The following is a 60,948-nucleotide window of genomic DNA, read 5'->3' as shown; positions in this document are numbered from 1 at the left end:
TTACAATGATTGCACTTAATGGGTTTATGGATTTCTCTTTTCATAATGAGCAATCAGGTCTGCTGTTATGTATGTTAGTAAGGCATTATTAAAAGCTTCCGCTATCTCTGGCCAGCTACGCGTTCAAATGGCTTAATACTAGTCTAAAAGGCCACAATAAAGGTTTTATTTACCATAAATACACCTACTTTATACAAGTTATAAACCATGTATAAAATGTATCATTTAGAATTTGGCATCAACTCCATTTCAAATGCACTTTCGGTGCCCATGTTAATTTGACTTTGTAATGAAACAAATGTGCCAGAAGGTGGAAATAAAGCTTTTGATATCAGGATTGATTGACGCAATGCTTGCTGTCCTGGTTGAAGGACAGTGCATACAGCCACAAACAAGTCAAGGTAAGGCTTTTAGCAACAAATTACATGAGGGGAAAAGTTGTTGCTATCCCCATGCATTAGAAATTAATCCAGCTTGAGGCTGAGAAGCACTGTAAATCGGACTGATGGCTGAAGTTATACACAGCTTAAACACAAGGTATGTTCAAACCTATGAACCAGAGAAATACATGTTAAAGGGCTGGAAAGGGAGAAAATACACCTAATAAATCACCTGCTATTCCACTTGCACATCCCTTCTCCAACAACAAAGTTTATCTTGCTCAGGGGAAGTTCTGTCTTATCTTCTGGTTGAAGACAGCTTCATCTTCTCCATATTGATGCTGCCTGTGTTTGCAGACTCGTCCACCCCTGGTCCCTGCAGGTAGGGACTGTGCTTTCCAGGCTTGTGGATGAATGTTGGCTTGTGGAGCCCTAAATCATCCCAGTTTGTGTAGGTGTCTTCAATAAGGTCTCCGCAGCCTGTGACCTTGGCTATACCCACTTTGGGCTTGAAGACCTTGCTCTTGTATCCTTCTGGGTGGTATGAGAGACACTCCCCGCCATCACTTTCATTTGTCACACCTTGGTCTATTTCATCATCATCTTCATCATCATCATCGCTGTTGCCTATGACAACCAGCTCGGCCTGGATGTCTTCTCCCTCCTCATCCTCAGCGTTCTCAAAGCCCATAAAGATCATGGTGACAGTTTCTGGATCTAGCTTCTCTGGCAGTGTGTTTACAGGATTCAAAGAGGCAGCACTCCCTGCACACAAAGAGGAATTTCTGTTCAAATCATCGGAGCTCTCTATCAAGGCATCATTGACTACAGACCTGTGGCCGGTTAATGAAGGACTACGGTTATCTATGGCCCTGTAGACTGGCTGTGTGGGCGCTGGCATTCCTTCAGACCTGGCTTTGACTGAAACAAGGGATGCTGGGTTTGGGATACTTGCATCCGCCTTGCTGTTAGCGAGTCCTTGTGGAGTTTTGGCACCAAACAAGTGAGGCTGTGAAATGTGATACTTGTCACTGTTGGATTGTCCTGGAATGTGGAAGTAGGGCAGCTTGGTTTCTTCTTCAGATCTTTGGAGGTCTTTTGACACAGAGTCGTGTTGGATGAGACTAGGGCTTGGTGTTTCGCTCTGGGCTTTCCATCCCTCCAGATCTTCGCCTCTCTGGTTTTCTTCTCTCACACTTTGAGCCCTGGATGAGGTTCTACTCTGGAAGGGGCTGGGGCTTGGTGTTGGGGTTTGCCTTGGCGTTTTATTGAGCATCCCGGGTGTAGAGGGCCGGCTGTCCTCTGTGCAGGGTACAGAGTAGACAGGTTGGTGGTACTTGACCTCACTGGGCACGTTCTTATCAGTGGCCTGATGCAGCATCTCATCTACCTCCGTGGTCGTCATTTTTTCAACTGTTCCATTGACTGTTGTGCGTCCTTCTGAGGGCATGGCATATACGGACTTGTGTCCATCATCGTAGACCTTTAACCCCCTCTCAAAGAGAGTTTCTGGGGTGAGAGTGGCTGTAGAGACCACCTGACTTTTCCCCGTCCTCTTATCATGCTCAACACTTATCTCCATTGCAAATGTAGCTGTAATGAAGAAAAGACTTAAATGAAGGTTTGGATAAAGCTTGTATACTGTGTATCATTGTAAGGTCAAGGGCTGGAATTCACACAATAATTTATACATAACATATCAAATCAAATCAGTTTTATTTGTATAACCCAATATCACAAATTGACTTTTGCCTCAGTGGGCTTTACATTCCATACTGTACATAATATCCAGAATCAAATTGAAGCTGAAAAAAATAATATAATTATGAACTAAGCCATCTGCAGAAAATGAATCATCAAATCAAAATTAATTAAGAATTTTTAACATCTGTTAAGAGCCAGATTTTCCCTTTCATCTACTTTCTATGGAATTTAAAGGAGATACTGCATATCATGTATACAGCTCATATGGGAACAAGGGGCCGCCATGGTTATACAAGTCAAATTCATTGTACCTAGTACTTAAAGTCAGACTTAATGAATTGCCAGGTGAACTTAGCGAACTTGCTGGCCATGTTGCTATGCTATCCTATTCACACACAGTAAAACACATAACCCTAAACACCAGAATCCAGTTTAACCCATACTGTCTTGGTTGTCTATGTGTATCTGCCTCACATCTTTGTCCGTTTTTCACAGATGAAATCTTGGATTTCTCTAATGTATGACTGAATTTGTAATATGGTAGCCATGGGAACATGCTGTTCTCACAGTAATATCTAAATGCTCTATAATCAGCATATTTTTAAACTGTAAAATTACACCTTTTAAGATTGCATAATGAAACCAGGGACATTTCTTCAGTCCGAGCAGCTACGTCTGCAAAGTGCTGAGGGACTGAGCTTTGAAATTGCTGTTGAGCAAATCAGTCCTCAGTTTCAATGATACTTCTTTGCTGTCTCACTCACCACTTTTCCTTTCTTTCTTGTAACATATGCATTTGTTGTATGACGTCTGTACCTTTCTTTGGTTCATCAGTACCACTCTCAGGTACAGGATGGGGTTTTGCTGGTATTAGTGAGATGGTTGATGGGATATCAGGGAGCGGTGAGGTGACATGATGTGTCAGATCTGAGAAGAAAATATGACCAATGACCAATAAGACAACACTGTAAAAGCCATCAAAACCCATGTTTGGTAAAATTTAAAAAAAAATTATTATCATTAATGGTTCTTGTTATGCTTAGGTGTCAAACCAATAGGCTCTTGTTACGTTTTTTAAGGCACATTATTCCAAGATAATACATTCAAGATCTTTGAGAAATGTGATAATAAACTTTCTTTCTAAGAGTGAGATGGGAAGATTGATACTAATCTCATATTTGTGTGTTTGGTTGAGCTTGAGCCTGGATGTAGTTTGTCTATTACAGTCATATGAAAAAGTTTGGGAACCCCTCTCAGCCGGCATTATAATTGACTCTGCTTTCAAAAAAAAAAGATAAAAGTGGTATGTCTTTAATTTACCAGGAACAGCTAAGTACTGGGATGTTTTCCAAACAAAGATTTTTTGAAAAGCAGTATTTGGTTGTATGAAATAAAATTAAATGTGAAAAACTGGCTGTGCAAAAATATGGGTACCCTTGTGGTTTTGTTGATTGTAATGCCTGTAACAGCATGTAAAACTGATGACTTTAAACGCAAAGTTGGTTGGATTATGTTGTTAAGCCTTGAACCTCATAGAATTGTCTGTTTAATCATGAGAAAATGTATTTTAGGTGCCTAAATGCAAGTTGCACTTCTCTTTGACTCTCTGCTGAAGTGAGACAGAATGGGATCATCAAAACAGCTCCCAAAAGATCTTAAAAACAAAGATTATTCATTGTCATGGTTTAGGGCAGGGGTATTCAACTAAAATTCAAATAGGTCCAGTTAGAGAAAATGTCCTCAAGCAAAGGTCCGGAACATCATAATGTCTAACTTGCGTTATGATTCAGTGTGATATATAGTGAAGTAGCCTAGTAGTTGTATCAACGTCTGCATGTAATTAACAACTGACTGTCAGATCAATATAGAAAGAACAATTCAAAAACATTTCAACAATATTTATTCTCACTTTTAAATAATTATAGATATATAATACTGAAGATATATGTATTATTTAAGTGACTCAACTGAAACTAATCTCTTCATAGAGAAGGGCTGCATTTAAAAATAAAATGGTGAAAATAAATATAATAATAATCTTAAAATAAAGATAAAATATATAATTCATTTTTGAAAAATTAAATAATTTTGAGAAATATTTTCAATGTATCATTTCTAAACTTCACTATACCTACTATGTTTGTTTAACATAGTAATCTCCCACTTTGTCTAATACTGGATTTTTATTTTGCAATTTTGAAAAGCTCTGAAAAAGTGACATGTCAGAAACTAAACCCCTGTAGGGGGGTCTGGGGGTTTCCCCCCCAGTAATTTTTTTTTGTGTTTTTAGAATGTAATCGGAGCATTCTGGTGCAAATAATAAAAGAAAAGGTCAACATTTAATATAGTTAAGATGAATAGAAAAATTAACAAAACAACATAACTTGCTAGCAGCCAGATAACTGGACTGAGGGACGGATGACCACTAGCTTTCGCTAATGTTAGTGGGGGCTACTGCCAAATATCTTGCTAAAAAATTAACCTGTATTTATAAATTCTGCCATTACTAAGAATATGTAAAACTTAAAATGTAGATAATTGAAACTACATACAACATTTTTTTTTAAATAATGTTTTTCCTGTTGCTGTTGTGGGCAGTAGATGCAGTGCTGCTGGCGATTGGTGATTATGTCAATCTTATGTCTGTGTCATTCACACATAGGTCTACATCAGGGTAATAGAGAGTCCACATGATTGCACCTTGACCGGTTTTCACCAGTCTTACAAAAGGGGAAAAAACCATAGAGAGTAAATAATAGGAAAAAACTCAGCTGTTGATCGCTCGTTAACTCGCTCGCGACACACGGAGCCGGTGAGCGAGCGGGCGAGCGAGAGAGAAAGCTGTCTCTCACTCTCCTCCCGCTGTCTTTCTCACTCTAATCTGATTTATTTCGCTGAAATTCTCGTAATTCTTGCACTTCTCTCTGTCACACGCATGATAGCTCACTGTCTCTTTGTCTGTGAGCCAGCCTGAGCCGGGAATGCACAGATTCGATTGGCTGCCTGAGTAGCAGGAGGCGGGATGGCTTAACTCGAAAGCATTTCCTGATTCGCTAAACCAGTACCGTAAAGTCTAGAAAAGCTGCGCCGGTCAAAATAGAAGCGCCCCGTCAAAATTTTAAATACTTAAATAATTGATTGACTACAGGTCCGGGTCCGTATAGGACGGCGTCTGGGTCCGGACCCGGACCGCGGTCCGCCTGTTAGTGACCCCCGGTTTAGGGGAAGGCTACAAGAAGCTTTCCCAAAGGTTTCAATTGTCAATTTCTACTGTAAGGAACGTTGTCAGGGAATGGAAGGACACAGGCACAGTTGCAGTTAAACCCAGGTCTAGCAGACCAAGAAAAGTACAAGAGCGGCATATGCGGCGGATTGTGAGAATGGTTGCACACAACCCAAAGATCACCTCCAAAGACCTGCAAGAACATCTGGCTGCAGATTGTGTATCTGTACATCGTTCAACAATTCAGCGCAATTTGCACCAAAACATCTGCTTTTTATAAAGACCAAATAACTTCATTTTTGTCTCATCAGTCCAAAGCATTTTCTTCCAATATGAAGCTGGCTTGTCTAAATGAGCTTTTGCATACTCCATGCAACTGTGTCTGTGGCGTGGGCGCAGAAAGGGCTTCCTTCTCATCACCCGGCCATACAGATGTTTTGGTGCAAATTGCACTGAATTGTAGAACCATGTACAGATACACAATCTGCAGCCAGATGTTCTTGCAGGTCTTTGGAGGTGATCTTTGGGTTGTGTGCAACCATTCTCACAATCCGCCGCATATGCCGCTCTTGTACTTTTCTTGGTCTGCTAGACCTGGGTTTAACTGCAACTGTGCCTGTGTCCTTCCATTCCCTGACAACGTTCCTTACAGTAGAACTTGACAATTGAAACCTTTGGGAAAGCTTCTTGTAGCCTTCCCCTAAACCATGACAATGAATAATCTTTGTTTTTAAGATCTTTTGGGAGCAGTTTTGATGATCCCATTCTGTCTCACTTCAGCAGAGAGTCAAAGAGAAGTGCAACTTGCATTTAGGCACCTAAAATACATTTTCTCATGATTAAACAGACAATTGTATGAGGTTCAAGGCTTAACAACATAATCCAACCAACTTTGCGTTTAAAGTCATCAGTTTTACATGCTGTTACAGGCATTAAAATCAACAAAACCACAAGGGTACCCATATTTTTGCACAGCCAGTTTTTCACATTTTATTTTATTTCATACAACCAAATACTGCTTTTCAAAAAATCTTTGCCTGTTCCTGGTAAATTAAAGACATACCACTTTTATCTTTTTTTTTGTGAAAGCAGAGTCAATTATAATGCCGGGTGAGAGGGGTTCCCAAACTTTTTCATATGACTGTATCATATACAGATTGTAAGCAGAGGGAGTCAGCAGCCTGGCTCTGCTCCAAGTTCAAAAATAAAAACATGTTGTATCCAAATTTGTGCTCGAAAGACTGACAAACTACAGTATTGTTTGTTCGTAAAAACGTAACTAACTCTCGAATAAAAAGGTGTATTTACACATCAACAAAAAAATGATAAGGAAAATGATAATTAGTTAACTTTAGTTGGTAGGTGTATTATTAAACCTCAGATAGAGCCAGATCAGCTGTTCCCCAATGCCTCCAGATATCTGAACATCTCACTCAGAAATAAATAAATAAAAACAATATTGACTTCCTAGAGATAGTCAACATCATGTTGGGTCATTTTGGACTCTATCACTTATCTTGGAATGTTTTGTTTATGTTATATCCACGTGAGGCTCTTTATGGGTATGTTATCTCACGATTATTCAATTGCGATCACAGAAAAGTGGTTGTTGTGGCTGATTTCTTTCAAGGAAATTTCAAAATATCTAAAATATTTTAACTAAATCTTAAAATAATGGGCCTAAAACATTTCCAAACTGCTGTCTGGGTTAGTATATCAACAATTGATTAAACATTTTACTTAGTCCACCAACATCAATCTTTGTCAAAATGCAATGTTAAATCTATTGTCAGTTTGATTAATATCGTAATACAGCCTGGTCTTACGTATTACTGTAGTTTTCACAAAAACTTTATTTATATTTACTATAATTATATAGAAATGTGAAACAATTAATTAACCAATCACAACACACCAAGAGCTACAAAAGTGTTTACCTGCCTGGAACTCTGCGTTTAGCTCCTATATGTGAAGACAGAGTAGTTGAGGTCAAAGTGGTGAGAGAAGCAGGGAGTCAACATCACAGCAGTGCTTCAGAGTAATGGTGTTAAGCATCAGCAGTCCAGCAACCAGAAAGCCAGTCATGCATATTAGTCATTGTGCACTTGAGCAATCCATTTAACTCCCACCTTATTCACTCAGAGCAGCCTCTGGTGTGCAAACCCAAACAATCCTCAAAGAGGGCATCTTGTTAGAAACAAGCAGAGATTAATGCTACCACAGGTAGCATTGAGTGAGTAGAAAACAATTAGTGTATGATGTTAGTTTATTCATAGAAAATATCAAATTCAAACTGCCAAAAAAAGTTCAATCTTCCACCTGTTATTATCCATGAGCCAAGGACATTGTGAACAGCTCTAATGTGTAATATGCTGTGAGATAGCTTGATGTAATACACATGTCGCTGGAAAGTGGTCTCACACTAGGGTCCTAACCATTTGAGTTATAGTAATCTACTAGTATCCATAATTTCCAGAGTTTTTCAGAGTTTAATGTATTTTTTTACAGTGTGGGATTAAAATAAGAGTTTATTGTTTGAAATAATGTGCAAACTTTACCTGTTTAACAGGAACGTTATGTAGTTTGGAATGGTGCTAACTCAATTTACAGTCATGAATAGTGTGGTGTTCCACAAGGCTCCATACTAGGACCTCTTTTATTCCTTGTATACATCAATGATATGCATTTACTATCCAAATAAGCTATTTTTATTGTTTGTACTGTTGAGACAAATATTTCCATTACTGACAAAGATGTAGGTAGCTCACATGAACAGGGTTTATGATGGGTTAGATAACTGGTTTAAATGTGATAAGCTATTCCTTAATATAAAAAAGAGTGCTTATATGATCTTCAAGTCTAAAAACCTATATATATCATCTAATATCCAGCCCATTGTCATGGCTTGTAATGCACTTGAATATGTTTCCTATGTGAAGCTAATAGCCTAGATGTTATTATTGACCATATACTCTATTGGAAAAGCTCACACCATATGTGTCCAATAAATTAGGAAAAGATATTGATGTTTTACGGCAAGTAAGACCTTTAATGACTTGTACTTTTTCATGATTTATCCTTTCATATAGTATGGCAATACAGTATACAGTAGTATAGGCAAGCACATATAAAACTAGTTTCTATTCCATTATTTGTATTACAAAATAAATGTGTCCGAATTGTCACTTACTCCAGCTACAATGCTTATACATGTCCATTATTTCACAGTCTGCAGTTGTTAAACATATTTGATGTTAGTACTTCAGATTTGTAAGCTACTCTTGTTTTTCAGTGTACTTCCTGCTTCTTTTGTTTCATGCAAATAGACCCAGTATAACCAGAGATACGATGGCTTAAAGTTGATGCAAAACTTTTTCTTTTTCGTGAGCTCAAAAGTACAAAAATGTTATTGTGGCAGGCCATTACATATTTTAATATCACTGCCATATTTTGTCATTTTACGGAGGGGAAAACAATTCTGGAAAGTGTAGGTACTGCTCAACAAGCTGCTTTTACCAGGCAAGGGCAGGGTCAAGGGGTTGAAATCCGGTTTGTTACACATACGTTCTTTAAAAAAACATACCTATTAGTTCATATAGGTTAGTGCTGAAAAAAAGGATAACAAACATTGGCATACTAAACATTACCCTATTTGGTAAGGATGAATCAAAAGTATGCAAAAAATTTCAAAATAGCCGAGGACTCGAAAAGGTAAACGTTAGGTGGGCATCTCTTACAAGCCCTTATTTTGTCCCACCTTTATGTTTGCATCTTTTTATTTCTGTGTTTAATTTGAATATTTTGCACAAATAAATACATGAAAAATGTTAAACATGTTAAAATAATAAAACAGTTGGACACAAAATGTGACTCAGATATGTGGCACTATGTCTCATGAAACTGCTGATGTGTCCAAATTCCATATAACACTGCACAGCATAACATTGGCGGATATAATCACTTTATAAACTTAATCTGAACAGTAGGTATGCTGATTGTTCAGCGTCAAACTGTATTGGCCCATTAAAGCAGCTCCGAGTAACATTTAAATATCTTTTAAACAGCCTCATGTTACCTCACATAATCATAAATTACCTTTAACAGCAAACGAGACCATCAGTGCAAAGAAAGACGTTTTTATATAGTTTTTATTACTGCATTTGGTCTGGTCGCACACCCAGTCCGATTTTCGGTTCACGCGTGCATGCTCTATGGTCACATATCCGTATTGGTCGCAGATTTCAGTGTGGCGCAACAACGCGATTTGAGAAGCCTATCCCTCCAGGTGAGGGAAGGGGAGCGGGAGCCTTGTTTGAGACAGTTGTTTGTCGTCATAATGACTGATAACGGGGCTGAACCATCAAAGAAAAAAAAGAAAATGCAATGAAGAAAAGCTAAAAGGGAGAGATAGGCGGGCGGGAGGGCGTTGCCAAGCAACGTATACACAATTTCACGGGAGCGAACTAGACTCCTAAATGAATGAGCGGTAGCCTACTAAAACAAAGTTTACTTTGCCTCACCAGCATCATCAGATGACCATTATTCATCTGAAATAGTCATTATTTACAACAACATAAACACATTACCTCATCGTGATCCATACTAACTGCCGTCTCTCGTTCATTCGCTTTCTGTGAGGACACGTAATCTTTCAGCTCCGTGAGAGGTGACACTGCATCAACTCATTGCAATCAGCTGTGTGTAGCACTGACTGGCATTAGTTGATGCTGTGTCACTAACCACTCTCACGGAGCCAAAAAGAGTCCGGTGCCCTCACACTTTCAACACACGGACACGCACCATATTGCTTCCTGATCATTTGAATCTCGCACGCCCGGCACAAGCTAGAAAACAGCTTCACGACAGCTGGCGTCGTAAAAATACTACCACTTTTGTCCAAAGGGGCCGCCAACGTGCCATGTTACTCGTAGTGGCTTTCAAGGTGTGCAAACATATATTTCAAAATGCTTTGAAATGTAAACACTATCATTATGCTTTCTGTCTGCCAATCATGGAGATGGAGTATGAAATGATTGAACTGCCTCAAAGCATTTTAAACCACTGTGTGCATGGGGCTGAGGCATCTCTTCAAACTCTATTACTCAATCCTAGATAGATTTTTCCCCCCCTCAGGACTTGAAGCAACAACATCCTCACCCACAGAACCATTTATTAGCTGCAGTGCTGATTTCAGTCTGAACACAAGTAGCATCAACAGAAAGACAAGCATTCACTCTCACACTCAGACCTACAATGCATTTAGTGTTGACAAACTGCCCTACAAGTGATAGAACTCTTAATGGTAAAGATTAAATCTACATCAATGCTATGTTTGGCCATGCTGCAAGGTGAAAACTCAAACCACTAGATGTCAGCAAAAACAAGGTTTCAGGAGATATTATGTTACTGTTGGCTTAAGTGTTTAGTGGTTGTATCAACCTTTATAGAGACATGTTCCCTGCAGAGTCAATCATTCTATTTCTCCAGTGAAGCTGCACATTAAAATAGATTGCACTAATTGGTCAATTACGAGCGCTTTATTCATTGTGACAAAAGAACAAATGTCAAAACTGAAAGCAGTAATTTTACTTATCAGCAGGAGGGACCTGATGTGAAAATGGAGAAGAACTAATGAAACCAATCTTCAAAGTGCACCATGTTTTATACATAATTGTGTGTTTGTTAAGGGCAAAATATCTGTTAGGACCAATATTGTATTTTAATATACAGACCCATATCCTTACTTTACTTTATGTACACAGCAGGAATCACAGAACGCTTTTAGTTCAAGCTTAAGGATTGTTAGAACTCATCATGCTTTATTGCCCCGTGGTTAAAACGTCCGTCAGACTTAATCGTCAGACTTAACACAGAAACTTGAGAGCCAGTAAAGCAAGCATTGAAAGCATTAGAGTGTTATTGGGCAATCGGTTTATTTGACCCTACCTTGATAATGTCCTCGGTTGTCCGCTCCACCTCTTTTAACCGCTTCAGAATGACCTCTTCATTGGCAGAGATGTTGAGCTCCTGTGTTTCCAAGGCCTCAATCTCTTCCTCTATTCTGTACAAGAGAGTGTGGAACTATGGGGATTACTGGAACAAGCACTTATCTGAACAACACTTTCAGCAGTTCTTCGATTATACAGCAGCAGCTAGGGACTACTTGAATGTTTTTTGATAAAGCAGGCAAAACGTACTTTTTTCAGTGCTTTTCTTTAAAAACATGGTGTTTCTAGAGTAGTATTGCTGCGTTTGGTTAGCATTAATTTCCAGTTTTTCAATTGAAGGCATTGTACTGTCAAGTGTTCAGCTGTAAGTATATGCATAGATCTGGTTGAATAATGTGTACACATGTTGGCAGGGACACAGCTTAGATTTGCTGGTTTGGTCATAAATGATAATTTTGTTACTCTATTTAAATATGTATCAAACATATGTATAGATTATGTCAATGTCAACCATTTCAAAGAGGAAGAATGAGGACAAACTTAATCGGCCATACTCTTCTAATTTCAGCCTTCCTCTGGGGCCCATAGGTAGTATTGTATTGTCAATCATAGAGGGGTCAGAGTTGACTGAGCCCATCATGTGTGCTGATGGCTTGTTTGAGACAGGCTTTTGTCCAGAGATTGCTTGTGTGACTTCAGTCATCCAGCTTTGATCCATTTCAGCAGACATAAAGCACCAAAGACTCTGCTAATGGGCTGAATTTAGTTTAATCTGCCCTAACATCAACCGATAATAGGTGGATAGGGTGGTTGACCCGCAACTATAGGGTTGGTGGTTCGATCCCCAGTCTCCCCGCCACATGTCCAAGTGTCCCTGAACCCTGAATGTCTCTTGATAGTTAGCCAGCACCCTGCGTGGTAGCTGCTGCTATCGGTGTATGAATGTGTGCTCCAGTTGTAAGTCGCTTTGGATACAATTGTCTGCTAAACGACATGTAATGTAATGTAATAGGAATCCCTCAGTGATCAGCTCGATTCAGACTGGGGAATAATCAGCAGGTGAGCGCATTAAAATGTTAATGATATACCTGCTTCATATAGGCCAAATTGGATGTTATAATGTGTGTATTAGTGTATTTAAGCGTCACAACGCCAGACAGCAACTACTACGTTTTTGACAAAAAGAAGGAAACCTCTTGAATGGGCTTGGTTTTTCTTCAGTGACCAAAGCTTGGAACTTCTGTCATATGATGAAAGGTGCTCATATAGGGGCTATATATTGGATTGTAACACTCTTTCTGAATTGGACTCTGTCTTTTTCTGTAATTTGCACAGGTTTAGGGGCTGTAGAAGCAGCGCAATCCTAAAGTGTATTCTGCCCTTAGTGTGTAAAACTTAATTGTGCGCAAAAACAATCCTGCATATACTGTATCTGCTTGGATTTAAAGAGCAGTTGACTCCTCTGGCCATTCTCTAACCGTGATGTAATAGGCAAGACACAGAGGTCTGTTGAGGTCTATGAGAGTTGTCTTCTGTGGCAGTAAATGAAACGCATTTCAGAACTTCATAGAAGAGAAGAGTGTTAAGGGGTCAAACATCTTCTGGAGTGATGGAAAGAAAAGAAACTAACTCAATGTGAGACCTGAACCAAATGCCTTCGGCCACATGATTCATACACTGTGTGCAAAATCTTTAGGCAAGTTGTATTTTTGAGGATTAATTTTATTATTGAACAACTACAGTGCTCTCGGTCTATCCAAAATGTTAATGAACCTAAACCTGAATGTTTACTAAAGTAAAAGTGAGGTTTTGTCTTTCTTACGAGAATATATATATGTTTTGCTATTATTAGGCAACTATTAGTATGCAGAATTATTCTATATATTATTATATATATTATTATTATAATGACCGAGAGCACTGTAGTTGTTCAATAATAAAATTAATCCTCAAAAATACAACTTGCCTAAAAGTTTTGCACACAGTGTATGTTCTTCCAGTGGCAGTGTCTAGTGTGGGCTGAACTGTGGGCTTTAGTACTACCATACTGTGTCCAGGTGCTTTCAGGTTGACTTTACCTGAGGATGTTGGTCTGCAGCTCATCACTCTGCTGCTGTTCCTCCTGGGCCTGGAGCTTCAAGGCCTCCTGCTCCTCTTCAGACTGCTGACTCAGACCGTCCATCAGCCACTGCTCCCTCAGAGCTTTCTTCTGCCGATCGAACACACCAACACACATGGGACGTTAACATTCTATTCCTATAGCACCATACGAATATTAAACTTCATGGTGACAACTTAATCGTTGTTAAACTCCCCCCGCCTTAACCCTAAGCTCTACCTAGGTGACCTCAGTCTCTAGATGGCCCTTTAAACATAGAGGTTGCACACCCACACTCTAAACTAAGGGCCATGAGAAATCTCCCAAAGTTTTTTACGTAGTGCACAACTCTAACAACAGTATGCAGAGCAGACTGTAGTTAGAGTTTTGCACATTGAGCTACAGTTGTGCCCACTGTGGTTTAGCGATCGAAAAAAACTGTAAGACTCCTCAGCAAAAAGATGGCGGACTAGAGGAAAGACAGCCACCAACCATTTTTCTTGAGTCCTTCAAGATGTAAACATTACTATAACCGTCGTATTGTCTTAGATTTGTCGTTTATGTTTTGTGTTTATGTCGTGTTAATCTATCAAGCATGTAAAAAAAAAATCTAGAATCCACAAGAGGTTACATTGTATTCCCAGCGTGGTCTGTTTTTTGATAGAGACGCTGTTTTCTGATATATTCATGTGTTTGCGTTGCACTCATTACGTTCTCATCCGAACAGAACCCTTTGGTTCTTAATAAATAGGGACATGTGGGCCAGAAGAGGTGGCTGACAGTACTGTTTGTGAAGATGCTGACACTTGTATTTGTGCTGCAGTGGGAAATAGCTGCAGGTAGAATAGAACAATATTAGAAGTTATATAATGCTACTGCAGCGGGACTCCAGTTAATACTTGAAAGATTAGGTCTGGCCTTGCCTCGAAGATTGTGTCTGAGTTTGCACAGAAATGAAACAGAGATCACTGTAGTATTAGCTTTGAGACAGTTAATAAAATCACAAATTCTCTGTCCCAGAGATCCTTGTGGCAGTCTTTACAATCTCTGTTCAGTGTCTTCTGGAGACACATGTCTACACTGTAATGTTCTTTAAGATGGAAGATAATGTTAGAACCTCATCTAGACACATGGATGTTCATTTTCGTCTTGCAATTACATAATAAGTACCTTCATGTACTGGAGTTTTAATTTCTCCTCTTCGATCTGTCTCCTCTTCATGGCAATGTTCTCGCGGATTTTCCTTTTGTCCTGAGGGGGGAATCAAACACACACACACACACACACAACATTTACATTTTACAACATGGAAACTATCCCACCTGTTGTCGTTTTGTGATGACACATCAACCTTGAGTTGACAGCTGAACACCAACAGTCATAAATAGCTAGAAAGCAACTCAACATTCATGAGTTGTCGCAACCTACCTTTTGACTGTGTCCGTGTGTGTGTGTGTGTGTGTGTGTGTGTGTGTGTGTGTGTGTGTGTGTGTGTGTGTGTCCACCTGTTGAGTACAACCTCTTAAATGTTCCCTTGTAATAAGAGCCTCCTGTAAAAAAACATAATTCATCTTTAATAAAGTTAGATTGTGAGCTCGACATTTCGTGATGGCTGTGTATTATCTTTGACACAGACACACACACACTGCTTAATGGCTTCAATTGTTAACCATTCATCTGACCACAGGCCCTGTGATCCTTGATGTTAGAGTGGGGTGGTCACAGGTTTAAATGAGCTTTTAGATCTTGGATCAGTGTGACAGTAAGCCCCAGTGAAAGGGGATCTCCCTGATGACGTCTGCTGCTATTAATACACCTGTCTCTGTCTGTGTCTCACTCTGTCAAACTCAGTGATGTCATTTTGCTGAAATGTCTGGACCATGACATCCATTTCACAGGGACAACAGGCACCATGATCATTAGAGGCTTGACCAATCCAGTTACCCTCAATACTCATCATGTTAGTGTTGCACTTTATGATAAGATGGGTGTGGTTCTGGATCATTCTATTCAGACAGCAGAGGCCCGTTATGATCTTTACGGGGGGTACTTTGCAATGCTTTGGCAATTCTCCCACAAAGTATACTGTACCTACAAGTTTAACCCTTTTACTTTTCTTTATCAAATGTATTCTTGAAATTTGTATGTTATTGTAAGGGAGAATAAAGTCATTTGTAGAAACAGCATTAGTATTTCTTTAGCCTTCTTTTCTCTGAGTGGGCGGGTCTACATGTTTGACTGACAGGTGAGCTGGCACAAGGAGAAAGGGCAATGCTAATGGTGTCTTACAGAGCATGGGCAAGTGGCCTTTTGATTACTGACTGACTTTTGATGACAAACTGACTGATGGCATCTTTGGGTTAAAGATGCTAAGTGTATTATAGCTAGCTAATTAGCCAGTATGTTTCCCTTCAATGGATTCTCTGCAGCAAAGGCAGCAAAGATACAACACCAGACATGTTTCCATGTGTGTAGATACTAAGGAGAGATGAGGATGAGAAGAATTGATTGATGAGGATACTAAGAAAGAAGGCATACATGTACATGTATACTAGCAATCACTTTTTCCTCTTTTTTCTTTTGTAGAAAATTCTGCCAACCATAATTCAATGGGAAGCACAGCTTGTCTAACAGCTGTGGCTATGTGAAGCCATGTTGTAATGATCTAACTAATTATGTATCTGTGATTCAAACGCCCAATTATAGCAAAAAATGCAATCCAATACAAAGACTGTCTGGCTGAAGGAATTAACCAATTTAACCCATAAAAAACATTCTAGATGTCTTGTTAATCATTTGATACACACACTATGTAGTATGTAGTACATACTAGTATGGAATATTTGATATCTATAAAAACTAAGGGCTGTGTGAGTTTAAATATGCCAAGGATTTAACTAATTGTATTTTGTCTATTATAGTCCACTACAGGGCCCCATTAGCCAAACACCTACCAGAGTTAAGCTTTCAAACTCAACAGAATTCACAGCTGATAATAGCGTGCTGTTAGGTGCTTTAACAATATCAGACAGTGTTTATTCATCTAAACATGCCTTTTGTTCATGAACATTACGCTGAAAGATGTACTCATTATTGGTGTGATGTGAAGGCCAGACTAAGAAAATTATCTGATCGGAGAACAGAGAGTTCAACAATACACACACACGCGCACACGCACACACACACACACAGACGCACAGACACACACACACACACACAAACACACACACACACTCACACACACACACACACACACACACACACACACACACACACACACACACACACACACACACAGGAGAGAAAGACACTTGTCTCTGGCCTCTTGCAGGTGGATGCTAATCACTTCTCAGCTTCAGAACCATGTCTTTAATAACTGACAGTTCATCTTTAGGTGTCTAGTGATGCCTTAACAAAAGGAAAAAGCTGTGCTGCCTCCCAACACTGTGTCAAGGGAACTGGCCTGCTCATAGGGGAACTGGCCTGCTCATATACAACACTGTGTCAGGGGAACTAGCCTGCTCATATACAACACTGTGTCAAGGGAACTGGCCTGCTCATATACAACACTGTGTCAAGGGAACTGGCCTGCTCATATACAACACTGTGTCAAGGGAACTGGCCTGCTCATATACAACACTGTGTCAGGGGAACTGGCCTGCTCATATACACTGTGTCAGGGGAACTGGCCTGCTCATATACAACACTGTGTCAAGGGAACTGGCCTGCTCATATACAACACTGTGTCAGTGGAACTGGCCTGCTCATATACAACACTGTGTCAGGGGAACTGGCCTGCTCATATACAACACTGTGTCAGGGGAACTAGCCTGCTCATATACAACACTGTGTCAAGGGAACTGGCCTGCTCATATACAACACTGTGTCAGTGGAACTGGCCTGCTCATATACAACACTGTGTCAAGGGAACTGGCCTGCTCATATACAACACTGTGTCAGGGGAACTAGCCTGCTCATATACAACACTGTGTCAAGGGAACTGGCCTGCTCATATACAACACTGTGTCAAGGGAACTGGCCTGCTCATATACAACACTGTGTCAAGGGAACTGGCCTGCTCATACACAACACTGTGTCAAGGGAACTGGCCTGCTCATATACAACACTGTGTCAGGGGAACTGGCCTGCTCATATACAACACTGTGTCGGGGGAACTGGCCTGCTCATATACAAAGGTTTTTCCTCTACAACGTCAACATTGGCCTCCTGCAGCTACACACCCACACCTTTTTATTTATCAGACTGTTGGAAGTGACTCATTTTCCAGTGCTACATCGTATCCACAGCACTAAAACACTAGAATGCAGTTAATTACATTGCTAGAAACATACGCACATGACAAAGGTAAAAAAAACATTATAATAGCAGTTCAGGGGAATATGAATTGCTCGAGTAAGACACAAAGAAATGGCTCCATATATTGGAGGAGACACATTGCTATTTGCTCTCCAATCCAACTAACCAGAGTTAGTAATGTATCCCGACCAGATAATTCTGCAACTCTCCATATATGACGCCAAGTGTGCATAAGGTGTTACTGTATATATATATTCCTATAAAGAAAAAAGCAATTTTTTATTAGAAAAATAACTAAAATGAAGTTCACAAAGCAGCTGATGAGTAACAGAGATGAGGACGGGTCCTTACCGTGATAACCTGGAGCCTCTCCTTCAGCAGGTCAGCCTCCTCCATGATGGTCTACTGGACTGGACAAACACAGGACATGTCAGTCAATCAACTGAACAAGAGTGAGTGAGTGAGTGAGTGAGTGAGTGAGTGAGTGAGTGAGTGAGTGAGTGAGTGAGTGAGTGAGTGAGTGAGTGAGTGAGTGAGTGAGTGAGTGAGTGAGTGAGTGAGTGAGTGAGTGAGTGAGTGAGTGAGTGAGTGAGTGAGTGAGTGAGTGAGTGAGTGGCAGCAAAAGTCAATACATTTCAACATCTGAAGTGAAAGCAACTCTCACAAAGGGAAAGAGTATTGAACAATAACAACAAACAACAATAATCTCCCTGGATTTAAAACAAAATGAATATGCTGGTCCTTGGAACAAAAAAGGTTAGGAAACCCTGATGTAGAACATTATGGCAGTTTTTATATTCTAAATCAGTTTTATTTAACACTTAGTTTGATACCGCCAGTGATGATGAAATGAAAAATATAATTATACCATGTCATTTGGCAACATCAATACAGCAACCTTAACCTACGTTTGATCCTAAATACATTTGGAAATAGTAAAAATATACACTATGTACTGTAAATAACTGAGAGAACACAGTCAAAATCAGTGACCATGTGCTAGTTATGTACACATGAAAAATGCTGTGTAAAACCCAAGAGTCTGATTATGTTTATACATTGGCACTAATCTATAATCTATAATGTGAATGGACAATGGTTGATCAAAAAATCAACTACATAGTGAATGGAAGTTTTACCCTCTGAACAGTGTCCATGCCTGCCAACAATGATTGACTGTGGTGCATTATAACAAACACATTAAGACGTTGATATATCAGCTTTGACAGGGAGGGAGATGGAGAGAGAAGTCACACCTATGTGTACAATGTCAGTGAGGGGTGATTGATCCGGGCCTGAGGAATGGCACAATGACTGGAGGGAATGTGGCATCACTGTGTCCGCTGCTCTGGGCTTTAATGCACAGCAGTAAATCAGAGGACGCAACACAAAGGTCACAGAGAGCAACACAGAAAACCGTCTGGCGTCCGTGCTGTTAGTAAAGAGAGCATGTGCTTCACAACTACAGCCACGTGAGGGAGGACTCAGCAATGCAGGCAATAACATTGCACATTTCAGTTTGCAGTTTTTCTCAGTTGCTTTGGTGCTTTTCTCAGATCAGAATGAAAAATCTCATAACTATTAGTTCAACCTCCACAACATTTAGTCATTTGAGCACATCATGGTAGCAATTTCTCCTTCCTCTGAACAAATTGCAAATGCTTTTGGACATGTATCAGTTGCTTTTATACAATTCTCTGCTGTTTTATAACATTGTCATTTGCTTATGTCATGTCAGTCAAAATTAACTATACTTATGGATGCTGAATAGTCGTTCCCAATAAAACTAATAGTCTTCATTTCATTGCTTGTGTCATTACATACAAAATTGTTGAACTAGTTATCAAATTCTGTCAAGCAAATGTTATACCTTTTCTTTATCATAGATACTTTCCTCGCTGCATTGCAAGGGATAATATCCGTTGTGATGTAGATGAAAATATGTGGCCAGACAGACAGGAACGTCTGGATGTGCCAGAATGATTTACCTATATATATGTTCAGTTACAATATGTCCTGTTATATTGTTCACATTTGTGCACAGCTCCACCAAAAGGGTGTTGTTTTATGTTTGTTCTAAATAAGTGACTGAAGTGTATTTTTCTTTTGCACAATGCTGTAGAATTGCAAAGAGCATATACAGTAAAAATGTGAAACATACATATTCAGTGTCTTGTACTCACTTACTCCCCTAACTACAGCAATGTGTAACTTTACTGTAGTTTTCAAATGGCTGTACAAGTAGTGTATAGTGCTGTCTTGAGCATTTTCAGGTAGTGTCACCGAGTTCTGACCTTTTTTTTGCATTGGAAAACACTGAGAGAATAAACTGTCATAATGAAAACATGACAAAGCCATTTGACTATCTTGTTCATAAACGATGGTGTCAAGACTTCTCATTTTGATGACATTGGCAGTTTCATTGACATGAATACTTGCTTTTGAGGAATAGACTATCCATTTTGAGCAAGTGACGTACTTTTGCAGGTTATCCACTAGGTTTTGCAGTTTGCACTAATTGTTTTGAGAAATGCACTAACTGCTGTGTAAATGTTAATAGTGATGTGAGAAAAGCACCAAAGCGACTGAGAAAAACTGTAACTTATCTACTTTTTACTTTCTATTCTATTTTATACATACTGTTTTATATTGTAAAAAAATCATATGCGCTACATAGTATTTAGAATTGACATCACCAGCACTGACACACCTCACAACAGTTGAGTCATCTGAACAATATAGTCAACATTCAGACAACTGGACTGACTGTGTAGGCTGGATTGTGTTAAAGGCACTAGACAAATCAAGAGTCATGATCCACACAGTGCTGCCTGCTTTGTTCAGGTCAGTGTGGGTTCACTGAAACAGATAGATTATGACATATTCACTGCAGGATCTCGTAATTACGAGATAATATCTCGTAATTACGAGATAAGTATCTCGTAATTACGAGATAAAGATCTCGTAATTACGAGATAAGGATCTCGTAATTACGAGATAAGGATCGCCCTCTCATTCATCAATAACGATGTCTGTGTGTGTGTATTTGTGTGCAGACGAGGTGAACCTAGCCATAGGAAAACGTAGGCAATAGCCTTGGTTTCCGGACTACAATGGGACCCATAATCAATAAACTTATTTTAAATATTTGTTTAGGCTACTGTTCATTCATTAATCAGCGATCGCATCGGGTAGGCTACTGAGGGACACACTTTCGGCTTTACGCCCGTGATCAGCTGCTGAGGTCCGACTGGGCTTTTCTCCTGAATAGTCCCAGTGACTGCATATCTGCACAAAGTTGACATGGCTATCATTGTCATGCCCTCCTTGTAGAAAGTTCTTATGTGTTTGTATGAGTCATGGATTACACCGAGTTTAACGACTGCATTTAATCAAAGCATTCAATAAAACTGCGTTCCGATACAGTAACAAACAGGAGGTAAAAGTGAACTAGCCCACCGGGCATTCTGATTGGATGAGGCAACACAGTACGGTGGCTCCGGTGGCTCATAATGAACAAACTGCATATACAAAGTGAAAGTGTGTCCCTCATTTCCCAATGCGATCGCTGATTAATGAATGAACAGTAAACAAATATTTAAAATAATTGTATTGATTATGGGGCCCATTGTAGTCCGGAAACCAAGGCTATTGCCTACGTTTTCCTATGGCTAGGTTCACCTCGTCTGCACACAAACACACACACACACACACACACACACACACACATCGTTATTGATGAATGAGAGGGTGATCCTTATCTCGTAATTACGAGATCTTTATCTCGTAATTACGAGATCTTTATCTCGTAATTACGAGATCCTTATCTCGTAATTACGAGATCCTTATCTCGTAATTACGATAACGGCGTTGTAACGACGGAAACAGTAATTACCCCGTTACAGAAAAAATAACGGCGCCTACCTAACGCCGTTATTTTAAACGGCGTTATTCCCAACAATGGTTGTAATCCATGGTGGAGGTTGATGGATGAGGGGAGGTACAGTGTGAGGACCAGGACGTGATCACAGGGGGATGTGGGGAAAGATAGGAGGGTGTGGGGTTCTGTGTGTCTGGTGGCAGTTTAAGGAATGGTGTTCCTCTGCTTCCTGTGAACTTCTCCTCATAGTCCTTGCGCTCATGGGTTGCTGCTCAAATATGTGTTTGCGTTGTAGATCAACTGAGAAATACCTGATCTACCAAAGAGGGTGGAGGCAGTGAAGCTGTAGGCCTATGCATTCCTAATTTCACTCACAGTGAGTCCAGCGTTACGTATATTTTTCCTCTGATGGGGCAGTTGCTGTGAAAGCGTTTGGATGTTGTGTTTGGTGTCCCGTGGCCTGCCTGATTTACAGGTTCAAATCCTTCAGTTTGTTTCCTTAAAATCATGAATCATTCGATGAAAAAAAATCAAATAAGAGGCTAGTGGGGCTTCCATGACCAATCGGCCATCTGAATGCATTGGCCCCACACACAACCTTCGGGACTATGGGACAAACTCAAATAAACGCAGCAACCCTGATGTTAATGCACATGAGAGATTCGGACTAAGCTCAGCACAACAATCCCATGTCCTTTTTTATTATATCGCTCTAATACAATATCTGATAACCCTTTTGAAACAAATATAGCCTACTCCTGCACAGACGCGTGAACCACATCTCTTACTGTACAGTATGTGTTGGAAGGCTTAAGGAAGATTCTATTATAACCGCTCCATTTGCCATACTCAGAGCCGGCCCGAGGCATAAGCGAACTAAGCGGCCGCTTAGGGCCCCCGACTGCCTGGGGGGCCCCCTAAAAAAAAAAAAAAAAAAATATATATAGGGGAAGGTGGGGTGATTTGTGCATTTTGGAAGTTGCAAAACCCCTTGTTTCTAGAAAACCGTGGAAGAAATTGGAAATGTGACCACATATTTAAGAAGAGCCATCCATTTGACTCATCCTGTAAAGAAGGGAGACACAAGGAATAAGATATAAGCACATTTAAGCTCAAAAAACTGTGTTTTGCCTTTCAAAGTAAAATTTCCATGATCAAGGTTTTTTGATTATTGTGTCTGAACAATTATAGACACGTTTGAAAACATTTGACACATGTTTTAGTGCTTTGGTATGCTACACTTTGAGTCTATATAGTTAGCACAATGTCAACCCTAAATTGCTGCATCATGCCTATTATCCAAAATTCTGGGGATGGGGTGATTTGTGCGCAAGGGCCTGGGTGAGTTATAAGTAAGTAAGTAAGTAAAATGTATTTATAAAAGCACATTTATGACAGTTTGCACTGTCCAAAGTGCTGTACATAGTGCATTCAGTAGGTAAACAATGAAGGTAAAATAACAATAACCAAAATAAAAGACGTAAAGCCCATACATCCACATAAACACAGATAGTAGTGCAGAGGTAAGTAAGTAGTGCAGAGGTTAATGGGGAGGAAACACCAGGGTGTACATATGGGTTTTGAGCCTTGATTTAAAGGCAGTAATGTAGGGGGAATCACATTTGTCAGGTGGCAGTTGGTTCCACAAGCACGGAGCAACTAGTGCAAAGTACATTTCTGAGAGTTGTGCCAGTGGCATGGCTGTATACGCTGGTCACCAAAAGAAAGTGATTGTCTACAGTAGCTCAGAAGAGAGTGACATCTCAATTCCACTTAACGACACCACTGATGAGAGTTCAGATGGCCAGAAAGATGATGATGGTGACTTTGTCATTGTGACACAATGACGCACAAATCACCCCACTACGTGGGGTGATTTGTGCGACAAGACAACTTTTTTTCCGAAAGCTATATTTCTTAAACAGTTTATTCCAGATCCAAAGTTTTTATTGCCAGGGATGCACAACATCCTGAAATATATGTACATATTTGAGTTGGAGACTTAACTGTCAAGGCCTCACTTTAAAATCACTTTGAGTAAAAAGTTGCACAAATCACCCCACCTTCCCCTATATATATTTTTTTTTTTTTTTAGTTTGTGTGTTTGATATTAACATCATACTATGCGAATGTGAATTATCATACAAAAAAAGGAATAAAATGTTTTGGTCTAGATAATTAATAGCCTAAAAATGTAATCAGTTCATCTGGGAGGAAATCCGAAATTATCTGATCATGTCACGTTCACATCCATGCACAGTGTGTATTGAGTTTATTTAAAAACAATTGGAAATGGGGCTGCCCTCAAGTTGCCCATGCACTGTGTATAGTCTATAGCCTATGTCAGCCTTGTCTGTGGAAAAAAAGATACAGTAGCTGGACAACAGAGTTCTTCTGCTTCGTTCCTCACACTGCATTTAAATGCATTCACTATATTACAGAGAAATATGTCCCGTAAAAGAAAAAGAGCTCCAAGCCCAACCCATAATATTTTATTTTACATTAATATTTTTATGGAAAATCCATGTGTCCTTCTTCAATAGCTTCTAATTCATCTGACCCAGTGTCTCCAAATTATTTGTTCACACAAAATTTCTCAGATTTAGCCTCTTAATTTTCCTCTCAAAGTGCACCAGATTCATGCATTTCACTTTAAAAAGGTTAAAAAAATCTCCCGGGGGGGCATACCCCCGGACCCCCCTAGGAGGGTCTGAATCTCGGCTGTCTAATATTTTCGCACAGCCGCACAGTGGAGGCACTAGTGGAAAACACTGGGTGTGTGAATGATATTTAACAAAGATCTATAGTTTCAGCAGCGCTAACATTGGAGAGGGGGCCCCTAATCATATTTCGCTTAGGGCCCCCTGAAGGCTTGGGCCGGCTCTGGCCATACTTCTACTAATAATAATCCAAAAATCAAAAGTCCATTAAAAATGTTGAATATGTTATCAAGTTAAACAACTCATTTGACGTTGCCATTCTGTCTGCTGGAAGAAAAAAAACACGGATGACTATATCATTCAGCTTCACATGAATTTCCACTCAAATATTGACATAACCTGATCTAGGTTAGAACAATGTCTTTAGTGAGGATTATACAGGAAAGTTTTCCAAAGACTTACACACAGCCGGGGTTATTATTACTGACTGGATCGCATAAAATGTATCTAAAGACTGAAAAAGCTAGGATTCATATTACTTTAACATGCTGCTCTTACAATCTCTTCCTCCATCTTATAATAAAATAAAATATACGGACCACACTTAAATCCTTTTCGATTTCTGTAAATGGTATTAAGCTGTGGAATGGACTTGATGAAGTTGTCACAGGGAGTTGCAGTTTGCGCAATTTCAAAGCAAATTATGTTTCAAAAATTATTGAAAATTACAGACTAATAACCTGAGCACAATGTCAATGTCACTTTCATAGCAATATTGTAACGAATAATACAGGCCAGCAGACAGACTTGTTTTTGAATACTTTTGCAGAAGTGTTTAGACTACCAGTTAAGTAATGGAACAGGCCAAATACAAGGCCACTTCACACTTTATACACTTGGCATTGTCACAGAAAAACTGAACTGTGCTGAACTGATCTGAAAAGCTGAAGCAATTAGATTAAAATTGACTGTGTATTGGACTGCAGATTCTTAAAAAAAAATGTATATGTATAGGGGAGAACGGGGTAATTTGTCACATGGGTTGGATGTCACAATCGTTATATCTCGCCACCAGAGCGCGCTAGCTCTGAAATGTTGATATAAAAAAGGTCCAGAATTGGGATCAGAGGTCACATACATAGACTTCCTTGGAGGAAGACAGCTGCATTTCAGGTGAGAGGATGTTTTGTGTTTTTCATGTCAAATTCAAAATATTTTGCTTCTCAGTATTTTTCTTCTAGGCTTTTACACAATGGGTTTATAACAAAACACTTGTTACCCTCAGAAAGTGTGAAGGGTAAACTATAGTTTAGATTGTGGTTAGCAAGCTAATTAGTTGTCAGATGGTTGTTGGCCTTGATGCTAGCAAGAAATTCAAGTTGGGGTTGGTCGTCAAATTTTTGGGGGGGTTGGTTGTCACATGTTATCTCAAGGCTGCAGCCAGAAAAGGAACCCAATAACGAAATAAATTGTCAAGCTGTATCCTCACTGACACCCCAGAGAAGGAAAGAATAGAGCAGGAAAAGGCAGCTAGCAAGCAAAAGAAAAAAGGGCAACAAAATCAAAACAACCCAGTGCATCCCAAACTAGACCAGCTGCCAAGGCTACAGAACGTTATGTAGGCCTATTTGTCAACTTGACAATGCAATTAAACATTCAAATTTGGTTCTGCCTCCTTGCCTTCTTTTTAAGATTTTTCCCATTAAGATAACATTGTGACAAACAACCCCATAGTGTGTGACAACCGACCCCTTGATGGGGTTGGTTGTCACAATGTGTCAGAGTGTCTTTGATGGTAAATTACTTCTTCATTACAATAATTTGGAAAAAAAGAGAGACACACATTTCTAGCCAATACCTTAAGCTTCAATTTAATGTAGGAATGGCTATTGACAGATGTTTTGGTGATGAGCAATTCTCACTAGAGTAAAAAGTGTGCCTACTTACCCCGTTCTCCCCTATATATATATATATGTAACAGTAATCTGTGTATCTGAATCCGAATTTGATGAAAATGGGGGCGGGACCTGATAAGCCTTTGGCTTCTTCCGTCTCCCTTCGAACAACACAAAGTATGATGTATGAATATTTGCAAGAGAAAATTGTGTATTGTGTGGAATTGTCCAAAAGAATAATAAATAAATACATAAATCTTTCCAATTATGCAAACTGTAATCTGGCTCAACAATGGCATCCTATGTAATGCTGCTGTCTTCTGTCTTAGATCTTCCACACATAACTGGGCTTTGATGTATTCTGCTATAAAAAGTTCATCACTTATGGAAGATTTATCCGTGCATAGACTGAATACTGGATCAGCTGAGTGGCAGCTAGATGGCAAGCTGCTGGTAGTAGGTGGAACATGATCCTCGGGGATGGACAAGCAGAGACATGGTTATTTATGTGCCCCTTGTGTTCACGGTGTTGCTAGTACAAGCGGAGCAGTGTAAATGTCATCTTGTCCGTGTAATACTACAGCTTGCTTCTTTAGTTAGTCTGAGGGGAAACACGACATCATGTCTACAACAACTAAAAGGTGGTGGAGTTCAGATTGGCTCCAATCAAAGGTATTACCGTATGTACAGTATGACACTTTCAATGTGTCCGGGTCAAGGTCAATTTAATGCACGAAGCTGTGGTGGAAAAAAAATTCTGCCTCTGCCTCATTGTAGTAACATAAGTGGAGGGAATGAACACACACAGAGACTGTATTTATATAAAACAAAGATTTGATCAAACAAGATGTTGGACGTAATTGTACTACAATCAACTACCATCAACTAATGAAATATAACTCTATGACATAGGGCTGAACAGTGCAGTTTCCCCATAGGGGATTTGATTATTAGCCACAATGTCATAACCATCCAAGGCAGACTTACCGCTAGCTATGCAAGCGTCAAACAGTAGTATATGCTCCTGTAGATGACACAAGTTTGCATGATATCAACCTTGTTTTAAGAAAAACGTAGTTTATTTGCGATCTTACAGAGAATAACTACACTTCCCATGATGCTAGAGTGTCACAGTGACGTCTCTGTTTGGTGGAGCCCACTGTTACCATGTTTACCGATAGCGTGAAATTCGGCTTTCCGGTGGCCGCCATTAAAACAGAGTAGAAAAAAGAAGCTCGGCTGTCAGCAGTTTAAAGTGTAGATAACAGTCGCATTCCTCTTATTGCAGAGAAACAGCAGATCATAATGTAGGAAGATGGTCCGTGTACATTCTGAAATAAGTGTGCTAAACAAAAGATTTTGAGGGGAAAGCTCTGGAATCGCAATGGATTGTGGGATGAGTAGTTCATTGAGTATATTCAATGTCACATACTTCGTTGACTAACCCATCTACTGCTGAACTCTGAATAGGGTGAGCTGCTGATGTAAGTGCATAATAAAAGGGTTGACATAATCTGTTGATTTAGTTTAATAACTGATAAAGATAAAACCATGCTGTGCACACGTGCAGATAGGACAAACAGGTCCATGCAATTTGTTCTAAATACCATATTGTATGCAAGTAAGCGCTTAGGCCTATGCTTGAACACATTCTTGCTCAGCCCACTCACACACCCACATGTATACCCACTCAAATTGACCTTAGACGCACACACAACTAACCCAGGAACAGCATTCATGTCAAACACAGAAGACGGTAGATATGTATTTGTCATCTTGCTTGCAGTGAGAAAGTACTTTTCAGCTCTTAACCTCTTCCCTGTCTCTGTACTATAACTTTGGCTTATTGAAACGGCAAGCTTAATACATGCTCATTTTTGGCAAAGAAACAGAAATAAAATGTCAATGTCTGATTTGGAAAAATGAAAAGGTTATTGCTACAGTTATTCTTGCCAGAATATTTCCCACATGCATACACTTTGATATGAGACACACAACTTAATTATCAGTGACCTATTATTTCAATGCAACTACAAAAAAAGATTCCCACTTGCTGTCGTTCTCAATTGCCCCCAGCTCAAACAATATGTGTAGAAGCGGTTTATGTAAGAAATATTGAATAAATCTGATATGCAGTTTGAAAAAGAAACATAGTGGGAGGAAGATATGGGAGCTGGTTGAATGCTGAGATTTGAAGGAATCAGGGTCAACAAAGCAGGACGTTAAACAAGCCTGGCAGAGGACGCAGGTTTTTGCAACGTTGCCCGATTTGACTGCCAACCTCACAGTCGAACAGTCGCAAATTGTAGCATCATTCTATTACCGCTATATGGGGGTGCTGATTGTCTGATTTTCCATGGAATTTCTTTGTTTCTCCAAATAAATCATGATGCATCACCTATTGTGGTAGAGTAGCTGCTTAGTCAGGAGCTGCACCCCCTTTCCATAGAAAAACAAATGGGACAGCCAGCGTCCCGCAATTTTACTGCTGATCATGTGTAGGCCTTTAGTGTGTATCTGTGAATCACCATTGTCTCTCATTGTAGTTTTTTTGTTTTATACAACTAGTCGATGCGGGAGGTGTGCGTTGGACGGCTACCTGAACTATACATGGGTACAAGTACACAGTGGCGTGCAAAGTGTATGCTGTTAGCATATAATAGAGAGCTGTTAAACTTTAGTCCTTGACTAGTGTGTGTGTTCTACATGCCTTCATTCCACATGTATTTTTAGGGAAAGGGTTTGTGTCAAATGAACTAGTTGTGGCTGGTAATACATATACGGTGCCCACCATCTCTACCATTGTGTCCTTGAGCAAGCTGCTCCAGGGGCACTGCTGTACTATGGCTGACCTTGCGCTCTGACCCTCTCCGAAGTGTGGTTAATTGAGAGGGGATATGCGAAAAAAACTAATTTCAAGATACTCACTAATAAAGTAACTTAACTTCTGATGTATTTACAATCTGGGTTGTAGTGGGACTTATTTTCAGCCCTGGAGTTTCATGCCTCAGACCAGCCCACTGTAATGTAGTGACAACCTTAACATGTCTATGTGTCTGCAATAGTGCACTGTTCTCTGCACCCATGTAATTCAGTGTATTTTTTCTAAGATATCATAATTTCCATTTCAGTGTAAATAAGTGTCCCTTCACAGGTAGATGATTTCCCCCTTTAGAAATATAATTCACAGCATTGCCTACACAAACATAATTGGAGCTTTTTTTTATTATTGAATAACCCAACTATCAAACATACAGTATAACATATCAACATATTAGCATGTAGTAGTAAGTATTTGAACACCTAAGGCTTAACTAAATTGGTTGTTGTGAAAGTTTTGGGATAGTTCACGGCTTATTTCATACTGTTAACAATATATGCCTGTGGGCGCTCAGGTGGTTGCTATGGTCCTGCTCTCTGCAGCCGAGGCTCCTTTCACCCTTATTAGCGAGTGTACCTTGAAAATGAAATGACTGGCGGTTGTCAGTAGTAGGCTACCACACTGAATGCTGCTAGTGGGTGACGCGCACTGGGCTGGGAATTGCTTGCTTAGTTCCTGTGTCAGCTTCAAACTAGCCCAAAAACCAGGGAGGCCTGCAGCGGATACTCCCCGGTGCTCTCGATTGGCCAATCCGGGGCTGTTTTACGATCGCGATTCAACTGGTCAAGCGGTTAGCCACAGTAAAGCCAATGTGGGATAAAGCCAGTTCCAGGATGACAGTCAGGAAGGAGCAGGTCATGTTGCTGCTGGATAGCCCCACCACCTGTTGACACTATGGAGGCCGGATACAGTCCTGCTGAAAATAGAGCCTGGCTGCCTGGCTCACAGCTGGACCAACCTGACACTGTGTTTACGAGGCTTTGCATGTGTTCACAGGAAGAGGCGCATTACTGCTGAAAGAGAGCTTATGGTGGGAGGGAGAAAAACCTCAACACCTGTCAATCACCTTGGATAAACTGTGCTAGTCTCGATGCTAGGTCCAACGCACGGGCCAAAACAAACGGATTTAGACACAATCTGGAAGTGTTTGGGGCCTTGATTAACTGACATGGATTGAGACAAAAGTCCTGTCTAGTTTACTTGCCAGTAACCTGGGAAGCTCCAGCTGGAGTGATGCAAATGAGTCAAGAATAAATGGACACGTGCTAATGGAGGACAAATCCAAGGGACCCAACACCTGTCTGTGGGAGCCATTACAACATTGGTAGTTAAAGTATTTACAATGCTCTAGATAGCCAACAGTACAGGTACTGGCAAGCATACTGTGCTTCGGCAGTTACCAAAGCTTCTTTGCTTGTTGACTTTCACTCTTCACCCCTCCCCTTGCAAAGCTATACCTCTCTCATTTAACACTGTACACTGTAAGTTAGCCTTATTTAGAAGCATGGCTTTGTGATGAAACAAATGTATAATAGTTTGTGATGAAAGGCTTGTATTTTTAAATCCACAGAATGAATTAGAAGATATGAAAGTAACTAGTTTGGACAAGTGTGTTGTACTCAGTACTCGTTCCTGTTTGGTTCATTTTAAAGTGCAACCCTCATAGTGGTTTGGACAAAAAGGGGACATACTTTAAAAAAGTGTCTCCTCATGGCATGAAAACAGTTTCTAGTAGAAACCCCAAGTGACAATTTTTAACCTAAGAATTACAATAATATGTGACCTTTAAAGGTGCTACGAGGAACCTTTAAATATTTCTGAAACAGTCTAATTTTTCCTCTGATGATCATGAATTACATGTAACAGCAAATGAGACCATCAGTGCAAAGTGCTTTTTTTCAATAATTATTTTTTAATGCCTTTGTCATGGGTACGCTCACCCAGGAACTACAGCTGGTTTGGTAAAAACACTACCACTTTTTTCCAAAGGGGGCGCACGAATGAACCCAAATTGAAAGTTCCTCGGAGCTCCCTCTAAATATTTCCTCATAGCACTTCTATAACAAACTATTCTGCCTGTATTGTTTATGACCCATCCCTGACTCCTGTCCCAGTGACATGACCTCAATACCTGTCTGGCCGTTCAGCCAAGGTCTTCCTGCTTTCCTAATCCCTGCTCCTCCTCCTTTAATCTGATCTCTGATGGATTAACAGCAGGTTAAACAGCAGTTACCTCACCAGTCTACAGCATGGCTCTGCTGAGCAATATATCATGGAGGGTGATATTGGCTTTTGATTAACACTGAAGATGTGTTGGATAAGTATTTCCAGTATTTCTAACCCGTTCGTTCATAAATTGACTCATTTAAGAGCCACAATGGAATTGTTGTTCAGATGAAGACTTGAATTGCTTTTTCTATATGCTCAAGAATATATTGACGTTTTTATTATTATTTTTAAATATGCCCATTCTCTTTCTGTGTTATAGAATAAAAAGAATGGGTAACACTTTACAATAAGGGTACATTAATAAACTATAAATTGATGCTTAGGTAAAGCTTAATAAACATTAGCTAAGCATTAACAAACAGTTATGCTTAGTTATGCTTAGTTTAATGCCTTACTAAAATAATAATCATTAACTATTACTAACCAGTTAGGGGTAGGGCGTCCCCCCCATGGGCCTCGGCCAACAGCGGACCCGGGTTCGATTCCAGCCTGCGGTCGTTCTCTGCATGTCACTCCCCTCTCTGCCCCATTTCACCTCTGTCTCTACACTATCAATAACAAAAAGCATAAAAATGCCCAAAAAAAACTATTACTAACCATTTATAGCATTACCTAAGCATTAACTCACAGTTAATTAAAGTAAAGTGTTACAAAATAATGTCCATCTCACGTCATGTGTTGTGAACATTTCAGGGGCAGCACTACATTGGCATGAGATCAATGGCGTTGTTTGTTTATATTGCTTACATTTCAACTACATTTCAGCAAACAATTGCTTATTTTACACATCCAGAAAAACCAGAGCAACATTATCTTTCATTTGAAGTTGTGTTTGTAACGTGAGAACTCTTGCTGAGTCTTAATCAACCAACCTTTGAAAATAATATTGGGCTCTTGCTAACTCCACTGTCTCTTTGCCTGTGAGAGTTTGAGCACAGGGGATAGCCTAGCATAGCATAAAAGACTGGGCCCGACCATCTTTCAACATCTCATTCACTAACAAATGAATTAAAATAAGCATATTGACCCTAAATGTTGAGCTATTTTCTTTCACTAGTATAGCTGTATAATCTGGATTTATGATTTACCAAATCAAGCAAAATGTGAAATGGCTAGAACTTGAACAAAATTATGTTGGGCGTGTACTTTCAAGTGATGATAGAAGGTGTGAAAATGAGTTCACTACTTCATTAGCGACTGGCTGTCCTCTCCTCCCCTCTGACACATGTTCTGAGATGTAGATCTGACTGGGATGAGTGGGAAGCAAAAGGCCACTGGGTGACTGTAGGCAGCAGCACAACAGCATGGGCGTGGGAGTGCATGTGTGCCTTAGTCTGTTCACATACAGTACGTTCATCATGAGAGCTTTGTTTTCATTTTAAATGTGATTTCCTAAGAGCATGTAAATATATGACAAAGCTATCTGGTAGTCACTTTATAGTGCCCATACTGTTTGCCTGAGTGTGTGTGTTTGTGTGTGTGTGTGTGTGTGTGTGTGTGTGTGTGTGTGTGTGTGTGTGTGTGTGTGTGTGTGTGTGTGTGTGTGTGTGTGTGTGTGTGTGTGTGTGTGTGTCCATATGTGTAAGTAAAAGTGCTTGTCAGTTAGATACAGACCATTGCTGGGAGGCTGCCAACAGCTTAAATGAATTAAAAGATTAAAGAATCAAAAGACCCCCCTGGCTTATTTTAGCTCCTGTAACAACAAGTTACCTCCTCGGGTTAACTGACGTATGGTACAAACTATGTACAGAGAGAGAGAGAGAAGTGGAAATCTCGGTAACTAGTAATCTCTCTGATTTGACGAGAATATGTGCCCCATTTGAATGCCTTCTGTCTCAAACAGATGCTCTATAATAGCAAGGCAAAGGCAAAAGCAAAAAAACGTTACAGTGAAAGAAAGAGGTCTACTCACCGGTTGTGTGTATTGTGTGTGTGTGTCCTCAAACAGGTGACAGAAGAGAGAGCGTGGTGGAAAGGCAGAGCTCACTCTCGCAGTGTATCCAACATTACCGAGTCCTACTGTGTGGGGAGAGTGTGGAGGCTGAGAGAGATCCAGCTGACTGGGAAGACTCCCTCCCTCTCTCTCTCTCTCTCTCTCTCGCTCTCTCTCTCTCTCTCTCTCTCTCTCACTCTGTCTCTCTCCCTCTCCCTCTCTCCCTGTCTTTATCTGCTCACTGTGAGTCTGTCAGAGAGCCCGACCATGTGCCTGAAATACCTCTGCCAAACAATTGCTCCACACTTGTGAGTGCCGCCCCCTCCCACAAACACACACACACGCGCGCGCACACACACACACACACACACACACACACAATCAACACATCTATGCTATGAGATACTTAATTACTTATTTACTTAAAGGAGACTGTTGTCACCATCACATCATGAGAAATTTCGAGATGACCTGCAAGTATTAAAGATACTTTACTGTCATTATAACACTGTCTCAATTAAACTTTGATAAAGTCACCAGAATGACGTTATTGTTTGGTATTCAGGCCACATTATTATATCAATATTAATACATAATAAAGAAGATATAGCAGGTTTTTTTGGAAAGGGATTGCCATTTGTAATTATTACATGAATGTTTTACAAATTGGATACTGTTATATATTACAGTTACTCAGGATTGTTCCTGTGTTGAATCATGCATCAGATTCCATACATCCTTGTGAATTACACATAGTTCATGAAGGACTATGAAAATTCATAAACCATTAATAAACTGTTCCCAAAAACTCTATTATCCCCATCATGGACAATTTGTTGCACAGCCATCAGAAAATAAAAGACAGCGGTTCATACACAGGATACACAATACACAGTATGTAGGCTACTAATATTTATACGGGACAAATCACATCAAGCTATTAATGAGACCAATGGTAATAGGGACAAATGAGCTCTTAAATCTCTTTGACCCCGTTTCCACTTTGTCTTACACCTCGCGACAATGTGCCTGCAACCAGATAGCAGCAGCCTGTATTCAAAGGACAAGGGGTGACTCAGGTCAGCACGGGAAAATGCTGGTGGAGCACAGACCTCAGATCTGTAATTGTACCGCGATATTTGTGCTGCTTTACAACTTCAACAGCCTGTCAATGAAATCATTCACTACTAGGCCGTGGTCACATGGTGAACCCTAAATGTCTCCTGATAGTTAGCCAGCACCCTGCGTAGCTGCTGCTATCGGTGTATGAATGTGTGCTCCAGTTGTCAGTCACTTTGGATAACAGCGTCTGCTAAATGACATATGTCTGGGGGGTATTTCAGGAAGCAGGGTTTACAAACTCTGAGTTTGACCCTGCGCTCTGAGTTGGCCAGCTCTGAGATGAGCAACCCTGGGTTATCAGAACAGTGGATCAGCGTTGGGTCACTCAACTTTTGAGTGTGTTCACTGTGGGTTGAGGATGAAGACCACATTGAAGAAATGTAACATCAGCCCTGAGGACCTGGAAGTTACTGCTGCTGACCGCACCACATGGCGGCAGGTGTGTGTGGAAGGGACCTGTAGGCTGGAGGAGGACAGGACAGCCAGGAGACAGCAGAAGAGGGACAGGAGGAAAACTCCTGTGGAGCCCACATTGCCTACTGACACATTAACATGTCCTACTTGTCAGAGGTCATGTAGGTCTAGGATTGGGTTGTATAGCCACATTAAATCTCATATATTCTGTATAAGTGGGACCATGGGGTTGGGTATCGGTATTGTCACTACCTGGAACTTGCATGTACCCAAGCCTGGGTCTGTTGAAGGTGGCTGTGCTGTTTGGGCTGTGATAGCCATGTGATAGGATAGGGGACAAGTAAGTGAGACAGTCTGTTTTTTTGTATATTTAGGCCTAAATGATTACAAAAAGGTTAAAAGTGGACGTCATCATTGAAATCGACAACCAAGAGAGAGAGAGAGAGTGTGTGTGTGTGTGTGTGTGCGTGCGTGCGTGCGTGCGTGCGTGTGTGTGTGTGCGTGCGTGCGTGTGTGCGTGTGTGTTCAGCTGTTCATTCCTTGATGGATGTGCACAGACATCAGTGCTAAAATGCAATTAGTGCGCCACTCCTCTCCATATATAGCTTAAAAGAATCTAAACAATAAAGTGTGGATATGCATATGTACAGTATGTCTGTCTGCAGGTCATTCTCTTTTCACTTTTTTTGGTATCAGTGAAAGGCTGATGACATGGCGTATACCCCTCACCAAAAACCGCCATGCCACCCTCATCAGTGCTTATGCCCCAACCCTGGATGCAGACCTTGAGAGCAAAGAAACATTCTATGCCTCCCTAAACTCCGCCATAGGTAGAACACCTTCTGCTGACAAGCTTATTCTCCTTGGGGACTTCAACGCGAGGGTAGGCTCTGACAGCGAGCTATGGAAGGGAGTCCTCGGTCAGCACGGTGTTGGCCAGATCAATGACAATGGCCTCCGCCTTCTCTCTCTCTCTGCTCTGAACATCAGCTGGTCATCACAAACACCTTGTTCCAACTAAAGGACAAATTCAAGACCTCCTGGCAGCACCCTCGCTCTAAACACTGGCACCTACTGGACTATATCATCGTCCGCAGCGTGGACAGAAAGGAGGTGTTAATCTCTAGGGCTATGCGTGGAGCTGACTGCTGGACTGACCACCGACTGATCAGAGCCAAACTACAGATGGATATCCGTCCCCAGCTTAAAAAAACCCCAGCAAAGAAAAGGTTCAACTGTGACGCACTAAAATCCAACCATTGTGTAGAGCAGTTGAGGGCCCAGCTTGCAACAAACCTCTCCACAATCCCTGATCATCATCAGACCCCGACATCAACGCCACCTGGAGTTCCCTACGTACTGCCATTTATCAGGCAGCAGAAACATCAATGGGATTCACTAGGCGTAAACACCAGGACTGGTTTGACAACACTTCACCGGATATCCACAACCTCCTCCAGTCAAAACACAAAGCGCATGCTGCTCTCCTAGCTAACCCACAATCCCCTACTGCAAAGACTCACTACATCTCCATCAGAGCTGAAGTACAGCGCACCCTCAGAGTCATGGAAAATGACTGGTGGACCAGGAAAGCCAGCGAGATACAACTTTACGCTGACACAAATAACACCCATGGATTCTATGATGCCATCAAGTCCATATATGGTCCCCAGAGGAAAAGCACAACACCAGTACGATCGGCTGATGGACTCACCCTACACAAGGACACTCAACAGATCCTGGACAGATGGGCTGAGCATTTCAATACTCTCCTCAACTCCCAAAACACTTCCAACCCATCCATACTTGCAGATTTCCCAAACGTCCCCCTTGTTCACCATCTGGATTCCCCGCCCAGTTTCACTGAGGTTCACAAAGCCATGAAAAGCCTCAAAAACAACAAGAGTCCTGGCCCTGATGGAATCCCTGCGGAAGTGTTTAAGCATGGTGGCTACCTCCTCACCCGTCGGCTTCACCAGCTAATAACTAACATCTGGTCCTCGGAAACCATCCCCCAGGAGTGGAAGGATGCAGAGATCATCACCATCTATAAGAGAAAGGGCGACAGAGCTGACTGTGGCAACAGCAGGGGAATCTCCCTTCTCTCTGTTGCTGGCAAAGTGCTAGCCAGAGTCATGCTCTTTCGATTGGTCTCTCACATTTCCGAGGACATCCTACCAGAGTCACAGTGTGGGTTTAGGAGAGACCGCAGTACTACGGACATGATCTTTGTAATTAGGCAAGTACAGGAAAAATGCCGGGAACACCACAAGGATCTGTACGTAGCCTTCATCGACTTGTCCAAGGCGTTTGACACCGTCAACAGGAAACTCCTCTGGGAATTACTGGGAAAGTTGGGGGTTCTACCAAAGTTCCTCAACATTCTTCAAAATCTCCATGATGAAATGCAAGCCTGTGTTTGCATCGGAGGCCAGAAATCCCCCCTTTTTAATGTAAAAGTAGGGGTCAGGCAGGGCTGTGTCCTAGCCCCTGTCCTGTTCAACATGTTCCTGTCCGCAGTCACCCTCCTCTCACAGAAAGCCCTGGAAACCACAGACGGTGTCCACATCCAGTTCCGGCTGGATGGAAACCTATTCAATATCCGGCGCCTGCAGGCTTTCACCAAAATCACCACGCGACAAATCCTGGAGCTCCAGTACGCTGATGACTGCGCACACCTCGCTCACACACCAGATGCTCTGCAGCGGGCACTTGATGTGGTAACCACCATATACAGTGCCCTTGGACTCAAAGTCAACACATCCAAAACTCAGATAATCGTGCAGCAAACATCCCACCAACCGGAAATGCCTATCTTCACTGTTGACGGCCAAAAGCTCACAATTGTCCCGCACTTCACCTACCTTGGAAGCGTCCTCTCACCCACCTGCAACATCGACAGTGACATCCAGGTCCGCATAGCCCTAGCCTCCTCTGCCTTTGGTAGGCTTAAAAACAGAGTCTTTCTAAATAGAAACCTGACAGTTTCTACAAAAGCAGCTGTATACAAGGCAGTCTGTCTGTCCACACTGCTGTACAGCTCAGAAGCCTGGACACCATATCAAAGGCACATCAGAACCCTTGAGGCATTCCACATCCGCTGCCTGCAAAGGATCCTGGGTGTGTCCTGGGAGGACAGAGTCCCTCATGTGGACATCTTCGACCGCACCCACACACCAAGCATCGAAGTGCTCCTTGCCACAAGACACCTGCGTTGGGTCGGCCATGTAGTCCGCATGCCCACCCAGCGACTCCCCCGCCAGATCCTCTATGGCCAACTTCAGGAAGGTCGTAGGTCTGCTGGGGGACAGCGAAAGCGGTACAAGGACTACCTCAAAACCCTCTTGAAGCGCTGTGACATCCAGCCAGCATCCCTGGAAAGCCTGGCTGCCGACCGTCCCACATGGCGCTCAGCCAGCCACCAGGGTGTAGCACACCTCCAGGAGCAGACCACTGAGAGGAGAATACAGCGGCGTGCACAGAGACACCAGCACGCTGGAGGGGCCACCCTCTCATGTACAGACTACATCTGCCCCACATGTGGCAAACCATGCGGGTCGCGCATCGGCCTCTATAGCCACATGAAATGGCACCAACGAAACCCCCCATAATAACCCAGCTCAAGTGGAGCAACGTCATCATCGAATACGATGGACAGCCATAAGCAAGCAGTAAGTAAGTAAGCATTCTCTTTTCATGTCTGTCTCTAACTCTTGGGCACAACAACAACACATATACTCACACAAATACAAGTGTAAGCACACTCAATGTGGCAGGCTGTCAGAAATACATGAAGAAGCACTCAGTCTTGTCTGATGCAAAGTCATTGTTAGAAAATTGTGTTTTATTCTTTCATTTTGATTTTGATTTATTAGGATCCACATTAGCAACACACCAGAGTGAGGGCTAACCAACAGATTGTTTACATTATATCAAACAAAACAGACAACAAAAACAAATAAACAATAAGATGATTAAAACGTCAGTATTGAGCCCATTTTGAAATGCTGTTCTATTTAATAGCTTTAATTGAAGAGGTGTTAGTAGCCATGGCAACACTACCCACTCCAAATGTGTACAGGACGAGGGAGAAGTGGTGCCTACCATAGATATGTTGCTTGTTATGCTGCTTTTCTGGTGTAAGGTTGATTGCATGACTTATGTTCAATAATTGATGTAGGAAAGCTGAACTCACTAAACACGTTACCAAAGCATATGTTGTTGTTTGTGGTGAAACAGAAGGAAAATTCCTTGAACCTTAAAAATATTAACCACACTGTTAAAGAATGCTCATCAATTTTTTTAGACCTGTTATTTTAAGCAGGCCATCTGGCAACCAGCAAATGGCATGGGACAGGATGGCAGCAGATCAATAAATAGTCTTACTATTACAGTTTTTTTTCGATTGCTAAAGCACAGTGGGCACAACTGAAACCACATGTGCAAAACTCTTAACATAGTGTGCATCACTAAAATGCACCTGTGCAATTCAGTTCATTTTGCCTTCAAAAGTCACTTACAGCAACAAAACTCTTCATACATGTCTCAAAACAAGCTCACTGGTGCAAAACACTGGCAACATGTTACAATGAAAAACACACATTGACACACACAACACACAGACGTACAAAACACTAACAACAAGCAGGAAAACATAAAAGATGAACTTTTGATATTTAAAATATTTGAAGTATAAATGTTCTGAGTGATTTCAAATAAAACACTTTCATTAGAAAATACTTTAAGAGTGACATATTTTCATTTGACCGTACCATATTGTTTAGGTAAAACAAGAGTGAATGAAAACAGCAATTTGATTCAGTATCTCATGGCCTGAGTGAGTCCAACCTGACTTGCTACACAGTAGCTCCATAACTAGGACATTTGGACTGGACAACAGGCAATATTTTTCCACTTCCTAGTCAGAGGATGGCATTGCATGTAATGTGGATAAGGCAATGTGCTTTTTGAAGCTTTTCTATTTTTATTTGTATGTGTCTAGATTAACTTTACAGTGGGCTAGTATATACATATTTCAAAAAGTCTGTATGATATTTTTAAATTCAAAAACCTTACAAAGTTCTAAAAACATCTGTGTTTTGCATGAAGCACATCCACGTGCTGTTGCTGCTTTGAAAGAGTAATTCAAATGGTGCATGTGTGTATCATCTTGATGCTAAACACTGTTTTGAAAAGGGATTGTTAGGTTTGGTTTCAAGAGTTTCCTTTTTCCAGGGGCTGTAATACATACGAAAAAATTAAATAGTGTATAATCTCTCATACAGAGAGAGTGAGAACTGTTAGGTTCCTCCCTAACTTCAGCATTGAGCCTCACATTTTACAGTGATAAACATCGTATCTTGCGTGTATTTTCTTTTTCTGTATTCCCCCTACTATCCTACAGTACTAGAGTAAATGTCCTTAGTTACTGTACTATTGGCTATATCAGTTAACATTCCTTTTTGATCTGCTTCCATCTTGTTCCATGCCAGGTGCCAGATGGTCAGCTTTAAACGATGAAGGTTATATTCATGGTAAGATGTTTCCATTGTTATTCCTCTATGACTCATCTCTGTTGGCTTTACCAGTTGGGATTGAAAGCTCTCAGGTGGATTTGCCTATTTAAAATGGATTTTTTCCGTAGGAATTTGGATCAACACAACCAACTCTGACCACCACGCCATCGGAGCAGCAGGGATGCAAATGAGCCTTGACGCCCACTCAGTCATGTTTCATCATTTCGTCATCATTTTGCTCACAACAGCATCGCTCGAGTGCAGTTAGCCCGGCACTCTCGTTTCCGTGGCAACCACTGAAGTGGAGCTTTTTAGCTGCTCCGGTCTAAAGATAGAGTCCCCCTTTTAAAAAGCACAGCAGTTGGGCAGCCCAACCACACAGTGAAACTCATGTGGAACAAAGACAGAGGAACAATGGCTACAGCAGGGAATGGATGATACTGAATGTTAAATGCTGCGCATAGAGATACAGCTTCAAGGACGAAAGTATTTTTTTTTCACTCTTATATGATCATCTCAATATTGGCTGTAAGGCAGATGTGAAACATGATTTTCATGATGAGCCATGATGCTCTTCTAGTCATTGGCCTCGCTCTTCTGAATCCAAATTGCGACGCTTAAGTCACAGAGTAAATATAATAATAAAATCTACACTAAAATAACAACAGCCCAATAGTTTGTGAAATCCAAATTTCATCGCAACAATGTCGATAGTGAACCACAGTTTCTGAGGACACAGGGATCAGATTTAAGTGAGCATGCCACAAATCATAATTCAATTTTGCAAAATCACAGATTTCAAAAGTTAATTCACTGTAACTCAGGCCCAGACTGTTGTGTACGGAGTACACACTGTAACACACCATGAGTGAGAATATACAGACAACAATGGTGATGCTTTTATTTTATTTTATTCTAATAACCTTTGAAAGCAGATATATCACAGTTGTATTCTGAAAGTATCTATTAACCCTAAAACAGGCAACGTGCACTGGGAGATACATACTCTTTAACATCCTGTAGGGGGCTTGCTGGAAGGTTTTCACTAATCTAGTTAGCATTTATCAAAAGACTTGTCTGTTATTAGCATCTAGGTGACATGATTTGGTTCAAGTTATCTTTCATTGTTTAGTCAGCCTGATCAGAAATCAACATGGACGCCAGTGGTGAAGCGCCAGCTTCCCAGGGTGTAAGTAATCATATATTAGACATACTTATTTTTGTTAAAATAACAATCTAAATTCATATATTGAATTAGGACATTTGTCTTAACATGCTGATGAAGAAAAAAAAATCCATCTGTGTTTGTGGGTTTTTTAGCAGAATTTGAAATGTATGTATCCCCAGAGATACGTTGCCTGCTTAGGGGGTAGAAATGTGGTCAATGTTCATTATTCTGAATTTTATTTAAAACTTGAAAGCATGTTGATAATGACTGCAGAACCATATATTATCATGAACAGTTGTGCCCATTACAACATTATTACTGTATTTCACTTTTAAAATTATCTTTCTATATTTATGTATACTTAGGGCAGTGCTGCCTGGAAGGCCCTATCCCTAACCGTTGGGGGCGGGGAGTGCCTTCCAGGCACAAAACACAAACTTAACTGCCCAGGGATGGCCAAAGCCACTGGCAGGGAAAGTAAGCTGCTGTTAATTAAATATATAATTTCCAGCTGGTGGCTGCTGGTCGTTGTAGGCGCACAGTGTAGCATCATGCCTGCATCGGCTTCAGAGGAGCCTCTGACGCACCTGTGGCAGCTGTTTGAAAGGATCAGGGTGCAGTGACTAATAGTCAATCCTGCTACAGTTTGGCCTGTCATCCATTGCTTTCCTTGGGCACTGCTTTCCACAAAGGGAGCCATTAAACTGGTACACAAGTAGGACACCGTGCCAGGTTCATGCACACGGCACCATAAAGTCCCTACGTTCCTGTTGGACGGCCTCCATTTCACTGCCTTCGTGGACCACAGGCCATATACTAAGCTGGTGGGTGTTACATTTGTCTGGCCCCGCCTCAGGAGTGATGTAAAGACCTGGGCTAGCTTCAGTTTGGCCTGTCAGCGTGTTCAAGGTACACATGATACCAAAGCCCCCTTGGCGCCGATTCTGGTCCCCGAGAGGCATTTCGACCAGGTCAAAAAGGACCTGGTGGACCCCCTGCCTTCCTCCCGTAGGTTCACTGACCTCCTCATCCTGGTGGACAGCACCACCAGGTAGCCGGAAGCCATTCCTCTGCATTCACTGAGGTGGACTGGGCGTTCCTCAGGTCATAGGTAGCCCGTTTTGGTATGCCGGCTGACCTCACCTTGTACAGAGGCCCACAGTTCACATCCGAGCTGCATGGCTAAAGGGTCGCAACTGGGTTGACTGCCTCCTGTGGTTGTTGGCTTGTTTGGCTCTCTGCCCCTAAGGAGGACCTGCAGTTTTCATCTGCTGAATTGGTTTACAGACAGCCACTGGTGGTCCCAGGAAAGTTCCTTCAGAACGCTGCTGTTCTGTGGATGGGCGCGTCACATTGGACTTTTGCCCTGGGCAACTCCAGCCCCTTCACTCAGGTCCCCCTGAAGACTCCCCTATGATGGGCCCTTCTGTGTCCTGGAGGCGGGGACCAAGAACTTTGTGGTGGACATGGGGGATAAGCTACAGCGGGTCACTATGGACCGTCTCAAGCCTGCCCATCTGGATGTGGCTGATCCAATTTGATGAAACTAGATTGGTAAAACTGAATAAAATGTACTTAAAAAGTAGTATTTGTAATTTAAATGGACAAGATAAACAACAATTTATAATTTCTGTTCATCAAATTAAAAATTTATATTTTTACCATTTCAGCTTTTTTTATACCTTAATAGGGCAACGTATCCTGGGAGATACAACTCGTAAAACCCAAAATATACAAAGTATAAAAAAATTTGATGTGGAAATATTTTTCTTTGGTCTTGAAGAGATGAGTGATAACATGAAAATATTTTTAGAAACTCATTTTCCACTGTTGCCTGTTTAAGGGTTTTAAGGTACCAAAGTACCCTGGACAAAAAAAAGTATAAGGACAAACTTAAAATCCTCAGAAATGCAGACAAACAGGAAGAGGTGACACCCCCAGCCAATGTCATGCCTCCACTGCAACACAGCCACGCCACATTCTCCACTGTCTCTCTAATGAATGGAAATGTATGGAGCGTCTGCACTAGTTTCAGGCTGCCTCTCTCTCTCCCTCTCTCTCTCTCTCTCTCTCTCTCTCTCTCTCTCTCTGCAAAGGTCTTCATAACAGATCCACAGCCTCCCACCCACTCACATTCTGCTTGGGAGAGGAAATATGTGAGCAGTTATAAGCCATAACAAAGCAGAATGATAAAGATTTTACAAGAGAGAAACACACAGAGCCAGACAGTATATATAGTTTTTTGACATAACAATAAGATTATAAGTTTAAGAAGGATGCTCAGTAGGTGGAAGTGACAATACTGGCTAGTGGCTAAACATGATGGAAGGACTGCGATATATACAGTAGTTTCTTGCTATTTACAGATCTACAGTGTGTATTTATATTACATTATTCCTTTATTATTTCAAAAGACATAGTTTGATGTTAAGTAAAAAAAAATCGAAATAAAGACCACCAATTTGTTGTTACAGTTTTTCACAATTGTTTAAACAATTTTTTTGGAACATCAGACACAATGTGCACAATCTGAAACTAATTTACCAACTGCTTAACCAATTCTGCTAAACTCCAAACACATTTCCTGCCTTAGACTCATATTCTCATTCCAAAACACACATTTTTCACAACACTACACACAATTCTCTATATCTTCCACACTCTTCCTGAATTCTCTCTCATGGTATTCACACAGAACACACTGCCAATCAAATTTCTAAATTCAAAAGGCTTTTGTGCAGTTAGCTATAGAAGGGTCAGAGATGAGCTCCTGTTTGCTGTGATTTACAGTAGACTGCACATTTTGGTACAAATACAGTTTTTGCCGAATACTGTAAACACTAAAAGTGACTGCTATGACCACAACCTCTAACTTTTGTAACTATGCCCTAAACCAAAGCACCAACCCTACAAACACAATATATGCTTTGCACTGTGTATGAAATTCTCCAACGCACTTCTTGAAAAAAAATTAAACTAATTGAATACCAATCAGTCTAAACCTTAGCACTACAAATAGACCCCAGGTGAGCTCAGCTCCTTTCTGAAACAGTAAGAGTCAGGGGAAGAGGAGGAGAGAGAGCGACAGGAGGACGAGGACAAAGAAGGCAACAGACGGAGACACATACAACAGGGACACTATAGTGGACCATGTTGTAGATCATGGCCTATCAATGAGGGAGCCTGGACAGAGAGTGCAGCCCAACCTGAGTCGCTCCATAATTAGGAGATTTAGACTGGAAACAGGTGATCATTTCCCTGTTGCTTCTCAAAGGAAGACATTGAGTGTGATGTTGATGAGGCGATGTGGCCAGAGGCAAACAGGATCCATAAAATGATTCATAATCCAACCACCCAATTCCTTACAACGCTGTTTTTTTTTACCATTGTTCCCTAATTTTACTGTAATTTTTTCTTAGTTTACAGTTTTTTACGATCGCACAAACACTAAAATCAAAAGTATGACACAATTATCAAAACCTTAAACTCAAGAAGCAAACCATTGGCCCTATGTGCACCACTATAAGCACGAAGTCAGCCTCACACTTTTTGCAAAACAATACACACAGTGATTTGCAAAACACTAAACACACTTAAACACATTAGAAACAGACGTATATCATGCTGTCACCTCATTGCAATTCCAAAGCACTGACTGTCAAACTACCAAACACATGAGCCAATCAGTAAACACAACCCACAAATGCACAAACACATGATTGCTTTATTCTAGACACACCAATCAGGTTCAAGCACTATACAAATGCAGCAGGTAAGTTCACCTGCCTTTACAGTAACCAAAATGGAAGGAGTCAGAATAACAGTGAGAGTGAGGGGGTTGAATCCACAGAGGAGATGGGGTCCTCCTCTGCCATGCCTCACACTATTAGCCCTTACAACACACCTCAGATACTCACATTTTTAGACTGATTGCGAAACATAGTCACAGCAGGTAAACAAATGCACCAGACGCAATACATTGTCATCTGGGACAATGTGTCATTCCACCATGCTGCTCTGGTCCAGAACTGGTTTCTACACCATCCACAGTCCACAGTTCACAGTCCTATACCTTCCACCATACTCTCCTTAACCAGTTTTTCTCTGCATGGCGGTGGAAGGATGTGGATGAAATTCTCTGGACAGATCCAGCTAGACGAAGAGATAATGTCTATATTTTCTAAACTGTATTTTCTGTTTCCTTTATCAGATTTTTTAAATTTATATACAGTATTATCTGTAATTTTTAACCTGTACTGGATACAGTATTGTATGTGTGTTGTTGTTTGCTGGGATAACAGTGTTATGCAGACTACTGCACACATGTTTGGTTGTGATTTTACATGTTGACTGATTTGGGTGTCTGGAGAAACATTTATTATATTTTCCTCAGTCTGCAGCATTGGTCTGGTCAAGTGTTTGGTGAACTTATTGTATATTTGCACTTTCTCTGTGTACTTTTTATACATTACTCATAACACTGAGAAGTAGAATTACTAAAAGTGTTTAAGGTTAGCAACAGCAGTGTGTAACTGGTTCAGACAGAATTAAGTCATATGAAAAGTGTGTGTTTCATATGGTGACAAAATTAGTTTTTTATAAAATAGTGTATAGTTTTGAAAAGAGTATTTCATTTTGCAAAGGGTCTGAGGTGTTTTGGTAATTGAGTGTTTGGTGGGATACTTGTGTGTAGTGTTTTGAAAAATCGGGCCCTGTTTTCAAAATCGTGCTTACAGTTTTTCACAATTGTTTAAACACATTTTTTGGAACATCAGACACAATATGCACAATCTGTAACTAATTTACCAACTGCTTAACCAATTCTGCTGAACTCCAAACACATTTCCTGCCTTAAACTCATATTCCCATTCCAGAACACACATTTTTCACAACATTACACACAATTCTCTATACCTTGCACACTCTTCCTGAATTCTCTCTCTTGGTGATCACACAGAACACACTGCCAATCAAATTTCTAAACTCAAAAGGCTTTTATGCAGTTAGCTATAGAAGGGTCAGAGATGAGCTCCTGTTTGCTGTGATTTACAGTAGACTGCACATTTTGGTACAAATACAGTTTTTGCCGAATACTGTAAACACTAAAAGTGACTGCTATGACCACAGCATCACAACCTCTAACTTTTGTAACTATGCCCTAAACCAAAGCACCAACCCTACAACCCTTTTGCACTGTGTTTGAAATTCTCCAACACACTTCTTGAAAAAATAAATAAATAATTGAATACCAATCAGTCTAAACCTTAGCACTACAAATAGACCCCAGGTGAGCTCAGCTCCTTTCTGAGACAGTAAGAGTCAGGGGAAGAGGAGGAGAGAGAGTGACAGGAGGACGAGGACAAAGAAGGCAACAGACAGAGACACATACAACAGGGACACTATAGTGGACCATGTTATAGATCATGGCCTATCAATGAGGGAGCCTGGACAGAGAGTGCAGCCCAACCTGATTCGCTCCATAATTAGGAGATTTAGACTGGATATCAGATGATCCTTTCCCTGTTGCTTCTCAAAAGATGACATTGAGTGTGATGTTGATGAGGCGATGTGGCCAGACGCAAACAGGAGGCGGTATCCATAAAAGGATTCATAATCCAACCACCCAATTCCTTACAACGCTGTTTTTTTTACCATTGTTCCCTAATTTTACTGTAATTGTTTTTTACTGTACAGTACAGTAGTTTATACTGACACACTGAATTGCTTGAACTGCAGTCCTACCTATTCATTGTGTTTGTTTGAAATGGCAAAATAAACTATTCTGCAACATGTGTGTTGTTAGCATTTGGCAAAAACTGTAGAGTATTTGTGGTTACTGTAGGTGAAAGTGTATGAACATGCAAAGGCATAATTCTACTGATAAAGCATTCATATAGTGGTTTGAATTTATACTATAGTGTTTTCCATTCTGCACACCAGTGTTCAATGAGTGCTAGAAATGTCTAGTCATATGATGTGTGTGTTTGTCATTTGAAATGAAAACACCATTTAGTGAAGAGTTAACATTGTTTTGAGGGTAAAGTGTGCTTTTGCAAGAGAAGTGAAGGATTTAGCATTTTGTGTTTGAGTTTTGAAATTTGTGTTTAGGGTTTTGAAAAAGTGAGGTAATCTATCAGGAAATGTGTTCAAGCAATTGTGAAAAACTGTAAGCAATCGAAAAAAACTGTATACTGACACACTGAATTGCTTGAACTGCAGTCCTACCTATTCATTGTGTTTGTTTGAAATGGCAAAATAAACTATTCTGCAACATGTGTGTTAGCATTTGGCAAAAACCGTAAAGTATTTGTTGTTACTGTAGGTGAAAGTGTATGAACATGCAAAGGCATAATTCTACTGATAAAGCATTCATATAGTGGTTTGCATTTATACTACAGTGTTTTCCATTCTGCACACCAGAGTGCTAGAAATGTCTAGTCATATGATGTGTGTGTTTGTCATTTGAAAAGAAAACACCATTTAGTGAAGAGTTAACATTGTTTTGAGGGTAAAGTGTGCTTTTGCAGGAGAAGTGAAGGATTTTGCATTTTGTGTTTGAGTTTTGAGATTTGTGTTTAGGGTTTTGAAAAAGTGAGGTAGTCTATCAGGAAATGTGTTTAAGCAATTGTGAAACACTGTAAGAAGCTTTGGACTGGTGTGAAATATGTTGGCTTGCCATGTCCTGGATGTAAAAAGTAGGTCCTCACATATGTATCACACTAGGGAAAAGGATGTTGACCAGGGCTGATTTTGGTTCGTAAAAAGCACACAGACCGTCCCATTTTCATAATAATTTCTACATTGGAGTTCCGTTATAAAACACCAAAGTTGCACTCTCTCTCTATACCAGTGGGGACTTCTTGCATTTTCTCAAAATGCTTTAGTAGTCCTATTTCCAAACACAACCTGAAGATGTCCACCATAGTTGTATGACGATTGGACAAATGGTTATTGAGTCATGGCCGATGTATTATTAGCCACGTCCTTTGAAAATATGTTTTAGTTCATTTCAGCTATGTCGTTTGCCCCCATTGATGAATTATAATAGAAACGTGTAACTTCATCTCTTGAAGCTGTAGCCCAATTTGGTGTTGATTGAGTCTAATATGAAAAAAGTAGAAATCAAGTTCCTGTTAACCAGTTTATGCTCACTTGCACAGTACCGTCACATTGGACTTTTACGGTCAGAGATACCTTTTTGTAGAGGACTATCTGATGGACCTGTGTGGCACATTTCAAGTCAATATGACTTAACACATTTACACAGTTTTGTTCATAAAGGTGTATTTTCTAATGTTCTATTATATTATTGTAAGTTTATTTTCTATTAATTATAGTGCCACCATCTTTACAGCCTTCAAGCAGCATTGCTTAAAAGTTGAACAGAGGTAGGAACAAATTTGCTGTTAAAATGCTTGAGTTTATAAGGACTTTGTATCGTCTGCCAGAGGGCAAGAGCTCATATTCAGTGTGGAGGATATGTGATGGGTCAGTCACTATATACTCTGAGCTTGTCTAAGAACAGACAGTTCATAGATTGACTGGAGGGGCTGGTATTCACCTTCATGGCAGTATGCACCACCATTTTTCTTCTAAATGAACAAATCTTCAATCCTTCGGTCTTGAACCCTTAATAAGAGTGTTTGGCGATTAGACTCCATGGTGGCATCATGATAAAAGGGTGTATAGAGAAACCATGGGTTGAAGCAGAATAACTGATGGAGTCTAGACACTGGTGATGGTAAAGAGAGAGAGCTGCAGATGAAGCAGTGAAGCAGGACTACTGATGATGCAGATGATGTGGTTTAGACTTGGAGGTGAATGGGCTGGACGAGGGTTGAACCATCAACACTGAAATGACAGCTGACAACAGAGAGAGAGAGAGAGAGAGAGAGAGAGAGAGAGAGAGAGAGAGAGAGAGAGAGAGAGAGAGAAAGAGAGAAAGAGACCGGCATTTAAACTTTTGACAGCCACAACCTGATTGGCTCATTGAGATCACAGAGAGATACAATAGGTTAGGATGAAATGAACCTTGTGAACCACCCACCATCAGCTGATAAGATTAAGTTTGGGAGATGAGAGAGAATGTAAACATGGCGAAAGAGAGACAGAGAGAGAGAGAGAGAGAGAGAGAGGAGATGAGAAGACTGAAATTGATCACTCTTCCTGATTTAACTTTTAGCTGAGCTTCATGTTTCAGTCCCACAGCTGAGGAAGACCATGTCATGCTTTGGGAATGTCTCAGGGTTGTGCATTATGTACTGTATGTTTGACGGATGCTTACGCTGGTCTCAGGCCTGTAACAGTTATTGGCTACAGCATATCTCGCCTCACTGTCATTTAAGGCTTCCTATTTCACTAGCCTGAAGCCACCGACTCTACAGTCACCATCGCCAGCCCGTTAGCGTCAGCTGACAGACATAGCTCTGCTGTTGTACACTCTGTCCTGTGAACAAACGTTTCCCGCTGGTAAGATGGAGCAGAAATACTCTTTCATACACTTCCATGTTAGTATCTATTTTTAGCAACAATCACCATCGGAGAGATGCTGTAAAGATGCAAGTGTTTCATTAGAATTTCTAGCCATGCTAGAGTGGCTCTATGGCGTGCAACACTGGCTGGTACCCTACTTAGGTCTAGATTAAAATGTCTATACATATATCACACAATATTGGTATATCTACTATTGGGTGTGTTGCCAGGGAAATTTAATAGGAAATACATTAAAGAACCTGTGTTAGATCCTGTCCATAACCTCTTTTTAAAATAACATTGGTAACAACAGGAACATTTTTAAAAGCAATATGCTCTCTAAGAACCTTTCTCAGAACAAGGGCTTCTTTAAAAACCTTTGAGAACAAGAACCTCTCTGAGAACAAGGAGGTAAGCAGTACATGACAGGGCACAACAATATGTAGTTAATTAGTCAGAGTGAATCAAACCTCAAACAGTGAAACACAATGGAAACATGGTGGGAATATGACATGAGTTTGTTTTGTGAGAAGGTTATTGTTTCCTCTTGCTCCTAAAGGCCAGGACACACCGGCCCGGTAATCGCCGTCGTAGAGTCGGGAGGGCTCGGAGCCACGAATCTGTTTGGTGTGTGCCGTGAAATCGGTCGACGTTGATGTCGTCGGGCGGCGGACAGTCTTTCAGTTTGAGCAATTTGATTTGTGGAGGGCTAGCGAATCAGTGAAGCCCGGAAGTGAGGCGGGTAGCACAAACAGCTAACAACAGTTAGCCATCGTTTTAATATGTTTGTTTGTTTCGTTCAGCGAGTACTCACATGCTTCAACCCTTGTTGACTGCTCGACACCATGCTCGACACTCTCTGCTAAAAATGGTGCTCTTTATGGTCCATAAATATAAATACGTATTTCTATCTATGTTTATGGTCTAGAGAGCCGTCCCATCATTTCCGGCTTCCGTATTTTTTCGGTCCACAATACAGATTAGCGCCGCCTGCTGTTATGGAGACATTACGTCCCGCGCAAGCGCAGAGCGTACGGAAAGTCAGCAGTCGGTTTGGTGTGTTCTTTGCACTTTTTCGGCCGCGACGGGAAGACTGGAGCTCCCTGAATCGGCAGTCACCATTTTCGGGTAGTCGGACTGGTGTGTCCTGGCCTTAACAACAAGGAGACAATATTCATTTGGGTAAAAGGATCCAGTAAGGTAAGGATTCCCCCTGGGCGCCTCCCTAGGGAGGTGTTCCAGGCAAGACTAGTTGGGAGGAAGAAGACCCAGGACTAGGTGGATTATATCTCTACACTGGCCTGGGAGTGCCTCGGGATCCCCCAGTCAGAGGTGGTTAATTATGGACCAGGAAAGAGAAGTTTGGGGTCCCCTGAGTGAGTGAGTGAGTGAGTGAGTGAGTGAGTGAGTGAGTGAGTGAGTGAGTGAGTGAGTGGCTCTTTCTATTGATTACAGTTTTTCACAATTGTTTAAACAAATTATTTGGAACATCAGACACAATGTGCACAATCTGTAACTAATTTACCAACTGCTTAACCAATTCTGCTGAACTCCAAACACATTTCCTGCCTTAGACTCATATTCTCATTCCAGAACACACATTTTCCACAACATTACACACACTTTTCTCTATATTGCACCCTCTTCTTGAATTCTCTCTCTTGGTGATCACACAGAACACACTGCCAATCAAATTTCTAAACTCAAAAGGCTTTTGTGCAGTTAGCTATAGAAGGGTCAGAGATGAGCTCCTGTTTGCTGTGATTTACAGTAGACTGCACATTTTGGTACAAATACAGTTTTTGCCGAATACTGTAAACACTAAAAGTGACTGCTATGACCAAAGCATCACAACCTCTAACTTTTGTAACTATGCCCTAAACCAAAGCACCAACCCTACAAACACAATATATGCTTTGCACTGTGTTTGAAATTCTCCAACATACTTCTTGAAAAAAAATTTAACTAATTGAAAACCAATCAGTCTAAACCTTAGCACTGCAAATAGACCCCAGGTGAGCTCAGCTCCTTTCTGAAACAGTAAGAGTCAGGGGAAGAGGAGGAGAGAGAGCGACAGGAGAACGAGGACAAAGAAGGCAACAGACGGAGACACATACACCAGGGACACTATAGTGGACCATGTTATAGATCATGGCCTATCAATGAGGGAGCCTGGACAGAGAGTGCAGCCCAACCTGAGTCGCTCCATAATTAGGAGATTTAGTCTGGATATCAGTCATTTCCCTGTTGCTTCTCAAAGGATGACATTGAGTGTGATGTTGATGAGGCGATGTGGCCAGACGCAAACAGGAGGCGGTATCCATAAAAGGATTCATAATCCAACCACCCAATTCCTTACAACGCTATTTTTTTAATTCTACTGTAATTGTTTCTTAGTTTATGATGACACACTGAATTGCTTGAACTGCAGTCCTACCTATTCATTGTGTTTGTTTGAAATGGCAAAATAAACTATTCTGCAACATGTGTGTTAGCATTTGGCAAAAATCGTAAAGTATTTGTTGTTACTGTAGGTGAAAGTGTATGAACATGCAAAGGCATAATTCTACTGGTAAAGCATTCATACAGTGTTTTGCATTCATACCGTAGTGTTTTCCATTCTGCACACCAGTGTTCAATGAGTGCTAGAAATGTCTAGTCATATGATGTGTGTGTTTGTCATTTGAAAAGAAAACACCATTTAGTGAAGAGTTAACATTGTTTTGAGGGTAAAGTGTGCTTTTGCAAGAGAAGTGAAGGATTTTGCATTTTGTGTTTGAGTTTTGAAATTTGTGTTTAGGGTTTTGAAAAAGTAAGGTAGTCTATCAGGAAATGTGTTTAAGCAATTGTGAAAAACTGTAACTATCAATCTGAGTTAAGGTCGCATTGTTGTCCTTGCTGCATTTTATGAACCATGTCCTGTATTTTATAACAGCGAGACATAAAAATTGTTATCTTTAATCCATCCAATAAAATAGTCTTTCTCTCTTTCAAAACTAAATGATAAAATATTGAACAACACCAGTTTTGTGTTGGCTCGGAATACATCACTATTAAATGCACAATTTGGCTCTGACACAAATGTACAGCGACAGCCTTGTGCTCAGTGAGAGAATAACACTTAAAGCGTGTATTTCATTTTACATTCTGTATTTTATATAATTAATTGCATTGATGTTTGAACACTGCTGTATAAACTGTAAGATGTGTAACAAGTCATCACATAATTGCCTCATATGTAGTGTTGCTATGGTATATCAAAGTCCACTATATATAATATATTCAAGGCAAGTTTGCCCCAGGTTTTGAAGCCCTCAGTGGACAGAAAGACTACTCATTAGTCCTAAACTCCAGTAGATTTCCATAATATTCATCTGCTGCCATCCTGTGGCTCAGAGCACCACCTACACCTTACCACAGCCGTCTGTTGTATGCTGCTACTATGCCAACAGTGTTGTGTTACCTGGTGCAGGTGACAGCCAAAGCAAACAGCAGAGCAGAGGAGCTGTGGCCAGGACAACAGGACAGACATGAATAGCCTCTTCTCCAGGTAAGAGTCTGTGCTCTTTGCTTTGGACATTATCCACATGGACTATGACATGGAGACAGATTTTAAAGGAATATTTGAACATTTTATATTTTTAGCTTTTTCCCTTTGTCGGCTCAAGAAAGGGTGACAGAAACTGTTCCTGTCACCGTGCACGCAATTTTTTGATACATAAATAGGCAGAGGTCTGTCATCCAGGTTAGCTTAGCTTGAACACCGGTAGTCAAGGGGAGCAGGTCGAAAGATAATCTTTACAACATCACTTAACTTTCCTGTGTGCTTGGTGGGACTATTTTATTTATCATGTAGCTATGTTGCTCTCTATATTTTTACACATTAAGTCATTTTAGAATCAAATACATAAGTGACCGTCACAGGCACTTCCTGGTTGCCTTCCGGTATGTATTTGGTTTTTAAATAACACAATGTGTAAAAAATATAGAGCGCAACATAACGTGGTAAATAAGCAAGTCAGATACTGGACAGGTTTCTGTCACCTTTTCTTGCCTGAGAATGAGGCAAAAAGCTTAAAATGTAAAGTATGGGGGCGCCTTTAGCTCAGTTGGTAAGGCGTCCCCCTCCCGGGCCGGGCCCAGCAGCAGACCCGGGTTCGATTCCCGCCCGCGGTCGTTCTCTGCATGTCACTCCCCTCTCTGCCCCATTTCACCTCTGTCTCTCTGCACTGTCAATAAAAGCATAAAAAAAAACTGCCAAAAAAAATCTTTAGAAAAAAAAAAATGTAAAGTATGTAACTTTTGGTGTGTCAGAGAAGTGAACATTGTCTTAGGTATATTCTCATAGCTGAATAAACAAACTTTCTTCACAGGAAAATGATCCCTGGAACATAGGTTGAAGTTAGAAAGCTTCCTTAAAAGTTGGTGTTTACAGCAGCAGGGCCCACAGTTTGGTTTACAGACATATTCTAGTCTTACATTTGGTTCCTGGTGCCTGAAAATAATTTTTCTATCATAGATTCATGATGATAGAATTATTCAATAATAAGAATGACATGTAGAGAAAATGTGTTTTATAAACTAACTGCAGGCTCTGAAAATACAAATCCTCAATTGAAACTGCATAATGCACCTTTAAAATGTTGAGATTAGGGCTGTCAAACGATTCAAAATTTTAATCAGATTGATTACAGGATTCTGTGGATTAATCACGATTAATCACGATTAATTTTACCATTCGAAATACGCCCGAAAAATTCGAATTTTCTCTGTATATTGTTGTATGAACGGAAAGATAAAGGACAGAAGGTGGATATGTACATTTAAAATTAGTAGGCTATGTTTATTAATTGAAAATCCAAATTATGGTTTTAATACTGAAAATAAATTTAAACCATACTTCAATTGGTATGTCTTTGGGCAAATATGATAGGCCATTTATTAGGTGAACCTATAGGTTGTGCATTCTTAAATACAACTTGATTACAATCTGCGGTGTGTATGTGTGTGTGTGTGTGTGTGTGTGTCTGTGTGTGTGTGTCTGTGTGTCTGTCTGTGTGTATGTGTGTGTGTGTGTGTGTGTGTGTGTGTGTGTGTGTGTGTGTGTGCGTGCGTGCGTGCGTTTGTAGACGCGACCACGTCCTAGGGGACTGTTCATGTGTACCTGGAAGCCGACGTTATGTTGATGTCTGATCACACACACCTCTGAAAACTGCAGACGTTTGTGTCCTCGCGGGCTCTGAACAGAGCGGACAATGTTTCTCCTCCTGTTGCTCCCGACATCAACTGTCACCCGCGGCAGTTGATTTTATACTATCTATGCCCCCGACACAGACGTGACCGTTAGCAGTTTAAAACTTTAAAACACGGCACGGGCTAACGAGCTGCTATGTTTGGCTGCGCGCAGCTACTGATCCTGGGTCAGCTACAACGTTAGATGACTGTAGTACAGAGCCGGTGGGATGTACGGGGCGGATCATTCTGCACATGCGTTAAATGCGTTAAAAAAATTAACACCGTTAATTCCAGAAATTAATCACCTTGCGTTAACACGTTAAATTTGACAGCCCGAGTTGAAATATTCCTTTAAGACTCCTCTGAAAGCTAGGGGGTATCAACAAGCAATCTTATTCCCAACATGTTCCTATTATATAGCATACAACATTGCGTGACGCTTTATTTCTTCTCTTGATTTGTCCATGTACTAGGGATGTCCAGGTTAAGAGCATGGAGCAGACGGTGAACCATGCTGAGAAGAACCTGGGTAAGATGTGCTCCCTGCTGGCCTCCTACACCAGGAAGACAGCTAAGCTCCGAGACAAGGCCGACCTGCTGGTGGCTCAGCTCTATGACTTCTCCAGCACGGAGGAGCCAGAGTTTCAGACCGGCATGAAGAACCTGTCTGAAGACCTGGCCATGGTGCAGGACTACAGGCAGGCCCAGGTCAGGGCACACCGTATAGTTAGTTACCCGTCAACCAAGTGTGCTCTATGTCCTGCATCACACTCTTTACAATGCGTTTGGTTGTTCTCATGGTGAATGTTGTTGCAGGTAGAGAGGCTGGAGACGAGAGTCGTTGCTCCTCTGAAAGCTTACGGAGACATAGTCAAGAATAAAAGGGTGAGTTTGGATACATTGCTTTACCCTTTTCATTGAGATGATTTTCATAGCACCTTGCAGTAAGTGTATTCAAGAACGATGAAGGTACATCAACGTCATCAGACATATAGCCTGACTTGGCCTTGGATGTGTGTGTTGTGAGAGCTGACAGTGTTTCTATGGTTCAGGCAGATCTGAAGAAGTTCAGCACTGATGTGAACAAAGAGCTGAAGGAGTTGCAGAAACTGGAGAAGGTTCGACTGAGGAACCCGGCAGATAGACAAAGCATTGTATCCTTCACATACACTCTGATTAAAAGCTTGTATCGGTCTATTAAGCATAATGAACTGCCCAATGGGTAAGTCAATACACAATGCTTGAACATTTTTCAAACCAACAACACACACCAAGTTTAATGGAGGTGTATGCGGCCTCAGGTTTGAATATACATATTCAGTAGTCTAATACTCATGTAGCTTCAATGAAAAAGCTGGAACAGCCTGCAACCAAATAATTATATCCCACACATTTTTGCAACTTATACACAACTTTGCTTATATTTTCTTGACAAGACCTTTCAGTCTCAGGTAATGTAAACAATTTTACGTTTATCTCATAAATATCATCACATCAGCCACTCTTCACTAGCACAAACAGACTGTGAGCCAAAGCTTTGTGTACTGCATTGTATGTCTGTGTGTGTGTGTGTGTGTGTGTGTGTGTGTGTGTGTGTGTGTGTGTGTGTGTGTGTGTGTGTGTGTGTGTGTGTGTGTGTGTGTGTGTGTGTGTGTGTGTGTGTGTGTGTCCGTTGACAGGCAGAAGTGACCGCCCAGAAGGCTTCCAGCGATGCCCAGCGCAGTGTCAGACAGCTGGAGGAGACCATCACGGACTTCCAGAGGCAGAAGCTGGAGGATGTCAAAGTCAGTCTCACACATCCACACATAATGTACACACACACACACACACACATCATCATCATCATCATCATCATCAAGAAGGCAACAATAGTGTGCTAAGTTAACAGACACACTATCTTTGTTTTGTTTTGTGGCAGAGAATTTTTACAGACTTCATCACAGTGGAGATGCTTTTCCATGCTAAAGCCTTGGAGGTCTATACGCACACATACCACAGCCTGCAGGGGATGGACATTCAAAAGGATCTGGAGGTAGCTAATGCTAACACAACACAGCTGTGTGATCACTGCTGTAACAGTAAACCAATGTTATACTACCCTCTCAGCATCAAACAGCACATTGACACAGTTAGAGATGTACTGTAGTTGGTGAACATCCTGCAGCTACCAGGCCAGATGTGTCTGCACTGATATCTACTTAACAGTCAAAGAGTAGCATGTCTCCCCAATAAAGACACTTTAAACTATCTCCTCTTTTTCTTAAAGGTGGAGTCTGTGATTCTGGAGATTGCTTGTTGTCAAAATCAGTGAATATCTCCTGACGATCAGCTATCTTTCTGTACTGTGTGCTCACAACATGCCAGTTTACAGAGCCTAGGCTGTTCAAACTGTATTCATTTTTCAGCACACACATACAGTTCAGACAAGTAGCAGTCATAAGGAGATAGTCCGTGATTATGACGAAAACAAGTCATTTTGACAATAAGCATTCTCCAGAATCACTGATCTTGTTATGCCTCCACAGCGGTTCAATGGACGGATAAAGATGTCTGACTCTCTTGCTGGCCGCCTGGACACGTCACTGAGCAGCTACTCCTCTCCTCTCATGAGCGGCCTCCCCAGTTATCCCCTGGCCTCCCCCAAAGAACAAACCCTCAGATCAACACTGGCCCCTACAGGCCACAGACCGCAGCACACGCAGTACCACCACTCTGCCAGGAGGGTGAGCCACAGTGTTTCACTTACATTGTAGCAGCCAATAATGTCATTACGGCTGATAATGTAATAATTGTTCCATTTTGAATGTAACAAAAGTCGATTATGTAGTAACTTGCCACTGACCCAATGACATTTCTGAACCAAAAACGTAATAGCTGTTCTCCCATATCTAGATTAGGAGTAATTGAGCAGGTTATTGAAGGAGGCAATAATAAGTAAATGTGATACTCTACAATAAATCAATCTTAAACAAAGTGATAAAAGTATATCATTACAATATCGGCTCTTGTTATTATATTTTTAAGGGATTTATTTTAAAACCTGGCTGATTGTGTAACAACAGAAAGTAATACATCATTGCATCATATATTGTATTACGTTATTGGCGAGTTACTAAATATCAGCTTTTATTACATTTAAAAAAAAATTAAAGATTAATATGTTATTCGCAGTTATTACGTTATCAGCTGTAAATTTTGAACTGCAGTCCTGATAGCCATAACTCAGTGACCCTGGGATATTCACTTGGTTTTGATTTCATTTGCAGGCTCACGGTATCTTACAACGTCAGGGAGGCATGGTGGAAGAACCAGAGGAGGAAGATGATGAAGAGGATGAAGATGATATGTATGAATCAGAGATAGAGGAGGGTCAGCCTAACAGCAGGCAGTCCTATGCTGCTCAATATGCACGTATGCGCAGACAGCAAAAGTAACAATCTGTCTATAGAAACATCACTGCGCGAAAACCCCCCAAATCCGGAGATTGCCTTTTTTTTAATTCTGCTAGAATCAGGAGCATATCTGGAGATTTTTTTGACATGCATTGTGTCAGGACAAATGCTGGGTCATATTTCATCATATTTACCTCATATAGTATTCTGTTTTCAGATACATCTAATGTTCACACACGTATAGAATATGAACCCGAAAATGTCTGCGTGGCATATATTGAAATATGTGGGGTCTGTATTTGGCTTGAATGTGACCAAATATATCATCACTATTTGTCATAGGCAAAATCCGGAGATAACCTTTTTTTATTCTTCTAGAATCCGGAGTATATCTGGAGATTTTTTTTACATACACTATGTCAGATCAAATCCAGTGTCATATTTGCCTCATAAAGTATTCCGTGTCCAGATACATCTAATGTTGACACACAGATTAAATATATATATCCGGATATGCCCGCATGGCATATATTGGAATATGTGGAGTCTGTATTTGGATAGAATCTGATCAAATATATCATCACTCTTTGTCTTTGAAGCATATATTGGCATATACTGTACAGATATCACTGCGTGAAATAAACCCAAATCCGGAGATTGCTTTTTTTTAATTCTGCTAGAATCAGGAGCATATCTGGAGATTTTTTTTTACATGCATTGTGTCAGGACAAATGCTGGGTCATATTTCAACATATTTACCTCATATAGTATTCTGTTTTCAGATACATCTAATGTTCACGCACGTATAGAATATGAACCCAAAAATGTCTGCGTGGCATATATTGAAATATGTGGGGTCTGTATTTGGCTTGAATGTGACCAAATATATCATCACTATTTGTAATTAGGCAAAATCCGGAGATTACCTTTTTTTATTCTTCTAGAATCCGGAGTATATCTGGAGATTTTTTTTACATACACTATGTCAGATCAAATCCAGTGTCATATTTGCCTCATAAAGTATTCCGTGTCCAGATACATCTAATGTTGACACACAGATTAAATATATATATCCGGATATGCCCGCATGGCATATATTGGAATATGTGGAGTCTGTATTTGGATAGAATCTGATCAAATATATCATCACTCTTTGTCTTTGAAGCATATATTGGCATATACTGTACAGATATCACTGCGTGAAATAAACCCAAATCCGGAGATTGCTTTTTTTTAATTCTGCTAGAATCAGGAGCATATCTGGAGATTTTTTTTTACATGCATTGTGTCAGGACAAATGCTGGGTCATATTTCAACATATTTACCTCATATAGTATTCTGTTTTCAGATACATCTAATGTTCACGCACGTATAGAATATGAACCCAAAAATGTCTGCGTGGCATATATTGAAATATGTGGGGTCTGTATTTGGCTTGAATGTGACCAAATATATCATCACTATTTGTAATTAGTCAAAATCCGGAGATTACCTTTTTTTATTCTTCTAGAATCCGGAGTATATCTGGAGATTTTTTTTACATACACTATGTCAGATCAAATCCAGTGTCATATTTGCCTCATAAAGTATTCCGTGCAGATACATCTAATGTTGACACACAGATTAAATATATATATCCGGATATGCCCGAATATGTGGAGTCTGTATTTGGATAGAATCTGACCAAATATATCATCACTTTTTGTCTTCGAAGCATATATTGACATATACTGTCCAGATATATATGATACTTTGTCTTTGGTATTTAACTGATGAATGAAGGCGAATTGATAGGCGCTATATGTATAGTAGGCTACAAGCTACAACTTGTTGATAACTGGTCTGCTCCATTTCTTTGACAAAAGGCTACTAGTCAATGTGTGGTCAAATAGACCTACAATGTCCAAATAGGCTACATCACATGTTGCCAATTATGCCTGCATGTCATATACAGTATTGCAAAATGTTATAATATCTGGAGGACTAAACCGGATTTTCGTGTATTTTGCGTTGATCAGATGTTTTGGGTCCAGACCTCCCCGTTCTGTACCAACCAATCTGGCTACACCGAAAAAAGATTTATTCTAAATGAAAGTCACCAGCGGCAAAATGATAAAAATTGAAACACCGCGTTGAACGCCACAACCAATTTGTTTAATCATTTTAAGTCCACTAACAGCGTTCTATGACCAAGCAATAAAGTAATACAAACGCAGAAAGTTAAAACTTCTACAATAACCACAACAGTCTCACATTCCTGCAGGGCAGAAATAAATGCTCTTTAGCTGGACAGAAACTCCCCTCTCCAAACTCCACAACCCTCTTAAAATCCACAAACTTGTCACCTTTACTGTTGAACACAGTCACAACCCCAAAACCCCGTTCTGAGCCAGGAAAAACCATAGATAGTATAATAAAAAAAAACGACAAACCAACAACATAGGCATATGTAGGTGCGCTGGTGATGCAATTTTTCAACAT

General features: G+C 40.7%; 2 protein-coding genes across 2 annotated transcripts; one reads left to right on the top strand and one right to left on the bottom strand.

The window, feature by feature from the left end:
- Positions 1–678: 678 nt before the first annotated feature.
- On the bottom strand, positions 679–33,249 carry palmdb (palmdelphin b; the record flags this gene model as incomplete). Its single annotated transcript, XM_080050573.1, has 8 exons — positions 33,128–33,249; positions 18,022–18,080; positions 14,524–14,604; positions 13,334–13,464; positions 11,254–11,368; positions 7,245–7,269; positions 2,901–3,011; positions 679–1,973 (listed from the first exon to the last, which is right to left on the bottom strand). The coding sequence occupies exons 2-8, from the start codon at positions 18,064–18,066 to the stop codon at positions 679–681; spliced, it is 1,803 nt and encodes a 600-aa protein (XP_079906699.1). The 5' UTR covers positions 18,067–18,080; positions 33,128–33,249.
- Positions 33,250–53,370: 20,121 nt separating this feature from the next.
- Positions 53,371–58,509, top strand: LOC307268052 (CBY1-interacting BAR domain-containing protein 2-like; the record flags this gene model as incomplete). The annotated part of the gene is made up of 8 exons (XM_080050572.1): positions 53,371–53,390; positions 55,549–55,783; positions 55,892–55,960; positions 56,128–56,229; positions 56,755–56,859; positions 56,994–57,203; positions 57,601–57,798; positions 58,342–58,509. The coding sequence occupies 8 exons, from the start codon at positions 53,371–53,373 to the stop codon at positions 58,507–58,509; spliced, it is 1,107 nt and encodes a 368-aa protein (XP_079906698.1).
- Between the last annotated feature and the right edge of the window lie 2,439 nt (positions 58,510–60,948).

Source organism: Ammodytes marinus (genome assembly GCF_949987685.1).
Source record: "Ammodytes marinus genome assembly, chromosome: 21".
NCBI lineage: Eukaryota > Metazoa > Chordata > Actinopteri > Uranoscopiformes > Ammodytidae > Ammodytes > Ammodytes marinus.
The sequence above is the reverse complement of the archived record's forward strand: the minus strand, read 5'-3'. Positions and strand labels throughout refer to the sequence as shown.